General features: G+C 40.1%; 1 protein-coding gene across 1 annotated transcript; it reads right to left on the bottom strand.

Moving 5' to 3' along the window:
• Nucleotides 1–365: 365 nt before the first annotated feature.
• On the bottom strand, nt 366–51,705 carry YES1 (YES proto-oncogene 1, Src family tyrosine kinase). The gene is made up of 12 exons (XM_082314108.1): nt 51,554–51,705; nt 17,153–17,425; nt 12,593–12,692; nt 11,366–11,464; nt 8,226–8,329; nt 7,878–8,027; nt 7,511–7,666; nt 7,056–7,235; nt 4,638–4,714; nt 4,135–4,288; nt 3,431–3,562; nt 366–2,631 (listed from the first exon to the last, which is right to left on the bottom strand). Exons 2-12 carry the CDS (start codon nt 17,415–17,417, stop codon nt 2,423–2,425), a joined length of 1,626 nt encoding a protein of 541 aa, XP_082170234.1. The 5' UTR covers nt 17,418–17,425; nt 51,554–51,705; the 3' UTR covers nt 366–2,422.
• Nucleotides 51,706–72,089: the final 20,384 nt, after the last annotated feature.

Genomic DNA, 72,089 nt, shown 5'->3' on the forward strand with positions numbered 1-72,089 from the left:
AATCCCAAGTTTGTCTGTCTATCACGTGGGTTAGTTTTAAGTGCAGACAGAATTGTTCTAGCCCATTCCTGCCAAGGACTTATGAAATGCTCTAGAAAATGTCTCCCTTTTCACAGCAATAATGCACGATGAACTCAGCATCTTGTATGAAAGTACATTAAAATAGTTTACAGAGGATAAAAATATACCCAACACTCATGGAGGTTTTATTCCCCTCCTTTTCCTCTCAATATGAAGGCTACTCTGCTTTGGTCCCCCTCCCACTTCCCCCTCACCCCCCTCAAATAAGCAGATGCAATCAAGGAGAAATTTATTTTGAACCAATTCTGCAAAACAGTTCAACAATGCCATACTTTATAAAAATACTTAGTTACATAATTAAACTTATTACTATTTATATAAAAAGTGTGAATGTGAATTTTAAACTCTGTTAGGGTAAGAACCACATCAAGGTCTTCAGGTGAAACAAATAAATTTTCATAAACATACAAACTCTTTTGGAGAAGTCTTATAATACACAACCATTTACAATGAACACGTTCATTAAGTTAGTGTTTTATTCCTTTACTATACAAGTGTTATTACAATGAACTGTTCCATTCAGTAATTAAAAATCCAAACAATGCCAGTGTCATTTTTGGCATTTTTTGTTATAACTGTATTAATACATAAATCCATATGATTGTGTTATTCATTTTAAAATATTTAGAAAAATTAAAATTCCATTGTATTTTTTGGGTTTTTTGATTATTTTTTTGTGTGTGGTTTTTTTGTTTTATTTTTGTTTTTCTTACATAAAGCCCTTTTAAAATTTGATAACCACAGATGTACAGGTGATGAGCGATGATGAGGGAAAATGAAAAATGATGGCACTGTTCTTACAAAGATCTGTTTGGTAGTTGGATTCAAGGTAGTGTAAACCCATGAAGAATGTTAAGTTTAGTACCAGAACTATATTACCAGCTTTTCTGAAATTCATTTGTTGGGTAGCTTTACAATGATAATATGAATTCCAACCTGATAGCTAAGTAAGAGTCTAGTGTTTCGAAATTAAAGTACATAAGCTTGATCAAAAATTCAAGAACCTCATGCAACTTGTTGTGTAAAAGACATGATGTTATTGCTTGATATGTCAGTAGCCAAAGAAAATAAATCTAGATGTAGTGTCAGCTGGGCTGAATGCCAGCAAACTTCCATGTCACTATATTCGGACAATATTAAATATATTTTATCCCTTTAGTTTTTAAACTTTCACATTTTCTTTTGTTTATTTTTAGTTAAATAATTCTGTAGGAAGGGCAGAAGTGGGAAGAGCAACTGCATGTAAGTGTGTCTTAATAGTCAAGAAAAGCAAAAGTGCAATCAAATCCCTGAACTAGTGACAGCTAGCATTTGTGGCACCCACCCTTGTTAACACATATAAGCCACATACAACAGTACCAAACCTGTCTCTGAAAAAGGACTAAAAAGTGGCCATTTACCAGCTTCAGTCTTGCTTTCCTGGTGAGCTTTGTTCAGGTAGTCTTCCGATACAAAAGCTCACTGTTGGATTGGAGCTTAAAAGATTAAAGGCTTTCCCCCCCTGATTGTATTACATAGCTTCAAGTTCAGATATCATCATACTTTATCAACAAAATTTTATAAAATATTACCTCATTTTCTAGTTACCTTCATTATTCTTAATTAGCTATGCAGAAAGAAAAAAAGAAAAATCTCTCATGCTACTTTCCAGTTATATTAATACAAGTATTAACACAGTGCATTATGCTCTCTAATTTCACTATTGAGGTCTACCATTTAGATCAAGTTTGTCATTCACTGTTCCAATTTCTCTTTTAATCTGCCTACCCTAATGAAGTCCATGCAAGAGGAAGCTTAAAGATCAAGACTATATATCAAATACAGTTGTACCATCTTTTTTGGGGGGGGTGGGGGGGGGGGTGGGGGGCACACACATGTCATTTTGAACACAGGGAGTTTTACAGAACTGGAATAGAATTGCTTGGTCCCACAAAGTTCTTCTGCTTTAAAAATGTCTTACCCCAAGATCACTAATTCCAGACAATTTCCTCTTCAGTAGAATGATTATCAAATGCTGGGAAAATAAAGGATTTGAAACATTGGTTTTTCTGCTACTGTTCACACCAACACTCATTTTTCTACCCCGTATTTTCAGTAAGCTTCCTTTGGACCCTGAAAATAAGCTGGGAAAGAGGAAAAAAAATAAAAACATGTCATTGGTAAATTAGATTATAACACTTTAAAAGTGGTTTTGTGCAACTGCATTATGAAATTCCAGTTTGCCATTAAGAGCATGCAAAGTAGCGAAGATTTTCTTTCCTTTGATTCCTTATAGATGTCAGGAATTCTTTGCAAGTCTTTTACATTTGGCAGATTTGTGCATGTTATATAGACTGTTGGCTTATAAATTGTCTCCAGGCTGGTACTGTGGTTCTGTAGCAGTAAAGTAGTCCTCCAAGAAAGACTGTATATATTCAAATGTTGGTCTCTCATCAGGGTCCTTCTTCCAACACAGTTTCATTAACTCATGGAGAGACTCTGGGCAGCCTTGTGGGCAAGGCATCCTATATCCACGCTCCACTTGTTCCAGAACTTCCCGATTCACCATCCCTAAAAAGGAAAGCATGTTAGCTCTGAATGACATTATGCAAAGAACAGTTTCCCAAAGTTGTTCAAGTGTCTCTCCAGCCGCACGTGAATCTACGATAACAGAACCTTTAATGAACGCACTTTGTAATGAATGATTTTTTTTTACATTTTGCATTAAATACATTTTCTGAAGATTATTTCATTACACTGGTAATTCCTCAGTACCTGGTCCTTCTTCCATTTGTATACTTTCTCATTTGTATACTTTCCCACTGCCTTGGGTCTGTCCTTTCAAAAACGAGATTTAAGCACAAATACCTTCTGCCTGCCTTAGGTTCCATTCAGGGACCACTTAATTTGAACTCAGGCCAAGAAAAAGGCATTTTATACCTAACGGAACTGCCTTACAAATTCCAGTCAGAGCAAAATATCTGACAAAGTATGTTACGTATGTTTAGTTTCAAAAACTGGTCTAGCAGGTTCACTCTACCAATGCTCACTGTAGCCTGGGAAAATGTCAAAAGTAGAAATTTCAGGAACAGACAGATAGGAAAATGTAAGGATATCCACTAATCTGAAATGAACTATCGGTCACATTTACAAATGCTATTATCTTAAAACACTTCAAAAAATATTTAATAGCTAATCTGTAAATGAAACAAAGTGGCTTTGTGAACATAGGAACCAGTGAAGCGCGACTTAAGCTTCTGTCTCCACTTGTCAACTGTGGGCTCTGAATAAAGGCAAAAAGTACAAAAGGTAACTTCAGAAACACACAATACAACAAAGAAAAGAAAAATCTCTTAAATTTCCCTCTTACCTGGATATGGCACTCTCCCCTTTGTTACCAGCTCTGTCAGTAAAATTCCAAATGACCACACATCCGACTTGATTGTAAACCGACCATACAATGCTGCTTCTGGAGCGGTCCATTTAATTGGAAATTTAGCTCCTACAAACATTGAAAAGACAGATACTCAATTTTCCCTTGCTTATGCATCATTTGCTTATGCTTTGAAATATTTCAAAAAGAATACTGCACTCAAATTTTTACATTTTGCTTTGTTGACAAAATTCAAGGTGGTTTTGTATTTTAATATTTCAAGCTGGAAAGCAGTTTCAAACTAGGGCAGCAACTACTGGCTACAGGTTTTGGAAGCACTTAAGACATCTGGGATTCTCAATTAAATATGTTTCAAAAAGTGGGATCATCTTCAGAATCTGATGAGCAACCTCTCTGGAATCTCAGCTCTCTTCAAACTGTAGCAAGTTTTACCCGAAACAAATAAATAAAAACATTTTTTGAAAACATACGCAAACTGCTAGATAATTTTGAACATTCGAAAGTTTACTAAAATTGCACTTAGGTGAGGGGGACACCTAAACATATCTGTGAAAGCACACTTATATGCGTAATCTTTATTCATGCACACAGAATACACAGACACATTCTACTAAATGTAATAGTTCTAAGTAATTGGAATGTAACTGGTCTTATTTATTCAGTAAATAAATCGGTCTTACCTTGTCTTGCAGTGTACTCATTGTCCTCTATTAGCCTTGCTAAACCGAAGTCTGCTATTTTACACACAAGATTGTCTCCTACAAGAATGTTAGCTGCCCGGAGATCCCTGTGGATGTAGTTCATTCTTTCAATGTAAGCCATGCCATCAGCAATCTTAAAAATAAAGTTTTATTAAAGATTATTTTTCATGACTATATACATTTATCCCAAGCATTAAGCTGTACCCCTTTATTTTATCTCTTTTCTGATTGTGTAAATATAGGAAGTATAGCAGAGTAAGTTTGTGACAGCACTGATTAGAGTGTGTCTGGCTATACAGTATCTGCTAATTGGGAACCAGACTGTTTCTTTTTGACAAATTACAAACCTACAACAGAAGACGTAAAACAGAACAGCATACAATAGCCAGAGCGTTCAATATTTACGTTTAGTTGATATCTCATATAGTTTCAAATCTCTTCTCTAAGCACGAAACACAGTTCTCTTGGTTTATACAACGTACCTGAGCAGCCATGTCAACCAGCTGTGGGAGTTTTAAGTATTTCCCTTCTCCTTCTTTAAGGAAGTCTAGCAAGCTGCCTGTAGAAGATGACACATTTGTGGTAAAAAAGGCAAAACCAAAACATTAATTTGACCTGAAAACATGAATGAATTTTTTTTTTTCCCCAGACATGATGATTTACACATTCATCTCCCAAAATCTGTGTTTGAAAACCCATCATTTAACAGAATACATGACTCAATGACGGTGCCTGTAGCTGACTCTGCCCTGATAAGTAGCAGTGCAAGTTTTATCCAAGTATTTTGGAATCCATTTCAATAATACAGATAACTGAACACTAATAAAACAGACAGCCGCTTGATGATTATATGGCAATACATAAGGATTCTTCCCAATATTCCTGGTACCAATGCACTTCCTAGTTAGACTTCTTTTCCACAGTGAGATTTATAATTAAAGAACAAAAAACGTCCTATCCATTACTTAAATTTTTCTGCCAGCTCCAATTATATACTAGATAAATGATTCTGAAATTGTTGCTTTTATTTTGTTGCTTTTTCTTCCTTACAGGGGAAAACAAAAGTATCTTCCATTCTTTACGCTATATTATCTTCTCCCATTTACATAATGCAATCATGTCCAGAACATTACAACATGAGTAGTATTTGAAATCAGTTCCAAGGACCTGCGCTCCTTTTAAGAAAGTAATCTTTACACATGTGGTAAAACTTTGTCTCTGACATAACAGCTTTCCCTACAGATGTTATTATGCCATAAGGGTATAGGAACATGATCTCTTTCTTAAGAAACTGGTGAAGACTGATAGCTAATCAGTCTCATCACAGTCAAAATTACAACAAAATTACAAGTGTGGCGATGATGGGGGAAAAAAAACCCCACTGAACGGCAGATCTTGCAGTGGATTCATGGCTGTAGCTGTGAATTAGATACTTCCGATGTGGTTTTAGTCACTTGCTGGATTTTTGCATTGAAAGCAAAAGTACGGCAGGCCGGACCCACACTGCTGCTGAGGTTTGTTGTGTGTGTTTGTACAGACTTTTTCCCATCTTGGTTCATGAGCTCAAAGGACTGAAGAGGAGCAAAGATTTCATGCTGACCTCTAGTAACCTGTCCACATTGGAAAAAAATTTGGGTACTTACTCACCTCTTTTTCTTGTAAAAAGAGAAAGAAAAAGAAAAGGGGGGAAAAAAAAAAAAGTTCTACTAACTTTCAAGTATGAACCACGAAAGAGGTTTTATGTTTTTTGGTAGAATGTGAGAAGTTTTTCAAATGAAAACAGAGGCTTCCAATGGCATTTTGAATCCATAACTTAGACAAACATGCAACTACTTTTCCAATTCTTTACTTCTGCTTTTGCAAGGTCACATCCCAGTTCCAGTTTTAATCTTCACTTTTTCTTAGGCAGAATGCTATAAAGCATTTTTTTTCCTGATTGCCTTGCCAAAACCTGATTTCTGAACAACGAAAACTGATTTTGCATGGCAGCTTTAAAATCTGACCGAGAGACTGTCTAGTGTTATTTAGGAACACCACCACCACAGAAGGAACTTTTTATACTTTCTATTCCTTTCTACCTTTTCAAACTTACACAACGCTTAAAAACCCCATCCAAACAGGGGAAAAAAAAAAACAAAAAAAACAAACCACATATTTGTGGCAGAGTACTGAACACAAGCACCCACTCTCTTGGACTTTAACATTGTTTCTATTTCTTACCAGGATAGCAAAATTTCTCTGTGAGGTGAACAGAAGTCTGCATATTCTAAAACTGGAATAATTGACTTGAAAATCTGCTGCTTTTTAACACTAATATGCTTATGATGTTTATTTCTACATTGAGCCTAAATCTCTAAATCTCTGTTTCAGCAGCCGGGGCAGGGGGAATGATATAGAGCAAGTGAAAAAGGATGAAAGACTGAAAACAAGGAGGTAAAGGAGGGAGTCTGCAAAAAAACCCTCAAGCTTTTTAAAATTTACAGTCACACTGCTGGAAAAGAAAAACTAAAAAAAAGCCCCAAAAAAACCCCCAACTGATTCTCTTGCTGTGAGCACGATCTGTCTACAGGCAGGTGTGTATTCTCATAATAATATTCCCAGCTATACCATCCAATTTAAATGTAACAGGCAGTACACACTAAAAATGAGGAGAAGAAAACCCAATCTTGTACTTGGAAGATTAGCAAGGGTGACACAGATGTGCAAAAAAATCATACCTCCACCCACGATCTAAATCAGAACTGCTTCAAGTAGGTCAAGCGTTGCTCATTTTAATTTAATCAAAATTACCACTTATACTCCAGTCAGCTTAAACCTAATGTTAATTAAACATTTAATTTGTTGCCAGGCTTTTAAATAATCTTTTAAACGTAGTATCTTCAAACTATTCTGTCACACACCTTTTGTCATGAATTCAGTGACAATGTAGATTGGTTCCTCAGAAACAACGGCATATAGTGGAACAAGTTTGTCGTGCCGTAATTTCTTCATGATCTGAGCCTCTTGCAGGAAAGCTTCTGGCATCATTGTACCAGGTTTTAGTGTCTTAATCGCTACTTTTGTGGTTCCATTCCATGTTCCTAGAGAAACAAATTAGATTTTATTTTCCCCTATAATACCAAAGAGATTTTCTGCTGAAACTGTTTGCTTTTTGCTTCTGTTTTGTTAGCTAACAGTACAATTATGAATTAGAACTATATTGAATATTATTTACCTTTATGTGACTGATCATAATTCATGCTTTTTCTCTTCAGTTGTTTATGAGATTATCTTTTCAGATCCCAATACTGATTTACTTAAAGTACTATTAAAACATTCACACGAACAACTAAAAGGTGTCACAGTAAGCTCTTACCCATCCATACTTCACCAAAACATCCTTGGCCCAACTTAACTTCCAGCCTCAAAGATTCTCTAGGAATTTCCCAGGCATCTTTTGCCAGTCCCTGTGTTTGTGGTTTCACAGTGGGACACACAGTTGTTAGCTTATGGCACAGCCCATCGGCATGCTCTGGAAAATGGAAAAAATAAGCTTTGTCATTAAGCAGGAGTAAGACTATAACAAAAGTAACACCCTAATGTTCATAAAAAGAACTAGTCCATTTACTGTTTGTCACAGTTTTATAATTATGATTGTGAATTTTAAAAATAAGCTACATATGCAGTTTTTCTTCCTGATGATAGGCACAAGGTAGCATTGGGAGACTAGAACTTGGGCTTACCTCTGTAGTGTTTCACCAACTTCTGTAGAGATTCGAATTGTGCTCTGGTTGTGATATAGTATCCACCATTGTCAAGTTTTCTGATTTTGTAGTGTTTCACATTATCACCTCTGACCTCATCCCAGTCACGTATGGACAGGGAGTAAGCACCTAGGAAACAAGTCATACTTGGTTCTTCACCAAAAATTTAAAAACATATTTAACATATCTCCCCAACTCTCATTAGATACATACACATGTGCACATGCATATGTAAAATGTGATAAGACATAAAAATGGTCATTATGTCCACTGTTGCGAGGGGCGGGGGGGAAGGGAGAGAGAAGAGATATACATAATTATACATACCTTTAGTGGTTTCACTCTCTCTTACTAAGAAAATACCACGCTGGTTCCCAGGATTTAAAAGTAGCCTTTCTGCATCCTTCCTGCCCATCTTACCAAAATACCACCTAGAAAATGTTAAAGAAAACATGTGTAAGTAAAAGCTTCCTATACAAGATTTAGAAATCTCTAGCATTGACTGGACTACTAATATCTCAAAGCAGTTACAGATCAACAAAAGTAATGACATCCATATACTCAAAATATTAAGATGACCTATTTCTATGTGACTCTCATTTCTACTGTTTGCAAAATACATGTAGAGAGGCCTCTATCTGCAAATACTATGTTTTTCTGATGGTTTAACAACGGACATCAACAGTACTCATCATCGAAAGTAACACTTTCCTTCTGGTTAAGAATTTCACAGGTCAAGCTGAATTAGATGACAATGAAATACTGTCAGGAGCACACTCAAAACACTGCAGCAGCCAAAACTACCATCTCTAAGAAGTTAAAACCAAATATTTAATGGAAAGTGGACGTGTATAAATATCATCAGATCATAGGTTCATTCAGGTTGGAAGGGGCCCTTGGGAGGTCTCTGGTCTAGCCTCCTGCTGCAAGCAGGGTCAGCTGTGAGATCAGACCTGGTTGGTCAGGGCGTTGTCCACTCCAGCCTTGAAAACCTTGAAGGATGGACCCCACACAGCCAACCTGGGCAACCTGTGCCACTGCCTGGCTGTCCTCAGGATTAAAAGCTTTCTTCTTATATCCAGCTGTTCCAACTTCTATTGCCTCCTGTCCTTCTGGACCTCAGTAGAGGGAGCACTTTTTTCTACCGATCATTTAGAAACAACTCTTTGGTAGGTATCATTTGTCTCTGAGTAACACTCCATCTTTGTTGCATCATTCTGATACCGAAAGTACACAGACGTTTTAAAACACCTGGTTTTTTTTCTTTCCTTAAGTTCTTTCACAAAAGGAATTTCTTCTATGCTCCCAAAGTGTTCATCATCCTGATGAACAGCCTGCAAACAGTTCTGTCCTGAGCCAGTGATAATTTTAAGGTCCATCTCCCACCAAATCCCCAGACTTCGAAATAACACTTATTTCTAACTATATTTTATTTTAATTGTGTACCTCAGAAGTCACAAAATGATGCAAAGTGTAAATTTCAAACATTTTCATTTGGGACTGTCATACCATCAAGCCATCTGGCTTCATGAGTGTTGGGAGAAGAATAGTAGTATTGGAAACTGCTGCAAAACAATGGTTTTGTGGGTGAAACATTTTGTGGTGGAAAAATGTAGGTAAGGAGGGGTCATTTTGTTGGCCTGTGAACAGAATGGCCTGTGCAATCACTCGGGAATTTGAAACTTATTCTTACTTTTTATTTTATTTGCAGTTTGACTGCTCAAATAGATATGCAAAGTTAGAATTGGGTATCAGAGTACATATACTTGAGACAATTTGGATGTAACCTATAATCTTACTGAAGCAAACTTGAACCCTAGTAATTACTTCACATGAAAATGTCTCCTCCCTGGACAACTATGACAATTTACAAACTATATTGTAAAGTGTTAGTTTATGTCATTACCTATAAAATAAAAGTAGGGTATACTTGGGGGGGGGGTGGTTTGTGTGTTTTGTTTTGGGTTTTTTTTTATGAGCTTTAAACATTTACATTATGATATTCAAAAGCCACACAGATAATATGGATCCTGTCACAAGCAGTTTTTCATATAAATGCCTTCAGGCTTAGAGAAGAGCACTTAAAGAAAATCCTAGCAATCTGGGGCTGTGCATTGCTTTTGCACTTGTAACCCCAACTGCAATCATAACACAAAATCTACAAACACTATCAAAGCCCAGGGCTAACAAATGAACTCTAAAGCAAATGAACTTTATTCCAAATGATGTGGTGATATTTAATAAAATTAGCACTAGTTCTTTAAAACAGTCCGTTTAAAAAACCTTCCTCACTCATTACCCCTTACTCTTACCTCTAGTCATCACATAAACCTATGACAAATCCCACCACTCCATTTTGCCTGTCTTTAGGAGCAATACTTTCTTTGCAGAAACGCTGCATTCTTACTTTGCAAAGGGCTATCGTTTCCATTTTACCACCACTGCTGTTGTAGTGACAAAATGCTTTTATTGCATAGTTTAAACAAAAAAAAACCCACTCAACTTTTTTTCAAAAAATCTCAAGTCAATAATTTTATAAGCAGCTGAAACTCAAGGGCATAAAATAACAGCGCGTCTTTGATGCAATCACTTTTCAATAGCAAAGAGCCGGGTGAGAGCAGCAGCAACATGCTAAAGCCTCAGCTTGAGATTCAGGAAACATCTTGGAAATCGGGCACTTTTCCCAGAAGTGCAGTAGCAAACACAGAAGTGCCCAGATCATGCATCAGGGAATTGCTTATTGGCAGTACCATGCCTGTATATTGAAGCAAGAGCTCTGGAGCTTTGTATTTCTAGTACAACAAATATAATTAATCCCTTAGAACAAGTATCACCTGAAACTGTACCCCAACTCAGTTCCCACAATAACTTCATGTGATTCTGTAAGTGCTCTGGGATCTTTGTTTGTAAATAAATGTAGGAAGTACTGGTACCCAAAGCAATACAATTTTCCCAATTCATAGTAGTTCTTAGTGAGCCTAACAATTTTGTCACCAAGAAAGTTGTTATATATTAGTAGATTAGCAATAACTGTCCACACAAATGTTTTTTTAGAATGTAAGATGAGGTGCTATCAAGGATATAGCTGATCTTGAATTAGTGTTTGGCAAAAATAAGGATAAAAACCTAGAGTTGGTGTGTGAACCCTTTAACTAAAAAACATCCATTTTTGCTTTATATGAAACACACTGCATGTCCCCCAATTCTTATCTTCATTATCGCATTCTCCCATCCTTTTTCCTTTAGCCCTACATATAGCAAGCAGGGATAAAACATTTGCATAAGTGTCCACCTCTAATAATTATACCTCTGACATCATCCAAGTTGCACTGCTATCTTTTAATTAGTAGTATTATCCTACTTGACCCTTAAATGTTACGTATACTGAATTAAAGGAATAGTATCACCACAGGGCACAAAGCGTAGAATTGATAATAAGAACAGATTGACAGGATACAATGTCTTACTCTTCTGCTTGAATGGAGTCTGCAGGAGCTACATAATTGCTTGGGATGTAGCCCGTTTTTCCCGTAGCAATGGATCTTGCTTCCCACCAGTCTCCTTCCCTGCAATGAAACATCAGTTATCTCTTCCACATATAAACAATACATCATTCCCTAGCACCTATAGCATCCTCACATATGAAAGGCAGGTTAAATTTAGGTAACGTGTTATTTTAATTACGAAGGCATCTAAAATAGTTTGTGCTGCACCTAAATATGTTTTTCTTTTCTTTGTAAGCAGCATGAGCACCTCTCAGTGGAATTTTGCATTTTAAAGATTTAGGGTTTGTTTGGTTGGGCTTTTTAATGTAAAAGGAATTTATCAATATATGCAAAACGCAAACCTACAACAAAACGTTTTATGGCAGGGATGTATAAACAAACTTCACAGTTTTCTAGGCTTCATCTGCCTCTCCCAGATCATTCTGCCTGTATGCCGACAGTGAGCAATAAAGGAAGCAGAAAGTCAGCTAATAAAATTAGAGAACTGGACGAATGAAAACTGCTACACGTATGAATTAGAACTATCACCGCAGCCAAAAGCTGCGTGTAAAGAAATCTCCAAGGTGAATGAATTATTTCCTTTTCACTGGACTTCTAGACATCAGGCTGTAATACCGTAACACTGCTGCAATTGAACTAGAACATCAAACTACTCAAACTCTCCGAGAATGCATTTACTGTGCGGCCAGCTAGGCGCCCTTCCACAGCGAGATGCCCCTGCCTACAGGCAGTGCACTCGCCTCCAGCACCTGCAGCGCAGTGCTGCCAGCTGCACCCACCTCCCTGCGAGATATGGAAACGCATCAGGGAGAATATGCAAGGTGCAGAGCCTGGGATGGGACAGTAAGTATCTCTACCTCTGCTGCCCCAAAGGGGATAGCTGTGTCTTGCTGGAGCAAGGAGTGGAAGGATGCCACCCAACCAACTGAGGAGGAGAGGCTTGGGGCTGCCCCAGTCACTACAGTTCTGCATCTGCACACAAACCCTGACCTCAGCCTGAAGGTTATTGTCTTAGCAGTATCAATATTTTAACTCCATGCTTGTTGAACATTGCATGCACTCAAGGAAGGGGGGGGGGGGGAATCAATCTACTCTTCACTGAAATAAGATACACAGATTTCAAGAAGAGTTAAGGATTTATTTATTCCCAACAACAATGAACTGAAGTCTGTGAATGAGAACACTTACGTGTTATTTATTATCTGGAACCGTTCACCTTTCTTAAATGAAAGGTCATCTGTAGTTCTAGCTTCATAATCATATAAGGCCACAAATACAGTAACACCACCTTAGGAAAAAGAAAAAAAACACATATTATATAGCAGTAACATTGCAACAATTGATTTGAGGACTTGTCCGTGAAACAACTCATCAATTTTGATTTGGAAGCAACTAAACACTCTGGGTTGCATCTCATTTTGGAAGCTGGATCAATGATTAGCTCATTTCTTAAGAAAGAGGAAAGCCTATAAACAGACACCCTAAAAATATGCTTCCACACAACAAAAGGCAGCTAGATACATCACTGGAAGTACATTAATAATTAGAGCACTTATATATAGAAAGCTGCACAACACATCGGCAGTAAAAAAAGCTAGCTTCTTTATTAAGCTAGCTTCTTGTTAAGAAATGCAATTCTATAGAAGATCCTACACCACCACAACGGTGAACCATCAGCCACTAATTTTCACAGAAGTAGTTTCCTGTTGAACTTAGCTATAGCTAACTGATGAATTCCCAACTTTCTGAGGTTACACATCAAGATCTACTCAAGGAATTGAACCAGAAATAAAAGTATTCTGTTGGTGACAAAGACATTTATCTGCTTTAGGACTAATGATTTTTTTAATTCCATCAAGTCTCCCCATCAGTGAAGCAGACCTTTGCTGAGGATGATCCATTAGTGCATTACTCTAGAGAACAAGGACTGAGATATGTCACACGATGAGCAGCTGGACTCCACCAACCCTAAGGAATTTGCTGCCCCATCCTGCTGCTGGAATAGGGCATGTTGTTGAACATGTATGTCCCACAAACAGGATACAGGTGTGAGAGATGGATGGTAGGGAGGCTCCTATACTTACAGTAGGAAAACTTTTTCTATTCTTAAAAGAACTAATCCATAAAGCTGGGCTAAAAGAGAAAGTGGGAATGGAGAACTGGCTATATGAGATGTACAAGCTACGAGCAAAAATAAAGAACTATGTACCATAACTAGGAGAAAGTTGAAATAGAATACTGCAGAGGGGGAATTCAGAAAGACTTTTTAAGCTCTAGAAATGCTATTTCACAGTCCAATGGGCATTTAGGAAGCCTAATGCTAGTCCAAGCAATAACTTATTTTTAAATGTGTAATATTACATCTCTAAGCTGCCCATATATGTACCAGGATATACATGGAAGACCACCAACAGAAACATGTTGCATCTAATTTTAGATCTTACAATTAACATGACAGTGATCAGAAAGGAAGAATACACAATGCAACGGGTATTGTCTACATCTAATACTCTTTTGCCATGTACACTTTCTGACGTAAGAGCTCCTAATCACTTAAATATTTTCATTTGATGTAGAATCTTCCTGTGATTACAGTCTCTCAGCAGGCCTCAGCTGGAAATGAATTTACAGTTCCTCTGAGAAAAACAGAACAAAAAATCCCCACAGGAGGTTAGAGTAACTGAGGGGTTTTTTTTGAAGTGTGATTTAGGAACTGAAAATGAATTAGAATATTCGCTAGAAGTTAACAGTTCCTAATCTAAGTTAAAAATCAACACAGTTCTACCAATTTTTGCCTGCATTACTACATTACTGCATTATTTCGATGACACATACTGCTACACGGAGCAAGAAAATTGTGGGGATACATACCATATTCACACAAACAGAAACCAAATGTTATGGAAATAAACCATCCCCAGAGAGTTCTTCAGCAGATGAAGAAAATCAATATCCTCAAGTCACAATATCACAAAAGTTTTTAACTGCATATAAAGAAACTGGAAGACTCCAAGAACTTCGAAACAAACTGTACAATGTCTAGACAGATACTATCGTGGGAACAAGAGAAATATTAATTCCTCTAGACAGTGTAGCACTAGTCAAAGTAATGGATTCAAATGTAAACCATGCAATAAGAGAATTTTCAGTAATTATCAATATTTGTATACTCTTACCTATTTTTAAAGAAAGAATTGGACAAGCTAACATATAATCCTTGGAAATTTTTGATTTCAACACTTCAGCTACCATAAAACCTCTTTTTATTCTCACTCACAAGTGTTACTTATTTCATAGCAAAGAATAATAAAATACTTAAGGAGAACAGCATCAGCACAGAATGTTTTAAACAACCAGATACGGCTCAAATGATTTTTGAAGTCTCTTGCAGCTGTTTTCTTTGTGAATCATTGCAAGGTGATCTAGTTTAGCTGTTCAAGCTATTTGTGGTCATAACATTTCCCTTAAAGGTTATCCTTTTATTAGGTCAGTATTCCCATCCTCTAGTTGAGGTCTGCGTTTGGAGAAGAGACTTTACTTTCTTGTTCAGTGGGAGGATTACAAAGCACTAGTGCTTACACAGCTTCACGGAAGGCAAGAACAGTGGTCCATTTTTCTGTTTTGATTTTCAGTAAAATTCTATGAATTCAAAGTATCTGATGACTGAGAATGTGTAATACAGGGGCAGTGTGACTAACTCAGATTTATTCTCCTTTTCTGCTCTAGAGGAATAAAAGTTGGCTCAACTCTTTTCAGCCTCACTACAGGCCATGATGACAACCATATCATCCTCTTGTCAGACATCACTGATGGACTGGATAAGTACTACCGACACTTACGTCCTGTTTGACAAGCCCATCTATTCTCTTCTCTTGTGAAACAAAGGGCCACAGAATGTGATCCAGTGTTTTATTCGTCACAAATACAAAAAGCTTACAGCCAGATGAAGTTTGTAATCTTACTCATTCACAAAACCACCCAATTTTGATTGATCTGAAACTTGGTACTGAACGTACCAAACAATTGCTTGTTGAAATTTTACTTATTTATTTTTAAAGTGTGTTTTTTTGTGGATGGACTGGTTTTACAAAACCAGGAGGAATAATTATATATGCAGTATCATTTTACCTGATCGCAAAACGATGGGAGCATTCACCCAAATCAGCCTGCCTGCTGATAACTGAATTCACACTGATATTAGACTATCTTTTCATAGGAAATCTCTCCTGTTGACTCTGGTCCAAGATATAACATGCTTAACTACCAGCAGGAACAGGAACAGGCAAGAGAACATCCCTTCTGGTCTCTGCAGCAAAGGATTTGTGGTACCTGGCAGGGGGCTACATCCTTGACATCTGGTAATACCCAGGAGTGCCTGCACGCACTGCTGGAGATTCCCACGTGAATAAAGAACCACATCTAGTCAGAAGAAATACACAGAGGTTCTTGGAGGAGATGAAGCACGATAAACTTTCCTCAGTGGAGCTAATGAATAAAAAGAAATGCTGCCCTTATTTCATTTCTGCATATGTTTATCTGAAATGGGGATTCAGAGCTGACTTAAAATTTGATACAGGATAGATGCTCATTTTAATTATTTGGTTTTTAATGAATTCCCAAAAAGGGAATACGAGGTGATCATTAGCAGGCAATTCATATTTGGTTTCCTGAATTGCTTAATGTCAAGGTCACAGTGGGTTTTCATGGATCTCAAATTTCTTGTGTTTAAAAGATTTTAAATGCCACTGTAACGAATCAAACGTTTAAGCACTGTAACTGTGCTAACATTAGTGGTTTGTGGGAAAACTAGGAATAGACTAATAAGGAATTATTCACCGTGGTTTGCGAAGTGTCTGTGCAAAGCTTCTAGAATAAATTACTCTTTCCTCTCTCTTAAAAAAAAGAATAAATTACAGCTTCCTCTCAAAAATATCCAGCAAAACTACTGAAAATAGCCATGTGCACAAAATCATATTTTTGTAATTTTAAGATTGTGATTGTAATTGTAAATTTTGTAATTTAATTTTTGTAAGTTTTAAGATTTTGATATAAAGGTGGGTTTATAACATCAAATGTGCATGTTACTTTAAAATGCTGTATCTTCAGAGACTTTACATCTCAGCCAAGAAGGTCTCTGTGCCTTGTACGTTCTATTTTTACATTTTCAACTTTTTTGTTTTAATATGACCACCAACAATGAGAATTCTGCTCTTTAATTTCACACATGTTGTTCATATAGTAAAGTACACAGAATATACTGCATATCCTGTTTAGCTTTATAAATTAACAAAATCAGTGTTGCATTAATATAAGTAACTTAGAGCTAATCAAATAAGTCTGAAAATCAGTTTAAAATATCAACTTCCTGAAGTGTTTTTCATTTTGCATTTCTCTCCGAAAGTTTAAAGCCGTTATCCCATGTGCATCCCTTCAACAGCTTAGAACTTCTAACACAATTTTATCAACTATTCCCATTACTGCCTTTAATAAGTCTTAAATTTCTCTGCGCTGTGATCCTGATGCCCCTGCAAAATCAAAAGCCAAAACCCCCGTGCCCCCATCACTAGTGAATATGGGCTGAATTATTATCTGAGCAGTAAAGATACTGAAACTCAGAAATCCCTAGAGGGCAATTTATTTTGAATTTGCAATTTATTTCTGTGTCACAAGGGGTCATAGTATTTTTTTTAATATGACTGTCAAGCTTTAATAATAAATAATAATAGCATCGTTTTATGTAACACTCACCTGTTAAAGTACTAGGATATGGACTTGGCACAGCTGAAAATGAAGATGATGCTCCTCCAAAGGGCGTCATTCCTGAGGGCCCTCCAAAAGGAGTCATGGAATGACTATTAAAATTAACTGCTGATCCCTTTATTGACGGAGACTGTGTTGCTTGGCTGGAGTCTGATCCGTAATGGCTGACGTGGGAAATAACAGGTTCTGGAGTATTATCAGTTCTGTATTTCATGGCTGGACCTTTATCTTCTTTGCTTTTAATGCACCCCATGGTTGCTTCTGTGAGAATGAGAGAAAAAAAAAAAGAGTTAATCTCCATGTTGCACCTTTTGATAGTTAACACAGAAGATTCCCAAAAAGTTACCAAAAATGCTGATTTATTACTGTTTAAAAAAACCCAAAACAACCCCCAGCAATTGCTACCACATGCAGACTATAAACTCTGATGAAAAAGTGTTCTGGAAAAAAAATCCAAGCCATTCCTAGACTAGAGAAGACCTAATTATTGTCCCTTACAACATCACATACTAACACCACATTTGGATTATTCTTCATCCCAGTTCCTTGGTGGACTGTAAAACGTAAGAAAGAAAAAAAAGAAAAAAAAAATAAATAAAGAGGGAATCAGGCAACAGAGAGGAAAAGACACTGAAGACTTCTATAGCAGGGTGGAAGGGGAAACAAACGTAACAAACCCAGAGTCAATTATACGAAGAAATCCAAAGCAATTATACCAAGAAAACGAGTGGGGCATTCCTGCTTTTTTTTTAAGCACTGTGCAATAAGGTTCTGACCTGCTGGTGGTATTACAACTAATACCTTTAAAGATGTAGAGAAGTTTTCATCCATTGCCAACCCCCGAAATACAGCTCACAAACCAACCTGGGATATTCACGGCCACAGGATAGGGTTAAGCTCTAGAGTCTAACTAGAATTAGAAAAAATTTAGAAGAGTAATTAGAACATCCATAATAGTTTAGAAACTGAACTGGACCTGGACCAGGGACAATTTATAGCCCTGATGGCCCAAGATTGCCACCAGCTCCCACTACAGGCAGACTGTGCCAGAGCTCTTTACCACGGGGACACCTATTACCTGCTGATGGAGGTAATCAGAGAGGAGACATGTCGCCAACAATTAAAATGACTGTGTCTTAAGAAGTCACCACCTGCCATTTATCAGGTAGTGACAACTGATAGCAGGCATTTTCTGGCTTATGCCAGCTGGGAAACAAATCGGGAAGAAAACAGGAGTCTCTATTAGATGCAGCACTAGTCTGGCATGAAAATTCCTGTATTCTCGGGGGGGAAGCTAAAAATCTCCTTTAACTTCAAAAGTAGAAACCTCCACAAAAATAGGAAATCAACTGCTTCACATTCTCTAACGAATCAGTTAAAAAAGAAACACCAAACAAAACAGCAGCAGTCTGAAAGCATTAAAAATACGTCTTTTGATAACTACAACAGTTTCATGGACTCTAACTAACAATTAGGGAAACACAATGTTTCCCATTGTGTGTCTAACTATTCTTTTCCTTTTCAATTCTCTTTTACCTTGTTAAGTATTAGACACAGAAATATGGAACAAAGTAAATCTTACTAAACAAATACTGCCTTAATGTAGTCACACTGAGAGAAACTAATTCGCTCTGTATAACTAACCATTACAATATTAAAGATACTGTAATTTCCTCAAGAACCATGAATCAGAGTTCCTGGAAAGAAGGTGGTCCATAGCTGCTGAAACACCATATGAAATTTACTGCTCGTAAAAATTAAGAATATTCACCCTGTCAATTCAGCCCCTAATGCTGTAATGTAATACAATTACTGGTGCAGAAACAAGCAGTAACAAAGACAAATAACTGCGTTTTTACAAATCTCATCTGAGAGTTTTACACAGAATAACGCATCATCACAAAAGCACACCTTATCCTTTTTTTTTTTACTTCTGATACTATTATTGCCAACTTATTAATTGTGCATAAACAGTAATAGAGCAACTCTCAAATACATGCATGAAGAATGTAATGTGTCTAAATACCTTACAAAAGATGCCTTACAATCTGCAGTAGAAAAGCCAGTTATTAATTCACAATACAAATCAATCAAACACCCAATCACATCCTTTTAATTTCTCTACCACTGCAAATAGACACTGTAATTTCAACCACTTTTTTTTGGCCATGTGGCTGCCTATTGTGAATTTTTGCCTTACTCTAGAGGCCTATTTCTTTGATTCTCTTTAAAAAACTGCAAGCAAAGTTTTCTGCTATGAATAAAAGTCCAATCACCTTCGCAAAAATGTCTTTGCTAATAGCACCGATTCCCTGCCTTTGGTTGAAAGTTCAGCATCATACACAATTTAAAAGTGCAGCACACTGCTTATGTTAATAAAGTAGATTAAAAGGGAAAGGTACAAACATTTGTACAATTAAATGTAAATATTTTTTTCTCTGTTACTTCTGGCATTTGGTTAACTTGTAACAGACTGATAAGACTTCAAGATTTAAAAAAAAAAAAAAAAAAAAGCCAATTTACCAATTCTGGTAAAACTGCTGGATTCTGCCCATGGTACTGCTGATTTGACCAAACGGCTTGTGACAAGGCTACCCTGTACTGCAATTATAACTGGTAACACCCATACACGCTCACGCAGTTAAGCTGTGGTTAGCAGCAAAAAGTTTCCATTGGTATACTTGAGTCCCGCAAAGAAAAGCCCTTACTGAAGACTTGAATTCATTCTAGCGAAATATATTCAGCCTCTCCCTTGGTTCTCCCCTCCCCACCCACTTCACTGTTAAGGTAATCTTCTTTCAGGGGTTAGAGAGATTAACAACAGAGATTCAATCAGCACTTCAAAGAGAAAGACATTCAGAAATAAGCAGACAAAAATGTAAAAGCTCTACTTTTATAACTGCATACCCACAAAACAAAATTAAGGAAGCAAACTCCTTAGCTTTTAGAAGTCAAAAACATAGGTTTCCTTTACAAGAAGGAATTACAGCAAAGAGGTGAGAGAAGATGACATAAACCAAAAGTGACTAGTAGGGAAGAGAAAAATGGTTGCCCACACTATGGGGGAAACCCCCCCGATGACTTATTACTCTTTAGTCTTGTAATAAATGACTGGATAAAGAAAAAAAAAAAATCCCTAAGCAGCTGGTATGCAATGTTGGATTTGATTATTCTGGTACTGTATCTGTTATTAAAAATGTATGTGACTGAAACAACTTAGAACTATTTTCATCACCCTTCACCTGACCAGCAACAAAATATTAAGGAATACATTTCTGTCATAAAATTCACGGCTCCCTTTCTGAAGCACTGAACTCTTTTTAGAAACAGATACAGACGAGAAGTTCCTGTTTGCTCTGTAGAGAAGTCCACCTATTCAAAGAAATGCTGGCCCAAGGTACGTTATTCACAAACCACTAATCCATTCCTATTAGTTAAATCATTATTTTAGCTCTGACTGGTGTCTGAAGCAAACCACTCGAGTATCTTCAGCAGCTTGTTCTTTCTTTGAGACTAATACTCTCCTGTTGGTTCTCATCAGCGCGCCCACACGTTTGGTGGGTGGGATAGGAGTCGGGTCTATCAGGAAACCATGTTCGGAAAGGTATGGACTAAAAGCACAGATGCCTTGTTCTGCTTTCTAGATAGAAACACTCCTATGTTAGAATGTTTTCAAGAAGAAACAGAAGCTGAAATGATTACTGGAAGGACAGCTGAAGGTCAGCAGGATGCCCACAAAAATCAATAGAAGAATGAGAGCACTCCAGGAAGTAGTCATCGAATGAGATTTTAGAGACAGCCAATTTGACCTGGGCTTTTTGGAGAAGACACACAAAAGGCAAAAGTTCATTGTGGTTTAATACTCTACAAACACCTCAGACAATGGCAGAGCACCCTTAATAACCTCTCTGCCAAACAAGAGAGCTCCAGGCGAGTCAATGCTGCCCTCTTATCTTCCCAACTCTGTTTTATAGCAGAGTGCCGGATCACAAGGAAAGCTTTGTTCAACAATTGAAATGTGTGGCCAGTAAAGTCTTCATGGTTTTTTTTCCCCACTTTCCTTTCAGAAGGATGACCTACCAGCCGAAGAAAAATGGGTTTTTCCTCAAGAGCCATCATATCCTAGGTTACGGACAAACGGTTCCCTCAGGGTGTCCATAGCCTCCTCCGTCGACCCTGGAGAGGTGGGTGTCACAAGGGAACCGCTCGTTCGTCCAGTGCGTCCTTGCTCTTTCCAGTTGATAGTTACAGAAGTTATCTACTCATTGGCTCCTTGGGACACAAGGTTCTCAGGAATGCTTCAAGAAAGGTCTCCTATTGGCATGAAGGAAGATGCTAAAGCTTTGAAAGAGGTGATTTTAACTCAGGTGGATAAACTGACAATCTGTTACAGCTAGCTGCCTTAGAGCAAACAAGTCTGCAGATGCCTCTAAACTCCGTATTCATTTTTTCCCCCAATACTCTACCCATTGGCATCAAGATTTTGAGGGCCACTGACTAGCATCTGAAATCCTGAAGACCAAAAGCTGGGAGAGCCTCATGTTTGTTTCACTTGCTGTCATTGACTTGATAACAAAAACCCAGAAAAAATGAGGAGTTTCCTCTTGGGGCCAGCTGGAGGTGTTCTTCTGATCTCTCACTTCTGTCACGAGTCAGCACTTCCCCAAATGCCTAATGCCTTCTGGGGACTTCATCACGACGTAAGGCTGTGAACGACAGCTGCATGGAGCCACTCTGACATGCTGCAAAGGGAAAGACACTCTAGGGAGTTGTTCACTTTTCAACCTCTAGACTAAACTGGGTACTAAAACCATACAAGAACTAAATGCAAGAGGTAGGGCAAAAGAAAAATCACTAAAGGGAAGGGTGGGTTGCAACATTTCATTTTACCATTCCTTTTGATTACTGGAATTGTTCATACAGCCAAAAAGAGCACATAAGTCATTTTTCACTATGAAGAAAGAGTTAAATTAGAAGAACAAGCAAGTCAAATCTCTTTCTGGAAGGATAAAGCAAGACTGCAAATATCCTCTTACCTTAAAAAAAAAAAAAAAAAAGAAAAAAAAACCCAACCAAAAAACCCAAACCCAAACCCAACCATCCCATGCTACATAATGTAAAAAGTATTTTATTTGACATTCACAAATTGCTAATAAAAAGATGAAAAAAACATTAAAGATTTCCACTGCTACTCTGTCTTCACTTCTCAGTGTTAGAAAAAAAAAATTGTTTCTGTCAAGAAAACAAGTACCTTCACTTCTCAAAAGTGAAACAAATGTCTTACAAAAAGATCCCCTTAACTTTCAACTAAAGTCATGATTTAAAGTTATTAAAATTTCATGCAATGACAAAGACAGGATATTCTGCAGAAAGTTCGCTAATGGATCCATTAGCTGACTATTTGCTCAAACAAGTGCGGAGCCGACCCCATATGTCACCGGAGACACGCAACCTATACTGGCTTTTCATACACTAGGCAAACAACACAGAGCATCCGCCGAACAGGTGGTTTCAGCTGAAAAAAACTCATTTATTAGAAGTGACACAGACTCTATTTAAAACTCATTTATTAGAAGTGACACAGACTGAAAGAAACAAAGACAACCAGAAAAGAGGCTAACAACTCCTTTGGCCAATACTATAACATCCAACTAATTCAGTTCATCTTTAAGAGGTCACTGCTTTGGTATGAAAACATGGGTGAGCTTTTTTTTTTTGATCTACAAAGCAATCCACCGTGTTTGTAAAGGAAAATACACTGAAGAACAGCCCTGTGTTCTTTGCAGAGTATAAGCCATTTTTTTAAATTATGCTGTTTTTATCATGTGATATAATTTATATTTTATGAGCTGTCATAAATTTCAAAGTTTGCTTATTTTACTATGAACAACTCATGGCATTTTGAAGAATGATGTTCTACTGGATTCAGTTTTATTATTAGCAATAACATTAGTGTAACAAGACCTTAGACAGTCTGTATCATTATGCATTTAAAGTGCGACTGACATGACCTTGTAATTAAAGATCTAATAAGGAGCAAAAGGTGAAGATAAAGGAAGAAGCATTAAAAAAAAAAAAAAAAAAGACACCGTAGTAAGGACTTAGGTTACTAGAATTTCAATGTTTACCACATATCTACGTAAAGTTCTATCCAGAAAAATAACTATAAAACAGCACTACTAGACCTTAGGTTGCCCATACACTAAAAATATACTTAAAAGTAAAGAAACATCCTCTTCATTACTGACTAATGCAATCTGAAATTTTTGATCCTAATGTTTCTATAGACCAAATCCTGCTTTCAACATGACCACACAAACATATTCAAGGAAAAATTCTGGGGCTGCTGTGGTAATCCTTTTGATTTCATAGAAGCAGAACAAACCCCAGCTTGTTTGCTAATAAAGCTACAGCTAGCAAAACCAGCGTAGCAAACAGAGGACACTGCACAAAGAGAGAAAAAACAATGAGTATAAAATTGCTTATCTAGTTGGGACATTTTGTATTTCAGAGTTAAAAGCTGTTGCAAATATTACATATTTCTGTTCTAGCTCACACTTTTTAAAGAAATCAGATTTTAAATTTGCATTAAATTAATGATTGAGACTGATCCTACTGGAGGAGCTAGTTACCTGGCTGATAAGACCACAACAACAACTGTGCTCTGAGGGGATACCAGATCTCAAAACACTACCTGGAAAATTAGGATTAGCAGAAATTGCATGAAAAAGAATAAGGTCCTTCAATCCTTCATGTCGTTCCATGATTTCTTGACTTCTTTTTGGAATGGAAGACAAGAAGTCTGATGGAAGTGTGCTTCCTCTGAGGTTTGAGCAGCTTAGACATGGGAGACTTGCTCAGATGTATCAGCCTTTGGACACAGTATCTATGAAGGAGACTGAGGATTTCCAGTCCTCCAATTTGAATGGCCTCACACAAAGGCTTCTCTCCTGAAGAAACACCTCCTGTCTTTCTTGGAACTAACAGGTAGGAGAGAGAGCTGCCCCAGCAGGCAGTACAACCCTCATCCCAATCCACATCAGGCCCCATCATGCAACTGCAAGGTCCCACTGGATGTCAGGTTACGAAGCTGAAGAAAAAAATAACTATTGCAACAACAATTTCTAATAAATAAAGTGGAATTATAGATTATCAGTGAGGCAAAGTCAGGAGAGATGCGAGCACTCTTCAGTTTTCCCTCTCAGTCACATCCTCCTTTCATCTGGACCAAACATGTAGGACCTCCTCCCACTCACTGTGTATTTGGACAGCTGAATCTGTAGAGGGGGTCTTTCTTTTTAAAGACGGGCAAAAGCTGCAGGAGCAAATTGGAGAAAATGATCATGTCGGGGATAACGTGTGGCTGGCTCCGCAAAATACACACTCATAAAATTGTGTTTATTTATAATCAGAGTTTTGCCTACATTATTTGAGATATTGTAGGTTTCCCTTGACCAGATGTTGTATGCAAACATAGCAAGAAAAGGTGGCTTGTCCAATCAAACTACAAGTGTTCAGAAAAGACAGACTAGAGGTGTAAGAAAGCAAGCCTACTGTAATTTTAAAGACACTTCTAATCAAAGAAGATCTAGTTCAGTATACTATCTTCAACAGTGGCCTTTGCCTCTAACCAGGAGCTGCTCTTTCACCATGGGCCTGAGCACGGACTCTGACAACAAATAAGGTTTCCTCTTTGTAGGAAGAAGGACCAGCAGCAGATGCCTTGGAAGATGAGAGGAGCAGGATGAGCACAGACTGAGACTTCCCCAACCTCCACCAATCTGTAGCTCAGAAAGTCCACAGTCAGGCAGAGACTAGTGACTCAGCTACACGAGAAAAGTCCTACAGGTGTGACCCAGCTTATTAGTTTAAACTAATGTAGTTATGTTGATGCAACATCTGCACAAGATTTGCATTCCAGTATGTCTTTACTTGAATTGGTTTATGCTGCCTGGTTTAAGTCAGATTAATCATATCCAAGAAAATAAAAGTAGTTATTACTATAACAATAGAGATTTAAACATCGTAAATTTCTGTTCTAGATAAGGCTTCTGAAAACCCACAGGAGGTGTCACAGCCAAGACCTGGACTGAGATCTTCCAAGCACGACTGTAGTGGCCTGACTTTTAGTCTGATACACCAGAGCAAGGCTTCCTCGCCGAAGCTGCTCAAGAAGCTGGAGCAGCACACTTCCATCGTCATCCTCTTTGTCTTCCAGTTGCTTACATGAGCAATCTCCATTCAGCTGGAAGCTGCCTACCATGTGCACAAGGCAACAGAAAGCATGAAAGAAAGACGATGCTAGGTGGAAAAAAACAACCAAACAAACAAACCACCCAACACCCCAAACCCACCTGCAGTAGGCACAGAGCCTAGCTGGGGGTACACTAGCTGGGGGTACTAACTTCCACAGCACAGAAAATATTTGTCAAATTTAAATGTTTAAAGTTCACTTTAAAATGTACCAATTGCTAAATAGAACTTTTATTTTAAGAAAGTTTGTTTTCAGGATCTAGTCTGAATTTTCAGTGAGTTTTCAAGCTTATTGTTCATACCCAGAAAGAGTGAAAAATAATTTGTGCTTTTTTGTACATCCAACAAAACACCTGCCAACAAACCTAAGGCAGATTATGCAAAATGGGTACACAACACTGATGGATTAATTTTCTTTACTCCAGCAGTCAAGAACACAAGGGAGAGATTAACTAAAATATCAGAATTGCAAAAGCAATTTTATGTGCTGAAATATATAATACATATACACAAGATCATTTTAAAAATTTCGAGTTACAATGTCTAGCCATACAATTTCAAGCCTTTACCACACAAAGACATTTTCTCTGGCAACAGATGATACCACAGACAAAACAACCAATATATTGTCTAGACAGCATTACTGCTGCTCCATTGTCTTGAACCTTAAAGTACACAGTCAATAAATACATGGCAAGCAGAAAAGGACAATTCAATTTTTTTCAGTGTAATACCTATTTTTATTAATTTGTAAATAATTACAATTGTCTTTAAAATTAAAAGCCTGATATATTCAAGAAGTCTGGCCAAAAGATTGTTTCAGATTACAATAAAATGCATGTCATAACTTGTGAAAGCTATCTAGCACATTTCATACAGGATTTAGGAACTGATTTATAAATAGAAAGATTTTGTGTTCATTGAATCCGATCTGGAAAAAACAACAAAAAGTATGCCTAGTATCACAGAACCTTTTTATACATTCAGTTTTCTATTTAAGTATATTATTTCTGGAAAAGATGCCTCCAAAAGTTATTTTAAAAGCAACTCTTTAATATTGTTTACTAAAGTGAACTAAAGTAAACCAACATTCTGTTTTCTGGACCTCATAGCAGGAAGCACACAAACTGCTTTCCCAAGGGACGTCCACATTACAGAAAAAGTGAAGTAAAACTTACATGGCAGAAGAACAATTTGCGGCACTTCTGTTCTGAAAAACTCTATGAAAATTTAAGAAGTCATTTCTTTCAAAGTTCAACTACAAACTACACTTGAAAAAATGGACTACAAAATTTGCAAGCTCCCAGAAATTCAGAGATACTGAAATTCATATGCATCTATAGTATTTTTCATCTTCTCAACTGGGCATACAGCTGAAGTAGCAATTACATTTTAAGATGACAGAGGAATTCAATATCAGCAAGAATCCAGTTGCAACTTCATTTGGTCTCTGTTAGTCAACTTAGAAATATAAAGAAAGGAACAGTCATAGAAACTTAAAATATGAATTAAAAAAAAGACTCTATAATAAATGACTGTTATATCCACCCAAATTATAGCACAGGAACACTGTTAGGGAATCTCATGGAACTTAGGCTTAATCAATTTGGTGTGTGCTTCACAAACTGTTACTTTACATTTGCACATACCTGCTTTGCAGAGATAAATTTTTCCAGCTACTGTTTGCCAAACGTCACCCTAAGTTGGAAGTAAATTCCCCTTTATTCTCAAGCTATTTTATCCAAATATAATTGACATGATTAGCATGTTAACAAAAATCAGTTATTAAAGTATTTAAATCCAATTACTGACAAAATGTTGCAGCTTATTTATTCAAGGGCCATATACCCAGATCTCCTTCAGCAATTAGTTCTTTGCTGAACAACAGGAATTTCAAGAAGCCAGCTGGAAAATATCAACCTTTTGACTAAAACAAAAAGTGAAAGTGTGTATAAACAATTACAACCACAGATGTACACTGTTCTTCATGATTCAATAGCTTGTGTTTTCCTTTGTACATAAAAAACAAGTGAAAAGTACAATTAAAATTGCAAAGCAATTCAAAATTAAACAGAAAAAAATATAAAGAGGACACCTGCTAAATAATACCCTTATTAAAAGGGAAGAGCTGGATGACGTTTTAACTAAACAAGAATTATTACCCTAATAGCTATCATTACTGCTGTTATATTGCTTTCTATACTGACAGATATAATAATGTTCATAGGCAAGAAGATCAGGAGAAATTACCTTAATTAGCTTGTCAGGCATCTTGCACAATAGAGGCCATAGGGCTGCCCTAAATTAATTTCTCTTTTTTTATCATTTTGAATGTACACACATGCTCAAATTCATTCAAAGTCACCTGTTATGGAAAGTCCACCCACACTGGACAAGTCTTAAATTTTAAACACAGTAACCACTGAAAGTACATGCCTCAGGTCCCATCTGAATTTAACGCCAACATCCAGCCAGCGATCTTGTTACACCTTTGCCTTGGAGCCCTACCACCACCCCGTTTCTGTTACCTGTGTAAGTCAGTAGATCACGGCTCTCTTTAACCTTCCCCTTGGCAAGACTGGTGCAGTCCCACTAAACTCCAGTCTAGCAACTGGCTTTCCAGTCATGCCAACCACCTCATTTTCTCCAAGGTCACCCAGTTTCTTCAGTGCCTCCCATTAACAGGTATCACCAGGAACAGACAGGTAAGGGATATTTCTTAACCCTTCTTTCATAGAATCACAGAATGGTTTGGGTTGGAAGGCACCTTCAAAGATCAACTTGTTCCAGCCACCATGGCCATGGTCAGGGACATCTTTCACTGATCAGGTCACCCAAAGTCCCATCCAACCTGACCTTGAACATGTCCAATGACGTGGCATCCACAACTTCTCTGGGCAACCTGGTCCAGCATTTCACCACCCTCACTGTAAAAAATTTCTTCCTTATATTCTTCCTTATATCTGATGTAGATCCACCCTCCTTTAGTTTAAAACCACTGCCCCTTATCCTATTGCAACAGGCCCTGCTAAAAAGTTTGTCCCCATCTTTCTTATAAGCCCTCTTTACGTACTGAAAGGCCACAATCAGGTCTCCCTGGAGCCTTCTCTTCTCCAGGCTGAACAACCCCAACTCTCTCAGCCTTTCCTCATAGCAGAGATGTTCCATCCGTCTCACCATTTTGGTGGCCCTCCTCTGGACCTGCTCCAACAAGTCCGTGTCTTTCTTGTACTGGGGACCCCAGAGCTGGTTGCGGTACTCCGGGTGGGGTCTGTCATGATCAGAGCGGAGGGAGAGAATTACCTCCCTTGACCTGCTGGCCACACTTCTTTTTACGCAGCCCAGGGTATGGTTGGCTTTCTGGGCTGCAAGCACACATTGCCAGCTCATGTCCAATTTTTCATCCGCCTGTATCTCCAAGTCCTCTGCAGGGCTGCTCTCAATCCCTTCATCCCCAAGTCTGTACTGATACTGGGGATTGCCCTGACACAGGTGCAGGACCTTGCACTTGACCTTGTTGAACTTCATGATGTTCACATGGGCCCATTTGAGACTCTAGTATTTATTTTGGCAGCAGCCACTGTCCCTTATGATTCTCAGGTCTTTTTCAGTACTGCTTTAGAACAGCAGTTTCCACATCCTGAAAGCTTGGCCTACATCCTTCTTGCTAGAAGTACAATAATATATTTTGCTGTATTAAACAGGCATGACTCTCAACTAATCCAGGTTACTCCAATCTTGGAGCTGTGAGACAAATTTTGGAAAAAAAAAAAAAAAAAAAATCACTCATCTGAAAATGGAGACAAGAGGACACAGTAAAAGTCTCACCATTACCCTACCCAGGGCTTCTTACACTTATCTCCAACACTTCATTGCCCTGTTCATTATCTACCCTATGAGCACCTGGTACTATGTTCTGCAAGGTGCATGGAGCTCAGCCACATGGCAACTCTACCTTTCAAGCTCATCTGCTTCTGCAGGAGAAAGACATTTCCGCTGCACCTCACCAAGTACACTGCAGAAGAAAAGTACCCACTTTTCTCTTGTCTTAGGAGGCAGAACTGGCTTATTTGTAGGTAACAGTCACTTGTCCTAGGCCAGGGTTGGCTCCTGCAAAGTAGGTGTATCCTCTGTTTTCAACAGAAAAGTTTTGTTCCAAATGTGAGCACTTTCCTAGTGATTTTGTGAGCCCGCTACAAAATAAAACCCAAAACTTAATTCTTTGCTTTCAAAAGCAAGGAGTTACTTTCCCTCATGTTCATGTTGTTTCATTTGCCTAAGGAATCAAAATACTCAACTCTTTCCAGCTCCAGACTAGCAATTAGAGTGACATGTACAGGGTGTACAAAGCCTGCAATGATGGCATGTAGAGGAAAACCACATAGCATTTGCTTCCCATTCCTTGATGGTTTTCCTTTAGACTCATCTTCTGCTGATTCTTCCTCTACCACTTATAACTGTTGAAAGGGCTTTAGACACAGTTCATAAAAACATTTCTGAAAAAGATGTCAAAGAAAAGACAAACTTTTCCTGAGGGTGTTCTTATTTGATGGAGTGAAACAAATGGGAACCATCTCAGCATTTCCTGTGATGGGGAGGTTTATCAAAATACAGCTCAAAAAACCGGTGAAGTCTTCAGATGTCTTCTAAGGATACATTAAAGATGACATCAGTTTTCTGTTCATCTTTTTAAAAGCTTTTCCATATTAGGCAATGGGCCTTCCCTCCAATTTAGCATTTTCCAGCTCAGATTACTCCCTACCATGCAGGCAACACAATCCAAGCGTGAACTAGCCAGCAGCATGTAGAACACATTATCAGTCACTACTCTCCAAAGATGTGCAAAGTGAACACAATGGATAACTTCGATAAGTTAACCACTGTAGAGGATAGAAAATAAAACAGGAATAGATGAGAGAAGGGTGTGAAGAAGAGAGTGAAGAGATGCTAGAGCAACAACTAGAGTTCTATGAGTTCTCTCTAAAAAAAAAAAAACCCAGAATATTACTAATAAAAAAAACAAAGAAAAGAACAATAGAAAATAGTTTTGACATATTTCATGTAGGTAAATATTGTTAACCCACGATAGGGTATGCCACAGCACAAAGACATCCTTCAGTTTTTATCGACAGGTTCAGATAACGCTTTTCTAAATAGATAGGTAAAATGTCTTGGCCATTTTGTGTTCTCAATCATTCTGGTACCTTGTTTTCAGGAGTACACAACATATATTTAAAGATTCTCTTCAGGCTAAATAACTACTGTTTAGTAGCAGATTTTCTTGTTCCTAACCAGTAAGCACAGCTTTTAGCAATACTCTTTTGACTCCAAAAGTATTGCTAGAAGGAAGGACAATTTCCATTTTAATTAAATGTCAACAGTAGAAACGCTGAAGGGTGCGGGGAAGATATTAGGGATTCAGCAGAAGCGTACATGTCAAACAACTTATTCCTCGGTAACTTCCATGACTTAGATTTTGGTCACAGGTCAGAAGGATTTAAGTTATGAGTAATAATGAGGGAAACAACAAATTAACAATATTTAAAAAGAATTAATGTTGCCTAAGATAGAAACATTGCAATGACAGAACTTCTCATCTTCAAAAATAAGCAGCATGCTTAAAAGAGCTGAAATACATACCTTGCTGCAGATTTGACAAGCTCCAACTGAAAATTTCAATAAAACCAAGTATTTATTGAAAACAAATTAAAAAATGCAAACATTTTAAATACTACTATTTTATCATATTCTCATAAAACAAGAGAAAAGGAAGAAAGCCTTGTTCCGTGTCTCTCCTGGAGGGTGGGGGAGAGGTATTTTAAGTCCTTTTATTTTGTTTTCTTATTCATTTCAGTGTTCTGGTTCTTCTTACACTGACCTAAACTAATGGTTTACAAATACATAAAATCTCATCTTTCTCACTTCTCATAAGCTTAAATAGGAAGCTGTATCTGAGAGCAAGTTAGAGGTGTTCCCTATCCAGCAGAAATAGGATTTTTTTTTTTGCTAAGCCTCAAACCTTCTAAACTTCAAAAATTCCTTAAGTCCTCACCAGTTTTATAAACTTAATGCTTCTAAAGGTCATCTTTCAAGCAGGAAGCAATGCAATACTATCATCCCACAGGTTAGCTTTAAGAATCAATTTTGCATATATTTAAACAGTGTCTTATAGACTAAACATGAAATGAATCTGCTGAAAAACAGGTTCTGCTGTTTGGGGCAATTTGTGGACTGCTCGCTGCCAGAATCCACTGCTATTCACAAAGAATAATACTAACAGTGATAACCCTGAGGCTGAGCAGTATTAGTAGAAGTAAATACCTGTATTTTCAGCCACCAGACGAGTGGCATAGTTCACTGGTGACCGGTCTAAAGACAGGTAAGATCTGCACAATGCAGCACTAAATCCCAAATACACAGTAAGAAGAAAGGAAAAACCAGAAGGAAGTAACTTCCTTGGAACAGTCTACAGGGAAGGAGTAGGTAGCACTTCATATTTCTACCAAACACTGGTTGTAACTCAACCTGAAGAAGGGATATTGTCCCCAAGCAAAGTCCTACTCGATATCAAGTGGAGAGCTCAGCAATAGCTCTTTATCACACAAACTGACAGGTTTGCATTTCCTGCTCGTACAACACCTAGCATTAAATTGCCAGACTGAGGATGGGGAGAGTTATCCAGCCATTCCCAACTGGTCGAGACTACTGGGTTTATGTCCCCTCTTGCAGGGAAGGCATTTTTTTCTAGGAGCGCCTGCGAATTTCTATTTGACAAATGCTCTGCTAGTGTTAAGGAAGGGCTGGCGATGTGCTTCATCTGTCCTCATATCTTCCCGTAGCATGTCATAGCTGTGACTTCTGACTTTTGCTATTTTTATTAGAGAGCCAAGAACTGTTTTACATCCTTGTCAGTACAAGTAAGGAGTTCATGCAATATCTATACAGCATCCAGTCCACCCAGTTAGGAACCCTAATAACCCTTCAGTTCCAAGTTTCCAACCAGTGATTTCCCCTAAGCTCCTAGTGAGGATCCCCTCTTCCCCCCATGTTTGCATCTGGTGGAGGAAAACGTTTGAAGAATACAGGTTTCTATGGTATACATAACCTGAAATGTTGTTGTGAGTTATTTTCTAATCCCAAACTACTTTTCTAGAATATTCAAGCTGATGTAGGAAATAAAAAAATACTAACTTTAATGTAAAAAAAAAAAAAAACAACAAAAAAACAACAAACTTGACAGAGTTCCATCAGCCTTTGATATACAACTGAACATAAGCATAATTAATAGGACAGAAAAACAGTAGTAGTACAATAGCAATGGGATTGTAATAATTTCTTATTTTTGATTCAGGTATAAGGATAGAGTCTGATGACGGGACGTGATCAGCGTGATCAAGAGGATAAAGCTGCCACAAATTATGACATAAAAAGCAGAGTTCCCAAAAGGAAAGAAAAAGAATAGGAGATTGCCACTGACAGGAATCAAGACGTATAAACAGGAAAAAAAGAAGGCAGGGGGAGGGAAATGAAATTTTCAAGAATGGCAGAGTGAGCAAGCATGGCACAGCATGAAAAGTACTTAAAAAGGATACCAGCCATTTGAAGTGCCTGCTCCAGACAAGCAGAAACAAAAATTAAGGAAGGTACCTGCACTGCCTACCTTTTGGTCCTGAAAATTTGAAGGCTGAATCCCCTTACACAGGCTTCCTGCACAACCAGTGGAGAGACACAGGCTCCTCTAGAGGAGCAATGATTTTAAGGACATCTATTTTTTTTTGCCACCCCTAACATTTAACAGAAAGTTTAGAGCAGAAAGAAAGTTGTGTTATATGTCCTGCTCTTCTCATTATGCTAGTCCTTGTCATCATCCCCTCCACCCCAAAAATCAAACCAGCTGGCAACAAGACTAGTCAGATAGCCTCACATAGCTAGATGCTGAGAAATTAGGCAATGTGAATATATCCTACTTGTTAAGTTTCAAATCTGCCATAAAAGCAGAGCAGCTTCAAACACCACAAAATACGAAACAGGCTACAGAGTGCTGATTCTAAATCTCTGAAACCTAGTTCACGGAAGAAAACAGAAGACTTCTACTCAATTGCCGTGCCAGTCAAGCTAGTGTCCTTTTAAATAATTCCCTAGTTTAAACTAATGACATTTATATTCCGTAATGGACTTCAGGTGGAATTCATCTTCCAAATTTAGACATCCATCTGGGGGTGAGATGAATCATGCAGTGAAAGTGCTTATTTCTCTCCACTGACTATAAAGGGATCCTACAGAACTAGCTCACGTATAGGCAGCCAAAGCTGGTGTTCACCCACCTGTCTCCCGATAGCTAGTGCTCAAGTTTATGTTGCATAGCATGCCTAATGGTCATCTTCTATCACTGAATCAAAAAATTAGGCTAGAAACATTTTCTTTCAACAAGGTGAGAAGTAACATTGCCCTAAATTAGCATCTGGAATTAGCTTAAGTTGTATGTAAAGATTAGCAGTCACTATTTTCCCCTTGCACAACAGCTAGAGGTCTGTTCATGGAAAAATAACCACACCTTTCAAATAAAACCCCCACACATCTGACATCTTTATACAAATTTTAACACCTGTTGAGTATGAAAGAACTATTTTAAAATAATGCAACCACATACAGAAAACTATCCAGAGCCCATATCTTCATAAAACGATGCATAACGGGCTGAAAATATATTACTAAATCTACTAATTGCCTAAACTCAGCCTCAACTTCAAGAACGTTTCTACAGAAAGCAGGGACTTAGGATTCAAAAATCAGTGACACAGTAAAGTATATTACTAGATCAGAATAATCTATTAAGACTGAACCAAACAGTAAAAATCTTCTGTGATTTGCACAACTGCCACCTTAACAAAAGGAACACAGCACCTATATTTAATAGCAGCCTCTTGTTTCAAATAGCGTGAGTCTTCTCAAATGCAGTATTTCTGTCCAGCACAATGTCCTCTTAATATTACTTCTCCATTTACTTGTACAGAGGTCCCTTGATTATTTCAATAGTCACTACAGACACAAAGAAATATATTTTTATCAATAAGCTGATTACATACATCAGAGAGATATGGGGGCTTAGCACGTCTTGGGGAGGAAAGGGCAATACAAAATCACCGCAAAGGAGTCTGAAGGGAGAGCAGAAATAGCCAGCCTACAGACAGCATCCATTACATGACCAAAGTAGTACTATGCAGCAGTAAGAGGACAACATCATAGGAAATTAAGCCACCAATTGACACGTACCTGCAGTCCTAACCCTGCCCTGGACATGATCCTTGCTTCATGGAGACTTTATATTCTGGTGGCACATACAAGGTCACACAAAGAGCCAGTGGCCCTAAAACACTCTCTAAATAAGTTAGTGCCCCATTTTGGGCCAAAGTTTGAGTGCTACTGGTAGAAAGGATTCTGGAAAACAAGTAAGAGAAATTAAAAAAAAGGGGGGGGGGGGGGGGCAGGCTTTACAACAAAGGAATGGCTGTACTGAGCGAGACCCAGAGGTTCGTGCCAATTCAAATACCCTCTCACTAACAGCAGCCAATAACAAATACTGAGTTAAGTGTGTAAGAACACAGTAAATATATAGGAATACTTCCCCAGCATACTCCCTGAGCCCCCAACAGTTTGCAGAAGCAGGATTTCCTGAACCAGAATAGGTATTTGCATTTGATGATTTTTCTTCCATGAAACGGCAGTTTCCCTCTGTGCTAATGTAATGTTTAGCCTCCTTAAATTCCTGAGGCAAGAAATTCTATAGCTTAATTACACGTTCTGTTGAGAACCACCTCCTTTTGCCTGTTTTCAATTCATCAGCTGCTAGTTTCATTAGATACCTCTTAATGTGTGTGCACTAAAAAAAGACAGTGAATAAACACTCCCTATTTCTGTCCTGCTGGCTACTAAACACTTTACAGGATTCTGTCACACCACTTTTTGGTTGCCATTTCTACCCTAAAGAATTCATGCTACTCCTCTTACAGAAATTGCTTCACATTTGCTCTTCCTTAAAACTTCAACTATGTTCTTTCTGAGAAAATGACAGGGTTAGGGGTGAAGGGGACAGAAATATATAAAATAACTGAATTTTTAAATTTTTTTTTAAACAGTATACTCATTATTCTCCCTTTCTTTCCTAACCATTTCTAGCGGCAGTAGTTAGCTTTAAGCTCATCTTTTGAGATGCAAAGGTAAGCTTGCTCCTCCCCACCTTCGAACACACCGCAAGAAGCTCTTTATGGGAAATATCATCTGCCATTTTAACATCTGGTTGCTGAGCACTGTCAAGTCCTTGTGCAATGCTAGGGTCTGCCTTTGCAACTACTACCCACCAGTGAAGCCTGTGAGCTCACTTTTTTTCTACATCCTTTGTGAACTTGGACATTCTCCATTAACATAACCCTGGAGAATTGTTACACAGGACCCCTCTCTACCCTATTTACTCCAGTTCTCCATTTCTTATATTAGTCATTAATTTAACCACATAAAGTCCTTTTCTGCTATCCTATGGCTGCTTAGTTTCTTCAAAATTCTTTGGTGGGGGCCCTTGTCAAATGCCCTTTGGAAATCCAAGTAAACTATTTCTGTCAGATCTTATTCATGTGCTTGCCTTCAAAAAACCTCCAGTGAGTTTGCAAAACATGACATCCCTTCATAGCAGGCTCTTAACTCTTCCTCAATATATCATGTTTATCCATGCTGTCTTCATCATTATTTCGACTGATTTACTTAGTATAGTTGTCAGGCTTACTGGTCTGTAGTTCTTCAGATCTCTCTTGAAACCTTTTTTTTTTTTTTTTTTTTTTTTTTTTTAGTAAAATCAGTGTCACATGCAGATTAAGAAATTACAGATCATACATAAATAAACTTATATCTTAAGTAGACATTGTATTTGTTGCTTACTGTCTACAGTACAATCATCCTTGCTTGCTTGCCATTTGGAAAGCTGTACTTCTAAGTGCACAAGCAAAGAGATGCGAGTGTTGGGTTTTTTATCCTTAGAAGGTTTAAGAATTATCTTTGGGAAGATCAGTACATGATAAAGATTTACTGTAACAGTAATACTACAAACATTTAGTTGTATCAAAAGAACTCTCTTATCTTTCCAGTCTGTAAATGGTAGTTCCATAAATATGTGGTCCTGCGCAGCAGTAGCCATTAAACTATTTAATAGCTGTCCTAATTACCAGAAAACACAAATGAGCTTGTGAAAACACAGTTATTCATTTGCAAATGAGATATTGTTCCAAGGGAAGTATAACTTTTAACGTCTTGCTAGAAGACTGGAATTGAGAACTTCTGCGGAAATTACAACGAACAACCAGGCAACTTGGGAGAAGGACTAAACCAAGTCAATTTTCAATATACATAAGTATTTTAATCCTCACCAACTGTGTGAAATGGCAGTTTTGTTTCACAAGGTTTCCAAGTGCCCTCTAAATTTCAAGTTGAAGTTCACCCAATTTTTCTTCAGCACAGCATTGACTTTCATCATATTTTCTATTCATAAGTCCAAAGACAGAGTTGAAACGAATGAGTCCCATCTTACAAAACTGATCAGGTGCCTTTCTGTGATGCAAGCTCAAATGCTAGGTTTCATTGTGACCACATTTCTATTGGCAATCTGTTAAACATAATAGTGTGTTTAAATCCATATGCAACTCTTTCAGCTCCTTTTTCATCTCTATATTTTGTATTAGACTAACAGAAGTTTGTAGTTCTAACACCAACAGAACAACAGCATGGATTCATCAATTCAGGATGTTTAGCCGAATGTAGGGAGAAAAACAAAAACACCACCTTATCGCCATTGGCAGAGACTGTTGGAGCAAGTGTAGCATTCACATTCTAAGTTTTTACAGCATTAAGGAAAAAAAAAAAAAAAGACATTATCACAGATGTTGAAAAACCACCTTTCCAAATATGAGATTAAAACATTTCTTTGACTTAAAAGCCTCTGGTGCTTGCTCAGTCTTCTGGGCAGCAGAGAAGTTAACGGTACCCAACTCCTCACCACTGCTGCCATGGGGGTGCAGAGACGACACAACGGAAAATAAAGCCATACACAGACTTGATATTAATAGCAGAAAGCAAAGAAACCCAAGAGAACAATGCAGTTGCAAAGAGTTATCTCCCCTCTTCTCAAGTTGTCATAAGAAATCTGGTAGAAACAATAAAAAAAAATTTGGCTGCCAAAACAAACAAACAAAAATATTCTGCCTTTCAACACCTGTGTTTTGTTTCATTTCAACTACCACACTTACTGTTGTAGCCCTCTTAAGTCCTTTCATGAAAACCACTGAACAGCTGAAGTTGGAAGGGACTTCTGGAGGTCATCTACTCCAACCCCCCTGCTCAAAGCTATGTCAACGACAGCAAGTTGCTCAGGGCTCTGTCCAGTTGGGTTTTGCGTTATTGCCAAGGATGGAGACTCCATGACTTTTTTGGACTACTTGTTCCAGTGTTCCATCACCCTTACAATAAAAAAACCCCACATTTTTTCTCATGTTTAAATGGAATTTCCTGTATTACAATTTGTGCCCATTGCCTCTTGTCCTGTCACTGGACGCTACCGAGAGGGGCCTGACTCTGTCCTCTATTTTGCCCCATCAGGTATTTATACACGTAAGAACCCCCTGAGCCTTCCTTTTCTTCCCCAGGGTGAGCAGCCCCAGCTCTCTCAGGCTTTCCTCATAGGAGAGATGCTCCAGGCCCTTAGTCATCTTAGTGTCCCATTCTTGGACTCACTCTCTCCACCATGTCCATGTCTCAGTTGTACTGGGGAGCCCAGAAGCGGACACAGCGCTCCAGGTGAAGCCTCACCAGTGCTGAGTAGAGTGGAAGGATCGCCTCCTCGACCTGCTGGTAACTCTTTTCCTAATGTACCCAGGACATCACTGATTGCCTTTGTTGCAAGGGCACATTGCTGGTACAAGTACATCTTTTCCACCAGGACTCCCGGCCCTTTTCTGTCAAGATGCTTTCCAGCCAGGCGGCCCCCAGCGTGTACTGGTGCCTGGAGTTATTTCTCCCCAGGGAAGAGGACTTGGCATTTCCCTTTGTTGAATTCCATGAGGTCACTGTAAGCCAATTCCTCTGATCTGACAAGGTCCCTCTGGATGGCCGCACAACCCTCTGGTCTATCCACCACTCCTCACAGTTTTGTATCCTCTGCAAACTTGCTGAGAGTGCACCCCTGTGTGACCAACTAGGTCAGCCCATGAAGGTGGTAAACAGGACTGGCCCTGGTATTGAGCCCTGGGGTTCCTCACTAGTGACTGGCCTCCAGCGTGACTTTGTGACACTGATGACAGACAACCCCTTGAGCCTGGCAGTTCAGCTGGTTTCCAGTTCCCCTCACTGTTCACTCACCTGGTGCGTACGTCATCAGATTGTCTACGAGGATGCTGTGGGAGACCATGCCAAAAGCCGTACTAAAGTCAAGGTAAACAACATCCACTGCTCTGCTCTCATCTACCCAGCCAGTCATCTCGTCACAGAAGGTGGGTTAAGTATGATTTATCCTTCATAAATCCATGCTATGCTAACAACTCCCAATCACCTTCATATTTGGAAGTTATTTTAGCTCCTGTTCTTCATCTTTTCCAATCTAGGTATTTTTTTCTGATGTATACAATACATTTACTCATTAACAGTTGCATATCTACTAATCGGTACGTCCTTACAACAACTAACAATCTCACGGCACTGCTTAACAAACTACTTATTCCAGCCAGGCACTGAAATAACAATACGTCTTTTTTTCTCCGCAAATGTGTCTAAACTAGTAGCTATGTTGTTGCAGCTGTAATGGCCTAATGATATCAGAGAAGCAAAGAAAACACCCTCCTCCCCGCCCCCAAATACACTCACTACCACCCGACCATCATGCCTGTAAGAATTTTTCTCTCCTTTAAACTGAGCATTTTGTTAATAGCATCCTTTCTACACATCTAGTCTAATTCCCGTATTTTGTCAGGCTCTTGACAGAAGTAGCCCCTTTTCTCAGATTTCCTGGCCTCCCTGAAACAGAGACAGCAGGAGTTTCAGTGAGCACCTTCTCCATGTTTTTTCCTTAAGTTTTTTCACCTTCTCTCTTCCCTTCAGAATTGCAGTGAAGACATATCAGACCCCAAACTATGCTAAGAAAAGGCCTGTGCTTACACTTATCAAGGAAGAAAGAATGCACAGCACCAAACCCTCTTCATTCAAGTGATGGTGTACCTAGAAGGTAAGCATCCTTTCAACATCCACTAAAAATGCATCAAAAAATTCTGGCCAGCAAAGGTGCAATGCAGTTTTCCTAAATTCTGCCTGGTTCTAATGGATAATCCAGTAGCTGGCTTGGCTAAATGGTAGCTCAGCTCTGAAAGTCCTACAGTAACGGCAGGGTACAGTTGTGGTTTTATACTGTATTATATATCCGACTAAGTGTTTCAAACACACGCTGTGGCATTAAACTGAACTGGAAGAGCAGATTACAACACGAATCCCGTATTCTTTCACCAATTTAGTGATGTACTGCCAAAAAAGAGTCCATTTTAAAAGCCGTGTTGTACATTTGGCCAGGACACGTCCGCTGTAGTTCCGACAGACCAAGAACGATCGTCTGACAACAGTTTCTGGGGTACTAATGCTCTCTGCAGCCAAGCGGTTGACTAAAATATTTTAAACAAATTTGGACATCCTCCCAATCAGATTATAACAATTTTCAGGCAGCTGAAGCCCTGGGCCAATGCTAGTTGACAGCATCCATTTAAAAACTCTTTCACACTTGTGCAAAGTTAAATCAACTTGGCACCCTCTCTGGTAGGCAATTGTCTCCTTAAAGTATGAGCACTATTCATCCAAGTGAATTGCTGCATTAAGGGGACAGTTGGCTGGCATGGGGAGGACGGGACTGATTGACAACGCGCCTTAGTCACAAAGAAGTTGCAGCAAGAGTTTCTAAAAACCAAAAAGCAGTTAAGACCGTGAATAGATGAAGCTAGCTGAAGACGACAGAAGTACAGGATGTTTCCAGGAAGATGCTGGTGGTTCAATAAGCTTCCTAACTATGACTAATCTTAAAACAGTTCTTGTGTCTTGTTTCGTAAATTTAGCACCTCAAGTGTTTCAGAGAATTTGAGTTTACTACTTAACCTGTTAACACCAGCTAAATATTGCAGCAGCAGTTATTTGTGGATGGGTTTTTTTTGCAGAGTTACGCATGCTAAACGGCTAAGAGCTCTGTGGATGTGCATTCTTCCCAGAGAGGGGATTTTGTTTCACACGTGAAATGTTAATAAAGAAACACGGAGCAACATTTAAGAACATTAAGAGTTCTCAAACTATTCTAAGGAGATTACAATGTTCCAGTCCCCCTTCCCTTCGTGAAACTTCAAAGGGAAAGTACAAGAAAGCCATACAGTGCTTAGGTCAAAATAATCACACAGACTGTTGAATTAATTCATGATCCCAACAGATACCAGAAGCACTGAAAGAAAAACTTGATATGCAAGAGTGACAAGTGATACATTTTACAAGTAGTATAGCAGAGTATTACATCAGTAATCACTATATTTGAGTTCATTTTTCAAACACTATTTCTTCATCATTTGTGTACACAATGCAGATACCGTTGTATAAAGCATAAAAAAAGATGCCAAAGGTGCTACTATCTACTGTGGAAGTCAGTGGGATTACTCCAGATACTACTGGCAAATGCACAGGATAACACCCAGTCCAACTTTGGTGTAAATGAATTACCCTCTTCCCACCTCAGCAAGCCTACAGAAAGCCACTCTGGATGCCAGCCTGATGCTGAAAAAAGCAAACAAAGCCCCCCAAACCCCACCCAACTTGTCACATAAAGCCTATTAAATTCAAATGGTACGTGGATCCCTTTTGGCTACTTAAGGATAAACTGCTTGAACATTTGCTAACAGTTTTGAGAGTGTTTGAGTTTTCTCGTGATAATTCTTATGCCACATAGACAAAAGAGTTCATAAACAGATTCTACCTTTTGTAAAATACTTGTAGTCAAAAATAAGCGACATCTTATTCACTGCTCAATGCAGTGAATTAGTGTAACTGTACTATCTAATTGGAAAAAGGAAAGCCTCTTTGATTCAACTGCTAAATTAACCTAGCTGTTTGAGCTAACAGATCCAATTTCATTGCCTGTAAAGGCAGGCAACCCTTCTTTGTTTTCATTTTATATTCCAATGAAGTCTACTTCAATAGAGTTGCCTCCACTTATCCCAGAGGACAATTTGGTCCTTTTGTGTAAAGCTAATCCAGCTCTCCCTGAAGTCAAGGGGAATTTTGCACTTGACTTCAGTGTGAAAAAGGATCAGGTGCTAGAACAGCAATGCTAAAATACCTGTGAATAAAAATAAGCTCAGATTTTTCCACTTCCTAATGAGCTAAAACCAATAAAAAACCCAATTGATTTGATGAAACGAACAATTAAAAACTGGAAAAAAAAAAAGCCTAATTTCCATTTCAGCTTAAAGCATGTGAAAAGTTGTTTTACATGGCAAGTTTTTTTAAAAAATAATATAATCCCATTCAAATTTTCTGACTGTAAAACTGTACAATCTAATGCATCTGCTCCATCTTTTCAGTTTCAGAGGAACTGCGGGGGAAAAAGTAACAATCCCCGAAGTCTAGGAAACACTTTAAGAGAAGCAACAGTTTAGTGGCATGGTTTCCAAGCTGTAGAAATCATGCAGCAATAACACTTACAAACTTTTCAATTCCCTGTCAGTGCAGTCAGGGTTTCCTCAAGAATGTCTTACACTGTGATCTATCCACTGGCTCAAAAGCTTTGGCAGGTTACTCTGTCTGCCTGAAGATGATTTGACTCAGACATATAAATTCTCTGGTTATCTGGGTGTACTACACTACATATAATGCAATAAACAATGTTTACTTCTAAGTATTTGTAAAACAGCAAAAATAAAATACAGCAGATTAAGTCATATGCTAACAGGCCACGTGCCACGCTATAATGGAAAGTTACCTTTCCGATGGCATTTTTTTAATATTTAAAGTGGAGAAAGAAATCTTTGTGAGAATTGTAACATCAATTTATATTGAGACCCAAATTTACTGTTAAGATAATCTATATTAAATTTAAAAATTATTCAAACTATGTTGTTAGCACCAAAATTCTAAACAAATTCAAACCACCAAACCAGCAGAGCTCATTCATAACTACCTGGAATCAGAATTTGAACACCTAAATACCTAAAGTAACATAAGCTGTTACAAGTGTAGAAGATCTCACCCCCGATTAATATTATTTAGATATTGATTCATTAGAATGTGAGAAACATTTAGGGACGATAAGGTTAAAAGACAGAGGAAAGATTTTTGTTCATATTTTCAAAGAAAACAAAAACTTCTAAGTATGAGATCTGTTCATTCTAACACCTTAGAGGCTTTGGTGACCAAAATTAATTAACAAATGAAAGCTAACATTCCCTTTTGTAAATAAATCTATCAGATTTACAACAAAATGTGTTTTGCGTTTAGAATTATTGCCTTATCTAAAAGGCAACATATTATTAACTTGTACCTTAAAATGTAATGCTGGTTACTTATATGAATTTCAATCAGAATTTCCATTCAAATGCCACTGAACACAGATTAGGAAGAAAAAAAACGTCTTGCATATAATTTGGGCTTTCATTGCTTAAATAATTATATATATCGCCTAAAAGAATTATTAAGACACTTTATTATTACATTAAACACACACGCAGAAAATCCATGCCCCTGGCAAAAAGCTAACAAGATTAGTGTAAACCTAATATATAGAGTCAATGAGTTTTACTGACCAGTAAGACCAGCCTCTTTCTTTGGGAAAAGAATGAAGAAGCACAAGCGCAAAACTAAGTTAAAATAATCATTTAAAATAACCCTAAAAAAATCAAGGTGTCATGCTTGTTAATGGAAGTCACTTTTTATTAACTTGGCTATGGTTTCACCAGGTATGCACCAAATTTAAATAGTATTCTGCAGGTATGTCAGACCTAAGCTGGGGGGGGGGGGGGGGGGGGGGCGGGAAGGAAGGTAATCAAAGAGCCCTAGATTTAATAACCAATGCAAATTAATTCCAGAATATTTAAATACACCTACTTTGTATGAACAAGTCAAACGTTTCCAGGGAAATAATTTTTCATCTATAAACTATCACTTGTCTCATTTTACGTACATCATGATAGCCTGAATCAATCAGTTCTACATGTTTCGACAGCGTACAAGCTAAGAAATATTTCCTAAAATGAAAAAGGAGATTGGTATCTTTAGTAAATTACATTACATAATTATTCAGTAAGCTATTTTGAAAGCTTATCACTTTAAATAACATCAACCACTATAATGTATGAATTGTGTGTTATTTTAAGTGTGTAGCTGTACTTAAAATACAGAACTGTACTTGAAAGTAAAAAAAAAAAAGTATCCATATTACTATTGCATCTTATCCTCTAAAGCCATATACGAGTCAGCATTAATTTCTATGTCTTCTGAAGCTAAGAATTTTGTACTTGCATTTTGCTCACTCATTTGAAAACCACAGAACAAAAAAAAAAAAAAAAACCAACCACAAAAACCCAAACCAAAACCCAAACTATAACCCTTCTTTTCATCCCCTACAGAATATTAATACAATACTTACTTTTCAGACTTAAAGAAGTGTGGCTGCTGAGAAAAGGAATTTTACTTAGGAGAATTTCCCCAACTGACTAGTAGTAACAGCTCAGGAATTATCCTGATTTTCCCTTCTCTTTCCTTCATGGGTAACTGTTTTCAAAAGGAACAGTATTTTGCTCTATGCTGTAAGTATTCCTGAATAGAGCATTTAACTTTACTATGAAAAAAGAATCAAACATGGGTGTCCACAGTGAAACTAGTGTACTCTTCTTCTCTCTTCAATGCATGATTTTCAGTTAGGTACGGATGAGCTGATCTGGCCAATACTATTATAACCTTTAATAATCCTTTAAACAAATATTTAAAATCAGTATCAGTGAAATAAACCCATCCCTCTCTTTGCTTGCAAGACTTTGTCATTCTATTAATGCATCTTCTACCTAGAACTTATGGGGGGGGGCACCCCCAAAAAACAAAACCAAAAAACATACTTTGGCAAAAATCCCAAATATCACATGCCTCAGAAACCAGAGAGCACACTTACATTTTAAGATATTACTGCTGGAAGAAAACCTGAGTACTTTTTATTTAAAACAGACAGAATCAGAACTGCCATCTGTGGCTGAAAGAACTCATTCTGAAATGTTCCCTTTAACTAAACTTCCAAATACTTTTACTTGAGACATTAAGAATTTCTTCTGAATTGAGGGGGGGAAAAAAAGAATTAAAAAAAGAGATATATTTGCTTAGATGGACTTCTGGTCTGATTCATGACAGCTGTTCTGTTCTTTCAGGAAGCTTTACTTAACGAGCATGTGCATCAAAGAGGAGAAGCACTGTTAAATCTTAAGATAAAAAAACAAACAAACAAGAAAACCACAAGTCTTCCATCTCCATGCAGTATGGCACAGCCTTCTCACAAGAATGATACACAACTCACCTGGGCTAGTCATCACGCAAAGCAGAAAATGGTTTTTGCCCTACAGATCTTATCTAAGCCTTGCATAAATTTGCATTAGGAAAAAGAAAAAAAAAAAATCAAAAATCCGTATTTTCTGGTTCACTTGTCACTGAAGTATTGCAAGATTTTCTATTAAGAAAAATTACCTACAAGTGCGTAAGATGCACTATTATACATGTTTGCAGCTTCATAATAGCACCAAAGTAAGTTCACACCTCTAAGGAAATGTGGAGTACTTCAACTGAACTACTGGAATCAGAGCTAGTCACAAATACTAAATACTATGTATCAACAAAACCACCAGAAGTAGTAAAATATTCTGCTGGTACATTCTGTTTTCAGCTCAAAAAGTTATGGCAAAGGGGACACAAAACACTCGCTTTTATCACCATAAGCTTTCCTCCCATTTCATCTCACCCTTACTTAGTTCTCACATGAATATAAATACCATATCTTTACAGATCTTTAAAATGTGAAGCTTGCTATTAGGTTTCGTGCAGATTTTTAGTTTTTAAGATGTCTGGAGACCACTGTTTTATACAAATTTCAGACCTACATGTCACTCTCAATTCTCTGTTTCTCACAGACTAGCCTTGTTAAACTTCTAACTGAAACACTACAAATTTCTGAAGACCTCCGTTTGGCAATCAGTAAGGTAAGGTTTTAATCTCAAACTTCAGACATTCAGAAAAACAGTGTGAGAATCAAGACAAAGAACCGAACAACAGAAAGAAGAAAGAAGGCAAAGAACTGATACAAGAGAACTGAAAAAATAACTTGGAAGATGTACTACTGAACTTATTGATTTGTTTTAAACACTTCACGATGAAATACAGAACTTTTGTATTTATGTTCAGATTTCCTTCCTCAGCCACAGCTCTTTGTTAATGTCTTCTTTCCCACAGTTTGGCAAATGAATGCTAGTTTCAGATAAATGTATATTTTGAAAACGAATATTTTCTAGACATTAATTCTATATTCATTTTTGAGTGGCGCATGCTTTGACCCAAACCTTAACAGCGTTGCTCATCCTTGAGACACGTGTTCATTAAGTTAAGCCTACTGAAAGACCAGCTGTGACAAATCAAACCAATAGTCCACCTAGCCCAAACACCTCCAAGTCAGATCAAAGGTCTGCCACTGGTCCCCACCGTCTGAGACACTGGGCAATACTGGATGCTCAGCAGGGGAGCCTAAGAACCAGGAAAGCCTGTGGCCATGCTATCCTTGGCGCAGTCTTTCAGCTTTTGGACTTTGGGGTACTGTTGCTGGCAAAATAAGAGTATTTGTGTTAAACAAGCTAAGCCGGTAAAAACCAACCAGAAAAAGGAAGAGTGTGGAAAGGAAGAGCAAAGTATACAGAAGGACTTTGGTGAGGTTTTTTTGATTCTTCTGTGGTTACAAGTGTCAGTCATGGTTTTAGTCTCCAATAAAATGTTCTTGAAAAGCAAGAAGATAGACAAAACAACTCAGACCTATTTTTCCTTTGTCACATTTTAAGCATAAATATTAATTTTGTTATCTAACCATACTTAAAATAACTTATTAAAACAGGATTGTTCAGCATTAATTTGTTTTAAGTCGTCTTTTCCTGGCTGACTGCCAAAACAGTCATAATGCTATACAATTGCAATACACAAGAGATTCATAGTACCCTCTAATTACTCTTTAAATACCTTGCACAAGCGCTGCCTTTTCTCACAATCATGAGGGCATTAAGTATTGTTGAAAATTTCAAAACCTTTAGTGCAGGTACTCTTTTTTTCTTCCTGAAGCTGAACCTTACACATGCACCATCAGTAGGTTTGCCTGAACTACAGGCAAACGTTCGGAATGGGACTGAACATGAACACAGTCCTCCACTCTGACCCTTTTTTTGCTCTGGGGCCATCAGTCCTGGTAAGCATACCTGAGACCTGACTGCATTTATGCTCCGTCATTCACACCATGAATAAAACACTATTCCTGCCTCAGTTTTGCAAGAAGGTGCTTTGGGCATGTGCAAACAAAGGAAATGAACCCCACTGAACCAAAGTCTTCCAGTATGAAGACTGACGTTAAATATCTGATTAACGCCACAAAATGCTCCTGAAAGTTTCCCCAGAAATAAGTCAAAGGCCCCGATCTACAAAAATTTACCTATGTGGGTGTGTTTACTCAACAACTTCACTGTGAATAGAAGGAAATTAAGTTATTCACTTTTGTAAGCCTGCTCTAGCTGATCCTAAAATCTGAATTGAAGGGGTGGCTCAAAGCTTCTGAAGAATCATTTATTTTTCCCAGCTTCTCTAGACTTCTGGTGTGAAGAAAACCACAGAAAGATGTATCCTAAGACACAGAAGATTTTCAACCCCCTGAAGCACCAATTTAAAAGACAAATTATTTGAACTTCAGTAGCACCATTAGAATTCAAAATGTACATAAGCATTTAAGATATAGATGTAGTCAATATAGATACTTACTATATATATATATATAGTATATATAGCCTCATATAACACTATAACAAATAGCATTTGCCTTCCAAAGATACAAAGATAAAATACAGCCCAGTTAGCAAAAAAAGTTATCTAATTTCCTATGCACCCATCTTCGAGTACTCAAGAAGCTGAAATACAGATAATGCCAGTCTGAGGTTTTAGCGGTCATTACTTCCCCATCACTCTCCAACCATACCCTGTAACGTTATCTAGTGCTACAGTCAAGAAAAATCGAAACAAAACCCCAGTCTCAGCCACAACAGTCAATGTGGCCAAGGATCCGCTTACTGATGGTTCCTACGGCAGTATCCCACTGGGCTGCAGGGCTCGGATACAAGCCAGGGCTAGCAGTCCTTGCAGGAGACCCTCAGCTCAAGGGCTGGTTTCAGCTGAGCGTGACTTTGATACACTGACTTTCAGGACACGGCGTGAAACCGGGTGCCCTATGCGGGTGCCTACCCCAAGCGACAACGGAAAGAGTATTTCCAATCGTATTTCCAGTTATCCTTTACTGATCTTGCAGTCAGCTGTGCGTGTTAACTTTACCGAAGGGTGCAGTCCCGCTTATTTCAATAACTTGCTTCGGTGCCAGTTTCTGCTTTGATGCACCAGCACCATTAAGTATAAACCCCCATAGGTGGAAATGGCAGTAAGAATGACCTCTTAAAACCTAAAATTAAACTTGCCCTACAGTTAGCTGACAGCATCTTTTCAATATGACTTTTTCCCTACTAAATTCAGCATACACATGGGAATTTGTCCAGGTTTGCCTTCAAAACCTGGCAATTGATAATACAATCTGGAACCCTGCAGCTCTAAGTCATTGGTTTGAATGCAGCCAGGGACTGTAGTGATTGAAAGAAGTTACCATATGGCAACTGTAAAGCAGTTTGTATTTAAAAAAAAAAAACACCACCCAAAACTTAGTGGCTGCCACATCATAAAATCCATCACTATAAAGCAGCATCCTACTGGCATTCTCAAGAACAAATATGAAATAAATACCAAGACTGAGCTATCTACTTGTATTCACAGGTGGCTCCTCCAGGACAAAAACTAAACCATGCTGTTACAGTAGTTTGATTATTGAGGGAGAAATGTAGTTTCTCAATCTGTTCCATCAACTAGCAGAGGACTTCCAGTACTAAAGCCCGAAACCTTTCACGAGGGCTTCACAGAAGCCACAGACTGTGCACGTACGCGTGGAAGGTGTCCTCTCTGGAAAGGGCTGCTTGATGTGATGCAGCAGCATAAGGAAGCGTTCCTGAAGTGTTCTTTGTGTTAATACCGACACCAATTTTTAAATTAACATCAAGGTAGCTTACTCAAACTGTGATCAAAGTACGAGGCGAAACAGTTGGATCCAAGTAGGGAACGCAGATGAAAGAATGCATTTCTTTTAACTAACAGTTTGAACACAAGGAATTATCTATTGAAAATATACAGCTTTTGTCCGCAGACAGCGCATACAGAAAAGTAAAACCATGCAGCTACTTTGTTCATAACAGTAAACTTTGACCGCATAAACTGACATGTGCCACACCACAGACTTTCACATCACTGTCACGTGACGGCCATCCTTTATCGGAGCCAACAGAGTGCGAATTTTATTCTTCAGGAGCTGCAGGAAGTACGCAAAGCTAAAAATAAAGAATATCCCTCTATTGCAGAAGCGGAGTTCTCTGCTCTGCTGTGTGAATATTGATAAAAAACCTAAATTGTGAACTGCAGTTTTTCAATAATTCTCTTACACAGTATGCAGCACCCAAAGATTTATTAAGTATTTTTCTAGCGATTTCAAATAACGTAGCAATTTAAATACACTTCCAATTTCGTTCATTTGCTTCATAGCCAAAGAACTGTCGTTAGGCAATAAATATTCCCCTGAAAATCTCTCTTTATAATACAAAGTACAGATTAAAGCTACCTTGGGCTCACTGCTCTCATTCCAAATGAAGCTCTTCAGATTTCAAAGAGCAGTACTGGGGTCCAGATATTAAAAAGTTATTGAAAACTGGACAAGTAGCTCTGTGAGCAGCAAAACCAGTGAGGCCCCATTTCCTGCATCAATTTCCAGCTTGAGATAAGCGTTGACGTGAACTCTCCGGTGTGCAGGTTAAGAGCTCTTTTTCTACCTGGCTTCTTTACTTTCACAAATTTTGTAGAAATTGTTCACCTGGGAAACCTCCGCCATCAAATTTGTTCGAAATCAGCTAACAGCCAGAAGAGTTATTAGGGGGACTGACGGGCACACAGGTGCTGCAGTTGCACTTGAGCTGCACCTCCTGAGAAAATAAAGCTAACAAAACCCGTGGAATAATTACTGGCAATGGCTGCTATCAACTATTGTCGCCGTTTTACATGCCTGGTATCGTTGGATCTTTTTCTTTGAAATTCAGCATAGTGCCAATGATGCTCTCTTTCTCTTCCCATCACAGATGCTACCTCATCCCAAAATTAATCCTGACACTCTGGCCGTGCAAAACACACCCATAGCCTCCGCTCTACGCCCATGTTCAGCAGGAACCTCCTACAGCTAAATTTACAGACACGCATCAAAAACACGAGTGGAAGTGCAAGGTTTAGTTGTTTGGAAAGGAACAGTTCTTACATCTATGAAGCCTGCAGAAACAGGGAGTTATGGCAAAACTGTATTACATACTGCCAGAGATACTGCAAGTGTAACTGACAAGGCAATTTTATTAGAAATCCCTCTTCAAGGGCTTACTTTCCAAAAATGAAAGAAAAAGACTCTTGAGGTAAACTTTTGTATCTTGCTTCCCTGACTAAAGGTCAATTTTGCTTGCAAAATTTGCCTGAAATTTCATTCAGCTGTCTATGAATTATTAAGAGAAAGACAATACACCTTCCTTGGCAACATGCTCCAAGTTTTAAACCTGTTTTGGATCATTCTGCCAGTTTAAGTAAATCCAAGCCTGAATTTTTTAATTAACGACCAGCCTCTGCTTAGGGTTAAATCCAGCAGGTACGCCCGAATACACCTTCTTAACAACCACGAGGTTCAGAAATATTTATAACCTAGTTTTCCCAATGCAAAGCGGCCCATACCCACACGCACACCAGACATTTGGAATAGACCATTCTGAAATGAATGCCATAAACCCAAATATTTGTGATAGCGGATAAGGGAGAAGCCACGCCAGCCCTTGGCCTGAGGGATGCGCGCCCAGCAAGCCCGCGGGTCCGCGCACGACGCGGAAAGTTACGCGCAGCCTCCGCAGGAACGGGGGCCTGCGGGTGTCCGAGGCATTATTTTTTCTTTTTTTTTTTTAACTGGAAGGAAGACGAGGAGGCTTGATGAAGTGTGATGATTGAACGTTTAAATTAATGACTCAGAAATTTAAAGCAGTCGTGTTCCAGCTCGACGCAGGGATACAAAACCAGAACGGTGACAAAAAAAAAAAAAAAAATTAATAGAAAATAACTCGACGCAGGCCAAGCTACAGGGGGCTCGCAAAGCAATTTCCTGAATTTCGCCCTCTTACATCCTCCGGCCCCGGCCGGCTGTGCCGAGCGGTGCCGGCACTCGGCTGCCTGCGCCCGGGAGCGGCTCACGCCGAGCACCAACACCCGGGCGCTGAACGCCGCCACCGGGGAACGAGCAGCCGCCCCGCGGTCGCGGCAGCCAGGCGGGAAGGGGCGGCAGCAGCCCGGCGGCGGGGGGGCGCGGCGGCGGCGGCCTCCCCTCACAAACTTACTTCCCCTCCGCCCGCCCCCCGCGGCCAGCCCAGCCCCGGGCGGCGCGCAACGCCGCGGCTGCCGCCCGCCCGCCCTCTCGGCCCCGCGGGCGGGGGCTCGGGCCCGGGAGAAAGTTGCCCAGAAACTTTCTGCAGAGGAAGGGGCCGGGGGTGAGGGGCGCCCCCCGCCTCCCCGGGGCGCGGCGGCGGGGAGAGGCCGGGGGCGGGCGGCCGGGGCCTAGCGCCTCGGCGGGCGCCGCCGCCGCCGCCGCCATCGCGGCCGCCTCTCCCGCGGGGCGGGGGAGCGGGGACGCGGCCGGGTCCTCACCTGCCTCTCCTCGGCGTGGCGGGTGGGAGAAGGAGGGGGGGAGGGAAGGAAGCGGGGCCCCCCCCGCTCCTCCCGGAGCCGCGGCGACCCGGGGAGGGAAGGGGGGGAGGAGGGGAAGGGAGGAGGGACGAGGAGCAGGAGGAGGGAGCCGGGCGCTCCGGTGCGTGCGGGGAGCCGGAGCCTCGCTGCGGGAGGAGGAGGAGACTCCCCGCCCCTACGGCCGGGCTCTCCGGCGGGCACCGCGGCCCCTCCTCCGCCCCGCGCTTCCCCCCGCCCCCGCGGCCGCCCCATGCGCCCCGGGCCGGGCTCGCCGCGCCTCCACGCCCGAGTCGGAGGCCGCGGGGAGGAGCGGGGCGGCCCCCGCCGAGCCGAGCCGAGCCGAGCCGGGCTGGCGGCGGCGGCGGCCCCCTCCTCCGCGCCTCTGCGCAGGGAGCCAACATGGTGGAGGCGGGCGGGGCGGCCGCGGCCCCGCGGTGCGGGGGCGGCGGGGAGGCAGCCGGGGCTTGCCCTGCCCTGCGCTGCCCCGCGGCTTCGGGGGCGAGGCGTGGGCCGCCGCTCGGGCGCGGGCAGCCGCCTGCCCCCGTCCTCGTCTCCCCGGGCCGGACCCGGGGCTGGGTCGCGGGACCCCCGTCGGGGTAAATACGGGGGGCGGCTGAGCCGCTTGCCCCGCATCCCGCCCTCTGGGGCGGGGGAGCTCGGTAAGCCTCTCTCGACAGAGAAGCCCAACCTGAGCGATTTTGGCAGCGGAGCCCTTCGGCGTGGTGCGGGAAAGGCGAACAAAAATAACTTAAAAACTCCTCAGCCGGGCACCTCCAGGTGGGCCACGGCTTGGGCTTGGTAAATTTAACCTCTGTGGGTGACAGAGATGCCGAGCGATCCTCCCGAAGCGCGGGGGCTGCGGGGGCCTGCGGGGGCCTGGGGCGCGGCGGCGGCCGGCGCGGGGCAGCGCCCGCGGCGCGGGGCCGCACCGCGGCGGGAAGCTGCCGGCCCAGCACTGAGCAGGCAAGGAGCAAGCCTGTAAATCACCCACCGCTAACGCCGTGGTATTCTGTCTTAACGGGTGTCCCGCTCATCGCCATTCCCGAAGTCAGCGTTTCGCATTTTATGAAATAAAAAATTGGGGTTTGTGTCACGGCGGGCCTCACGGAGAAAGGTCGTTCAAACGCATCTGGCCTTCAGAATTGCAGACCGCAGGAAGAAGTGAAAGAAAAGAAAAGAAAAAAGCCCTAAACAACCAAAGTTCTCAAAGTTTACGTGGGCAAATCGGCAGTTCTTATTCAGCATATTGTTGTCAGCTCTCTCAGCCAAGTCAAACTTGGCACTGGAATAGCATTTACGTCTTTTGCTTCTTTATTTGGTTAAAAAGCTGAATATAAAACAGTAATTGTATTGATCGCTAATGATAATCTAATATATTTTTAATCTTAAAAAAAAAAAAATTGAAGGCGGATGTCCAGTTTATCTTCCAGGCAATGCTGCTGAGTAAAGCCATTTGTATTTTTTAATTTAAGATAAAGCAAATACATGTATTTGCTTTTACAGGTCCATAAATACACTAAATGGTTAACAAAACACAAAAAAGCAAAAGTGTTTTAGATTTGGAGACTCCTTACCGTAAATCGTACTCATGTAATCCTGTTAGAGTGGTAGAGCTGGTCATGTTTCTGTTCTGTCAGGAGCCTAAATCACATTATACATAATTGATTTTTAATTTAGAAATCAACAGCGAGTTTTACAAATTGACCTGGGCAATGAATTACTTCTTAACTGCAGGAGAGCGTTTGCGGACTGGTCAGAGCTTTGTGCCTGCCACGGCTTCGTGGCACCAGCTGAGCTTACAGTGGTCTTGAGTGAGAGCAAGGTTTGACCTCCAGTATCAGTTGTGGGTTTTTTGTACACCGGCAAGCATTGCTGTGTTGTGGTTAATTTTAAAGCACAATGGTAAAACTTGCATATCTGAAAAACAGAATGAGCCCTGAGTATGTCATCATTATGTTTCAGAGTTACTCATTTTTCTTAAGAAATTTTTCAGCATTGGACTAAAGTTTATAGTTAGAGGCATATTGGGTCTTGGCAGCTATCACTGTAATTTGACTTAAGGTTTCAGGCCCGGGGTCTATGGGTGGGATTACATAGCTGTTGTTTCTCCCCGGACCTGGCTCTGCCCGTGCAGCACTGAAAGGTTTGTTGGGATTCTCAGTCCATCGCACCTCTCCCATTGCTTTCTCTCCTTTGCACCAATATAAGGAATGAATTGGGTTTCTGAAAGACTGAGCCGTTACCCGTGGCCTCTGCTTGCTGTCCTATGGGTACGTGTGCTGTCGGCTGCCACGGGTAGCACTGGGGCTGCGCCAGTGATCAACTTTGGCCAATAGTGGAGAGACCGGCATGCTTAATTTCAAGCACAGTGTGATTAAAATAGCAGAGCAGTTGGGAAGAAGACGAGATGACCAGTCTCGTAACTGAGAACGAGCTCAGACCCACACCATATGGGCGTGAAAGAATAGATGAGGGTTTGAGTCTGGAGTCTTGGAGGCCAGACATGCTTTCACTGCAGTGGAAAAATTGGCTGCTTCTTAAATTGTCTTGCACTTGTTACTGACAGTCTGAGTGTTCTTCATTTTTATAAGGAAATGTCGAACAGGTGACTTAAAACCATCAAACTGCTGGTGGTTCAGTCCATTTAATCCTGCACGGGGGGGGGACTCGGGGTGTCATTGCCACCTTCTGCCTGCGAGCCAGCCTGCAACCTGTCACCACATTTTACCTAGGTAACACTCCCTTACGCTGCTGCCCTGCTGTTACTGAGTGGGCTCTCAAATCTGTTGCAGGGCTGGGAGTGCTATGAGCCGTGCAGGTGGACTGACACCACTGAAACTGGCACCAGTCTCAGCTGCGAGTCAGCCAAGGCCAGTGCCTGCTTTTAGGAATTTCCCATCCCTTTTATTCTTTTGGTTTGAATTAATATTTTTGCCTTTGTCCAGGAAGCGGAGGGAGGAGCTGCCCTTGTATGCTTTAGCATGGCTGGAACATGGTGTGAGATGCTACTGCTGTAGGGTTTCACTGCTGCCATTTGCCAGATGCAGTTTCCCAAATAGCCCTTCAGACAGGCTCAGCGCTCGCTAACTCCTCAACTGCATTGTGTTTTTAGTTGGCATTAACATAATCTTAAAGATTTGTGCATATGGAGAGTGCCTTCCTCAATGTAGATTATCTTGGAAAATTCTCATATATTTGAATTAATTTCTAATGAAGGTGATCGTTTATATTTCTGAATCTGAATTCTCTCAGTGCCAGGAGGCACACAAGGCGCGAACATCGTTCTTCCACTTCGATCGGTCTGCGGCTGCGTGCCGTGCCGCTTCCCAAGAGTTCCAGCCTGCACCATTCCTCTCAACCTCCACCATCCGACGCCAGGTCGTTTTTGGGCGACCCCGCTTTCTTCTTCCCTCTGGAGTCCACCCAAGGGCCACAGCGCAGTCTTCTGTCAGTTTTTTCCTCAGGACATGACCGATCCAGTTCCATCTCCTCCTCCTCACTTCGTTATCGTCGTCATGTTGCCATTACTTGCGATCCCTGCTTCATCCTGTTTTTTTTGAAAGTTGATGCTCGTCGTTTCTGCAACTTTTTATTTTTTTTCCGGGAGGAGGTAGTTGGCCTCCTGCCCAACCCCCATGACTTGGAGGGCCAGTGGTTTTTCTGTCAGGGTGGCCTTCCCTTAGGCTGCGTTCGTTCGCGGCACCTTCTTCAATTTTATCCGGTGCACCCTCCAGAGAGGGATCCCCTATCCACCACCCAGGGGACGCGCCTTCTAGCCGTGCAGCCCCAGCCGAAGGATCGTTTATATTTATACAATCCTTAATGATTTTTTTTTTGTTCAAATCACTCAATGATTGGTAGGATCAAGTATGTATTACACCGAATGAAGTATTTTTAGGGTTATAAGCGGGAATACAGGTGTAAGAGCAGAAAGAAAGAAGGAGGAACAGAGGAATAGAGATGGACAAAGGCAGACTAAGATATTTCAGGCATTGATGTGGGTTCACTGATTTGTGACTGGGGAATACAGGACTTGTATCCTGAGATTTTGAAGGAGATGGGCAGATTGATTTTCTGAAGAGCTTTAACAGTACATGTCAAAGGTTATTCTATGGTATACATTATAGTAACTTGGAAACATTGAGACATTCTTGAAAACACTTGGTGGGATTTTTTTCCAATAAATCAGAATAAACAGAAAAATATTGTAGTGGTTCATGGTCTCTGAACAATTTTTTTCTTTTAAAAGAAATAAAAAGTTTTGCTGGACCTGAAGTCATTCCTTCATTTTGAGACATAACTACGGTAATCAAGGCCTCATCCTAGCTATCACTTACTCTTTAAAAGTGTGGAAAACAATGGTATTTTATAGCAGCATCTCCTAAAATTCATGAGCCAACTTCCTTTTGCTCATTGTACTGTGTGATCATATTACAAAAAACAGTTCTTCTTGGAATTAATTAGTATTAGTCACATGCTTACTTTTAAGCACTTCCATCAATATTTTTAAGAATAGGGAGTTTAGCAAAGCATAGATATTTCTTTTGAATCTGAATATTCCAAGTGTTAGTTGAATAAGTAGGTAGTTTTTGTCTTGTCATGTTCATTTTTTCAAGTGAAGCTATTAATAAAATCATTGATTTTTAAAAGTGAAGCATCTTCCTTGGATATAATGCAAATTACATATGAATATAGTAGTTCAGTAAGGAAATGGAGTGCTAAGTCACTGTGTGATGGATCTGTCATTGTTTCCTATTCTGAAGCAAGTATTCCATTTAAGCTTTATGTTAAACTTCAAAATGTTTTTGTCACAAATGTCCCGTTTTGCCTTAAAATGCTTCTGCATATCCAAATGGCCAGGATCTTTGTGTTTGGGGCACAAATCTATTTGCAAGATTAAATATTCCATTCTCTGTCAAATAGCATTTCTGTTTGATCTTGTGTAACATGACTAATTACTTATGCATATTATACTTGTAGCAAGTATGTGGAGGGTTCTTTTTAAAAAACGTAGATTCAAACATTGTTTTTGAAATTATTTATTTTTGAAAGCATGCTAGACTTTAACCCCCCTGCTTCCAAACCTGTTGCTATTTGTATTTGTGTCACATCCGGTTATATCAGACACGCTGGATTACACTGTATAATGAAAGCCGTATTGCTGTACTCTAATCTTTATCTCTTTATATCCGATCTCCTTTGAATTGCACATGAGTATTGCTTATGGTTACTTAAAATAACTACTACTTTTGTTTCAAGGGCAGGGCTATATATGATGAACGCTTAACGCTCAACCCGGCTTTGGCAGCAGCTACACATCCTGTATCTTTGGTTCTTGCATGATTTAATTTGGAAGCTGCACAGATACATTCATTTTTTCATTTTTCATTTAAATTTCATAGTTGAAAAATCTGAAGCCTGTGAAATCATACATGTCCAGAAAAAATTAATGCATTTACTTGGGCCGCTGTGTTCTCCTGAGAGATTTGGAACATATGCTCTCCTCCTCACAAAGCGGGTCATGTCCTCCTAGTCAGAAAGGAAAGGGACAAACAGTGGGAGAAAAGGAAGTACGTGTGGTAAAACTGACCTGCACTGACTTTGGTTTTGACATCACTGCTAGAGACTTTAAGAGACTTCTGACCTCATTTGGTAGCCAGTATAAAGGAGCAGTTTCTGCTGACTTTGGGAGACTTGCACATATATGTATTGGTTATACTTGTTTTGTTTTTCTTGAGCTGACTGCCTAAGCTATTACTGTGGAAGAAACGCTTAATGATGATGTTAGCTGCAAAATCCAAGTGAATACACCAAGTGCAGGGAGCACTGCTAGGGGATTCAGCATCAAAGTCTCCTCTTTTCCAGGGCACCCTGAATTTTAGCTGTTGAATACACATGCTGTTGCGGTGCTTTTATACATGACTTCATAAAACGAAGCCAAGTGAAACAGAATTCAACAACTTTCTTTTTACAAAGACTTAGCAACTATATACAGAGTCTTAATGTGGCCCTGTGGGACCAGCCTTTCCTTATTAGGCTGTCCTCCATCCACCCCATCGTTCTTGTCCCTGCTGTATTCCCCCATCTTATTCTCCTCCTCATCATCGGTAGTTAAGTTCTTATGCTCAGCCTTGCTCGAGACTCTGTATGGTCCTTTCCTCTGAGCTCCCACCCTGACTAAAGATGGACAAATTCCTCAGGCCTGTGTCAGTGCCCTTTATTATGCATTAATGCTTAACAGATCTCCTGAATTTTCCGTGCCAGGTTGTTATTCTTGCCCTAATGTTTTGAGGATAATTGTCTGTCACAACCCTGGGCACCAGAAAGCCTTCCTTCTTAATTTAGAGATGAATGTGATGAAGTTTATTACTTTGGGAATAGTTCCAGGAACAAAATCATCCCCTCAGTCTGGGATGCCAGACAAATCCTTAGAGTGGAGCTTCGATCAGGATGGGGCTGTTCACTGTCCTGGAGGTCACCAGTACAGGTGGACACAACTCTTTTGCACCATTTAGAGATCTCAGAAAACTGGACAGCGGTCAGATGTGTGGGTTTTTTTCTCAGCATGCCCTGTATCTCTGTTGTTTTTCCACCCATCTTCCATTTTCTCATCACCATTCTTTCAGCTGGAGGTTACAGTCCCCTCAGGTCTGCTGCCATAACTACTGTAGTTTTGCAGTTCTGCCAGCATGATCTCTAGTCAGTTTAAATCTCCTAATAGTTTTCTAAAAACCGAGATTATGTTGATGCAACTTTGCTAGGGAGTGACATATGTGCAGCTGTGCTCATTGATATGAGGAAAGAGGTAACAACACAGGGAGGAGACCGGTGATGTCTTATTCCACCTCAGCTCCAGCCAGAACAGTCTGAATTTTCCAAAATTTCAGAATTTAGGAAACCCCAATGTGACTGCATTGATACATGAAGAGAGAACAGCGGTGGTGGGGAGTAGATGGCTAGATGGCTGTTTTCCTGATGTTTAACTGTTACTTGGCTCTGCATGCATCTTTTTCAGTTCCCACCCTGCTCCAGATAAATATTCTTTTGTTCCCTTATCGCTTTCTGCTTTGCTCCCCTGAAGCAGGCGCAGTCTCTTCCATTCTTCCCTGAGAACTGGTGCCAGGGCGAATGAGAGAGTCGCGAACGAGGCAGCTGAGGTAACAACTACTCGAGAAGAGGCACCTGTGGAAAACCTGATTTTTAAAACCTGAAAAAAACACATTAAGAGATGGAAAAAGCTTGGGTTTATTAAAAGCAGAGCTGGTACCCTTTCCTGTGGTTAATGATCGCTAGTACTGTTTGTTAGAGTTTTCAGTTGCCTATAACCACCCAACTTCAGCTTCTTAGGCTAAGATTGTACTTGGCAATTGCCTGCCTCACTGCTCTGACACTTGCAATGTGAAAATCTGCTGCTTTCTCATGTTCGAAGGAAGCAACTTTGCCAGCTGATTTGTAGAGAAGTACCTCTACTTCCAAACTGGGCGCAGTCATTTGAAATTTAGCAAGTCTCTCATCTTGATGTCAGGGATATGCCTTTTGCAGTATCTGTTACTAATACATCCATGTCTGACCTGGCGGTAAGTAAGCCTCTGCACAGTCTCACTTCACGTGTAGGAGCTTAGTAGATCGAAGGTGAGTTCTCCAAAAACTCTCTCTGCGTATCCTCCCACAAGTCCTACTCGCCAAGGAGGCTGGAGATGCTCCGTTCCAAGGCTTCAAAGGCTCAGCCAGCAGTTCTTTGCAATTAGGTAGGAACGCAGAGCTGGAATGGACCTCCCACCATGCAACAACTATTGTGGGAAAATGGTAGTGGCTCTTCCCTTCTCCACTCCTTGCTTAAAAAGAAAAAACATACACGAATGAATAAATAAGGAAAACTACTTCAGAGTTACTCCACTTTTTGTTCTGCAGGCTCTTGATTTGTCCTGCTGTTTTATCACCGTCCTGCTGTTTTATCACCGTGCTTCTTGAACATCTGGCTCTCGGGGCAGGGGGGGAAAGGAGCAGAACAGAAGCCAACCTGAGCTCCCCTCCACAAGTGGTGAAGCTGGTGATGATACGTCATGGCTGCTCAGAACCGTTCTGTTCATACTCTTCAAAAGGGAAAAAAAGGCTGCTATAAAGGTTCAGGAGAACTAAGTACATGCCATGGATTCAGAACTGGAAGCTATAAAAAGGATATTTTTTTTTTTTTCAGAAAGGAGAGTTTTTACCAACATACATTTCTCCAAATTTTGAATTATTCTAAGAAAAGGAGCTGGCAAGTATTCCTTTTTTTCCCTTCTTTGCATATGCAAGTAATTGATCCTGTTGTTTCAGAGAACTGTAAAACTTTGGAGGGAATATACATTTTTTTTCTTTTTAAACTAACATCATATTTCACAATTTTCTTATGTTTCCTGCATTTTATTAAACAGTTTGTGGAAGCCAGATAACACTGCATATCTGGTATTTAATTTCTCATGGAATAAATTGTAAATGATGGGATAAAAAGATACATTTGTCATTCTCATAATAATGGGACAATGCTAGTTAATAATATGCAGACAAATGTAGCTAAAGAAAAGAAGAAAAACACTAGCTCAAGAAAAATACATGGCATTAAAGATTACATTAGTATGGCTCACATGCTGCTTCCTTCTGCTTGTTTTTCCTTTCACTTTTGGTTAAAGTGGGATTTTCCAAAGCACAAGAATTTGCTTATCCTACTCCTCGTTCCTTCAAAAATAGAGCCTATTGAAAAATCAGACCGTGTGTTCTACATTGTCCCATATTTTTGCTTTTGTTTTCTAATTGGGAAGAAAAATAAAACATGGAAAGTTCCAAAATATTTTGGTTTTAAAATGTGGGCTTGGGACATGTTTGATGCATCATCCTAACACAGCTAGAAGGGACTCTATTGTTCTTGATGGAAAATGTAATCCATTCAGGAACCCCAGATGACGGGGGGAAATGAGGGACCTAAACCATGACAAACTCATGATGAGTAATGACAAACCATCCTGAAGCAAAACATTAGGATTCTCTTGGACAGTTCAAAACATTTTGGGTTCTTTTTTATTTTCCCAGAGGGACATTACATTGTTTTGGCATAACCAACTTTTTCCTGTGGAAAAAAGTCAATATTACAGAAACCACTTTTCTATTAAAAAACATGAACAGAAAATTCTGGAGCAGCAATAGAGGGAAGCAGTCAAGCTAAAACCAAGCACATTTGAAAATGTCCTCTGTAGAGAATCTTATGACAGCTCCAACCTAGCAATAAGAATTTTCTGTGAAGGTAAGTATATTTCATAGACACCAAACATAATGTGATAAAATCCATGTGGCATGATTTAGCATGTTTCAACACATTTAACATACGATGTTTCACAGAGGCACTCCAACACTCTGTTTAAAAAATGTGAAAGAGCTCTGGTGGAAGGCTTGGGCCTTTGAGGTGAAAAATCACATCTGAGATTTCACAACTCTTTTGCTCGGACTGGGCATTTTTAAAAACCTGAACACTGCTTTTTAAAAAAAAAAAAAAAACATCTCTGTCCACCAAGCAAAAGCTTGGATGTTTACAAACATACTTTTAGCTGTAGAAACCTCCAGCAAAATTCATTGTCATTTAATATTTGAAACATACCGCTAAATTTGGTTCTAAAAAATGGGCACAAACCTTTTTTTAACAAGGACAGCAAAGTATTTTGAGGAAAGATATGGGATGTGGTACTCCTACTGAATTTTTAGGATACGGGTAGTTAGGATAATCTGCCAGGCCATTTTACAGCCTTGGCTTTGTAAAAGTGGCCATGAGTCGTTGACTTTCTAGAACTGATGGCCATCTCGATGTCTGTTTTTCAGGGCAACTTCTGCTTTAAATGTGACAAGCTTTGTCCCGGCTTCTTCTGTATCAGGGCAAGCTTCATCTTGACAATAGTGGGTAGAAGACAGAGCCTGTTATTTCCCATTACCCAAGTTAATCACATGCTTTTCTGAGTATAATAAATGGGTAGTTCACCAAGTTTAAGAGCAGAAGTGACCAACAGACCAGCCAGCATCAAGTGCTCTGAATATCTATCACCACCTCTCAGATTTCAGCCACATTTGAGCCTAGTCACTTGTGCCAGGCCAAAGTGTCCCATATTGATCAGAAGGCACTGAGAGATGGGGAGTGCGCAGCTTTGGGTGGCATGGGCTTAAGGCACCAACGATCAAGAAGAGCAGAGCAACAAACCAGATCAGGAGCTCAATGGCTAGTTGAAGACGACTGTTGGCATCATGCCTGTTGGCACATGGATTGTTTGGTCAGCTAAGTTATACGATCTTTCACCTGGTTCTTGCAGGCACGTAGCGGTTTTTTTGTTCTTTGTATGTACAGTTTTCACAATGAGATGCTAGTCCCCACGGTGAGTCTGTTACGTGCTTTCATAATAAGAACTACAGTAATATAAACAACCCTTGCTAGTCTGACATGCAAAATGGCCACTAACAACTCTGAGCTTCATCACACCCCAGGGAATGCAGGGTGAGCAGGGCCCAGGGTCATTGTAGATTTATGGTGGTAAAATCAGAAAATGCTCTACTTGCTGCATGATGTTTTTGGGAATGTCTGGGAAGTCAAATTAAAATGGAAGAGTGGATTTCATAGCTGCGGGCGTCCCCTTGGAGCACTTGTGACTCTTTACCAGCTGAAAGAAAAGAAATTACAAATGGATCCTGCTGAGGTTTGAAAGGTATTTTGAGTGTATTAGGTTTTTGAGTCAACATCACCTGACAAACAGTACTGTTTATTAATACAGTCAGTGTGTTTCAATGTAATTTTTCTCATCTTTCACCGCTCTTGATGAGGATTTTTTTTTTCTATAATTGTTTTGTTAGTCATTTCTGTAGGCAGCTAGGCAGCTGTTGCCGCAATCCGTTTATTAGTTGTGCTTGGCTCCGGATTTAACAAAATGCAACTGCACCCTCTTGTGGAAGCTAGTAAGTAGATTATTTTGGTTTCCTGGAACCACCTGGTTTATTTTTTCTGAACAAGTCAAATAAAAACAAATAGCAGAAGTGTCCTGAGGCCACACAGCAACAAAGCTTCCTGGAGAACTTCAAAAAAATAAGCTGCAACTTCGGAATGTCTGAACTCGGACAGCATTTGAAGACAAACTTTTGTGGGGAAGACTTTCAGAGGCACCCTGGGAGACCTTCCTGCCCTTGGCTTTTGGGGGGATCCCTATCATAATATATTCTTCAAGAGAAACAGAGTTGGTATGGCTATATGCATAGAAATGGTACATTTACAACTAAGTCTAAGGACAATAATTCAATATGAGTATCCAAGATGGACCTGAAAAGTAGTTTATGTTCATTCTCTGTGTGTGCAAACACATGAACACAGATGTCAGTCTCCCTGTATGCGCTAATGGAAATACTGCATGTTCTTGAAGGCAAATACGCTCGTGAAGGGAGTAGGTTAGCCTGCACATTAAAGGTTTAACTTTGAACACTTGTAAATCTCGACATGTTGGGTTTTTTCTGCAGCTCCTGGTGACACTTTATTTAAAACAAGTGCATTTAAATTCATGAATGCGTTTATACTCTGGTCTCTGAGGAGTGGTGGCAGGGGAAGCAAGAACTTCTTCAACTGGTGAAGCAAGTATATTGGCATGTCCAACTCCCACTCTGCAGTATATGGGCTCACAGAGAGAGGCTTATACAATATTTCCCTTACTTAGGAAAAAAAAGAAAAATTGTTTACAAGAAATTAATTTTCCTGCAAAAAGGCCTCAAACTTTTTTTTTTTTTGCTCTTAGTGTGAACACAAGGACTTCCTGACTACGATAAAATGAAGGAAATATGGATTTTTTTAAAAATAATAATTCATCATGTCCTCCATAAGCAGAGACACTCACTGATAAAAGGGTAAAAATGCCCCCAAAGTAACAAGCTATTTGTGAAAATATTATTTTCCATGAGTAAATTTTAAAGAAATGGTACTGAAAATTTTTATGTAGTTTTAATACATGAAGTATTCAAATGCATTAAACTCCCATGTAAGCTGCAGTTGGTTTTTATGGGCCACAGCGCTGCTATTCTTTCTCAGAGCAAAGAATTAACCTACAGCCTGCTCTGATGTCAATTAGAAAGCTGGAAGAATTTGTCTTGCTCTGTGCAAATGGTTAATTACAAAAAAAGAAGAAAAGTAACTGTTATACAGCATTTGATCCCTTATACAGAATTTAATGAGGTAAGTTGATTTGCATTTTTATGTCTGAACATGTTCTTGCACTGCCAGCATGTCTCACTGAGCAGTGAAGTACAACCTATCGACACCTCTGGGTGGGGTAACAGAATTCAAGATGCTGGTCTGAAAGTTGCATTTAAGGAGTCCTGGTCCGATACTAACATTGCCTTACCTGTGACAGGGCTTCTGCACTTTCTGAAATTCCACAGCAATCATCACACTGTCTAAAATTTGTATTTCTACTTGCTTCTCTTGTGCTTTTGCTCTGTGCTTTAAAGGGCCCTTCGCCATCCTCAGATGGTATATGTTTCTGCAGGCAGTAATATGGTACTTCACCCCAGATGAGGATATGAGCCTCGTTTTAATATCTGTGTTGAATATTTGCACTCGTCCTGTACGCTGTACTTTGTGTATTTCTGGCAGAACAGCAGTAAGCCTGGCACCGCGCCGGCTGACCCAGGAGGAGCAGCTATGGTTGCAGGTCTCCGGAGGGGGTGGCTCACGCGGCCCAGCCGGCTTTGGGCTCCGTGGGCTATCACAAAGGGAAAGAAACAGGTCAAGTACTCTCATGACTGTTGACATTATAATTTTGTTTTGTCTTTCCACAGGGCATGCAAGTAGGCACAGGTGGATGGGCAAAAACAGTTACGAGCACCCTCATAGAAGGGAAAGCTGCTTCTTGGACCTCAATGAGCATCGCTTTGTGCCGCCAAATGCAGAAGGGCTCCTTTTATCACGCTTCAATCACGGGAGCTTGCTCCTTCTCTAGAGCGAGTATGGATGTGAAGTTTATGCAGCTGCATCCCTCTTTCAAGTTAATTATATCACTCCGAGCGCTTCAGCTATGATCCCACACTGCAGTGCCTCGCGCTTGAACCAGCCTGCCTATTTCCCTGGGTGCCTGCCACAGAGGTTACCTCCCTGCTGAAATCCTGGCATGTTACCTAGTCCTCTGTAATCTGAGCTTCTTTCAAGCTCACGTACCCAGAATTCGCCACTGTAGCCATGCCTCATGTCTCTGCATGATTTCAGCTGATTTCCCAGTCTCCCTTGGGGAAAGGAGCATGTCCAGTCTTATTTAAAAAAAAAGCATTGCTGAAAGCCAAGGATCTACAAACAGATTAATCTACCTAAAACAGTTCCCATGTGGCTAATAAATAATGAAAAGCCATTTTCAACTGCTAGCATTGATCCCCCACTTTATAATCCCGAGCACCTCTATTAGAGACAACCCCACATCCTTGGCTCCTCATCCCATACTCCAAATGTAATGCCATTTCCAACCCTAGCTTTAAACAGAACTTGGCTTTAGGTTGTACTGGGCTTGCGAAATGCAGGAAGCAAAAATTTTGAGTCCTTTCTACCCAGAACCCATAATTTCTGTCCTAGAATAGCTACAAAGCAGTGGCCTTCATTTCTCATCATAAACCAATCCACTGTGCCAACAGCACTCTTCCTCAGAAGCCTTCTGGCCTTGGAAAATCCATAAAGAAACCCAGATCTTCATTTACAGGCAACCTGAATCTTACCAAATATCCTATCTTGCCCTCCAGCTTAAACATTAACCACGGATCCCCACTTGTGCTCCTGTTAAGGTAATTGGGTGTTCCTGGCATTAGGCTTTGCAAAACTCAACAATCAGCAAAACTCAGCTTTTCAGCTGAAACCCAAACTCAAATATTAATCATCCCCTGCTAGATGCAGCCTTCCCAGATCTTGCATGCGTCACTCAGCCTTCCCAGCAGAAGCTCTTATCCAGCACCATGCACCTTCCAGGGCCTAGGAATGAATGTGACTCATTGGTCTCAACATTGCTGGTGAATTTAAGCACTCATTGTAAACCTGGCTGCATTATGGGCCCAAAATCACCAACTCCTTATGTCTAAACACTGTCCCTTCACCCAGTAACCGCAGTCCTTCTCCTTGTGGATGCTGCAGGATCTGGATTAATTTCTTCATTCCTTGCTGTCACAGAAATGAGACAATGATGGCTGGGGGTGGCAGGGGTGAACAGAGAAGGGTCAGTTCTGAGCCTAGTGTTACGACTGGGATAAAGACTTGGGTTTTGAAAAAGAAAGCAGGAAAATCTGTGTTTATTGTGTGTTCCTACAAGAACAGTAAATCCAGAATGGGGACTAGTGCTGGTAGGGGACATTTCAGGGTAACAGGATGGGATAGGATGGGTGTCCTTGCAGTGAAGGCTGGAGTTGCAGCTAGAGGTTCAGAGGGAAAGGGCTGATCCAAAAAGGTAGCAGGGGATGGAGATGCTAGCCACAACTGCAGATTAAACTTTGAGCTCTGATTAAAGCTTGGGTTAGAGTTTGGCCCTAACCCAGAGCTTAAGAGGGCTGAAGACTCAGATCACTGCTGGATCCAAGAGATGCATGGTGTTAAGCTGTGGACTGGCCCTGGTAGGGGAAAATAGCTCACTGTTTGGGCTGGTTTTGGAGGGGATTGGTAAGATATATGTAAACACTGTGGTTGGGTTAGGGTTTGGTTCACATGGATCTGAAGAATTCAGGAAAATTGAGGATCTTCTAAGACCTGTAGGACTTTGATGAGGAATGAAGCAAGGGTAGGTTGAATTTAAGTTCAGGGTAACAAAAGCTAGATAGCTTGATCTATTCTGGGATAGAATAAAATTAGTTTTATATCAAGGATCTGAGATTAGGTTTGGGTTCAGGAGAATAGGAACTGAAGGGTTCATTTTACTGCTGAATTCTCCAAGACGTACAGGAAAAACATGATCCATGCTGGAAAATAATTTATGGCTTGTTCAGAGTCAATTAGGAGTTTCTGGATGATGCTTAAGTGTAAAGATTAGGACACCGAGGGGTAAAGCACTCTGTTTACTTCAGGTTAAGTGCAGCAGCTGATTTCAAGCAAAGAAATTATTTACGCTTGGTTTTACAGTTACATTTAAGGTTAAGTGCAGCAGGGCTTAATTTCTTGCTACTTTGGTACAAAAGAGTTTGGTTTCTTGCTGAACTTGGTAAGTGTAGATGCTAAGATGAGGAGAAGTCTTAGATTGGTTTAAGATTATTTTGATTAGTGCTTGCTTCTTTCTGTATCAGCTCTGACAAGGGAGGCAGGGACCTCCTAATGGGAGTTCAGCTATTGTATTTTTGGGGAGGGAGAGAAGAGATTACGTTGGACAAAGCCAATTTTGATGAGTGTAAAGCTAGAGCTGGTTCTGAGTGAACACAGGTCGCAACTCCACCAATAAATAATACTTAAGCGTTCAAAGGTTTTAGTCAGATGTCAGGTATGCTGGCTAAGACCAGTAGGAAAACCAAACACACTTACATCTGTATAAGAAGTGTTTGTGCAAATCAAACATTAAGCAGCATTCTCAGGCTCCCATACAGGAAATACACACATGCACGCACACGCGCGCACGCGCGCGCGCACACACCCCCCCCATGTATATACACGCATATGGTTAATTGTATGGGCTCTAACAAAATTGAGCAATTGAGGCACCACTGTGGGAAAGTTTCAGAAAATCAGAATACTTCAGCTCAAGGCCTAGCTACCAGTTTTAGCAAAGACAATGGCTACTACTCAATTAAATTCTAATTAAGTCCTGTAGTTACCATCATAGGACTCAGACAGTAGGAATCACCAATTTCTTTACACGTTTTCCACAGTTAACTTGAAATTAAAACACATTTACCTATCTTTCTAAGTATTCTGAGTTACATCTCCTCTTAACAATGATTCATGATGGATAAGAAGTATTATACAGAAATAATAAATTGCATAGTGCATATTGCATAAAGGAATACAGTATTCTATGCACTTCTACAATAAATTTCATGGCTAACTTGGTTTGGTATTTATAGAAAATCCTAGTGGCCCTTCAAAATTTTTGAATCAATATTTCAAGCATAGACATTTCCAAAACTGCTTAGAGCAATTCTTTCATATTATAATATTTAATGGTACACTTTGGAGGTATATATTTAATTTCACATGAAGACCACAAATCAGTTTATGTATTATACCTCAGAACAGCCCCTGGTGTCATTTAGATTTCTTATAAACCCTTTACTCAAAAGCCAGTAGGCTTTTTGTCTTGCCTTTTTGGGTAACTACTTATATACAACAAGAGTTGAATCCTACAGCCTGTAGAGCAGTCGCAGCAACCTCAGTGGAGCTGCTCATGCGAGAAAAATTCGGATGAGGAGAGCATACCCTTTAGCAACAAGGAATGTAACTTGGAAAGTACCGAGGTGAAGTTACACCCTTTTCCTCCTCATTGCAACAGGCACTTTTGCCTTCAAATACACCATTACAGCTATCACACGTGCTTTTCCTGTAGAGCTAAATAGCAGACAAATGCATGAAAGAGCGGGAGCCCTTTAACATCTTTACATTTGAAGTAAGAAGCAGCCTATTGCTGGGCTAGGTGCTCTAATGGTAGAGCACAGGGCTTGTGAAGAGGGGGAACAATTTAGCCTCCTCTCTGTCTGTGGTGGCTCTAGTTTTAAGCACAGCCTTTGGGAGTTAACGCTGCAGGCCACCATCCCCAACAGCTGCTTGTTCCTTAAGGCTCCTTCCCCGCAGAGCTTGCTGTCTGAGGAAGGACCGCGACAACTGCCCCGACACCGATTTCAGGTGCCTGATTCAGAAAGCTGTGCTGGTCTGTTGATCTGGTACAGCATCGGTAATCCCGGGGGCAGGGTTTCCTCTCTGCCTCCCTCTCTGTGATTTGCTTAAGTCAGAGGAGTTCTCCTGTCAATCTGTATGATGCAATTAATATTACTTAATCTTTTTTTTGCATGCCTTTGTGCCTTACAAGCTGCAGTTATAAATTATAAATATCAATTGAATGACACACTTAAAAGAGTGTATCATTTAATATAACAGACACTTTCAATTTTAAGAACTAATTCAATACGAGTTTCTTCCAGCAAAAGATAATCGGTGAGGACAAAAGTATATGTTTTGTCAGAGGATCTCTAAAGATTTGCCCAGTTTCTTTTAAAAATCTCTGAAACTTCAAGCTGAAAAAATATCAATAAATAAAATGTTTTGGTTTTTTAACTAAAATGTGCTGAATTTCTAAATACTTAGGGGGTGGGGAGGGGCGTTCCCATTCTTTTTTAATGGAATGTTTTAGAAACAAATATTCTCAAGCATCCTGACTAGCTCTAACTTCAAAGTGGACAATTCAGTTACATTGCAAGTTATGGCCAATTACATTTCCAAAAGGAGAACCAAGGACAAGTCTGCTCTTTAATGCGGCATTAGAGTACGGATGAAGAAATGCATTAACTAAAACATTGGCTACATGCTGAGGGCCTCCTTGGGCATGAAAGGAAAGGATGAATACAGGCCATGCACACAGCCGCTCCACTGTGGCCCGAGACAATAACCAGTATTGGACAAGATTAAAAATAACTCTGCTAAAAGAAAAGCCTAATACTCGCTATGTTCGCACAAACCAATTTGTGCCTGTTCTTGAAGCTTCTATCCTGGAAACGTTGCAGTTCGAGGAAGTTCTTGTTTCTGTGTATGTTGTTGTATTTCACAGCCGTTTCTCAGCACCTTGTCTCTGTCAGTCTTTTGGGCTCTTATTGCACGTAGGGTATTTATAAACTGTCTCTGTGAACGCTTACAGATTGTTTCAGTTTGTCTGTCCCTCCAAGGAGAAGCTTAAGCAGATTTTCCTTCTTTTTTCAAAGCTGACCATTGGTCGCTAGGAGGGTATTCTCTCTGGTGGGAGATGGGACATGCATTGGGCAGCTCCTCTCAGGTGCTTTCCTGGAGGCTGCTTGTTGTGATAAACTCTCTTTTTACCACTACCACATGGGGACTAAAATTTTCATAACATTTGTAAACTTTTATAGGGAACTAGTCTGAAAGTTAAAATAAAATTAAAAAAATCCTTTCCAAGACCTCTTGTTGTAGGAATTGCTGGAACAAGTGGGATGAATCTGAGTCGATTTTCATACCGGGCAAGTGTAAGACAAACTGAGCCTGAGTGCCAGGCCTGCGCATTGTGCAGGTGTCCACCACCCCAGACTGTCTGACAGCCCATTTCCATGGTTTGCAGGAGACATCTTGTGGTCAAAAAGCAAAATCACAGTGCGTGCAGAGTATGGTCTTTCTTCTGCGAAGGCTGAGAAGAGTAATCAGCCTTCCACTGCCTCCCAAGCATTTAGTTTTCTTCTCACTTCTAGGGAAGTAGAAATTATCCATCTGTCTGAAGGGGCTTTTTGAACTAGGGCAGACTGGCTGAGCTGGGGCAGAAAGGAGCTTTGAGGCTATGGAGGCAGCATATGGGACATTGCCAGCTTTCTATCTAGGGAGGACCTATGAAATCTGCTGCAGCTTGCTTGGAGTCAGATGTTTCTTAGATGAGGTGATGGCCTTGCTAACAATCTGTTTGCCTGCTTGCAGCCGCCTCTCTCCGGCATGGAGCACTGACGCAGGGTGCTGCAGAGCTATAGGAAATGAGGCAAAGCACAACAAATGAGAGCGCATTCATGTTTAACTTCAGTACGGTATTTTTTCTGTGACACTGTGAAGATGGACATCATTCAGCCAGTCACCTAAATCTCACTTACGACTATCTGTGGAATTAGGGCACTATCCAGCACTCGTACCAGATACACGGGGGAGAGTTCCACTGAGGGAGCCTGTTATTTAAAGGTATCTATTTAGAAGAAAAAGATTTTAAAAAGCATGAAGAAAAGCAAGAAGAAGGAAAATAAGAACACCACAGGGAAGCAGAAAGACAAGGCTGTTCTAGGTGTTTTTATGATTAGTGATAGGTATCTGTCTCTGATGATAATTACGATTATTACACAATTATGTAACAGTATTTCTCAGCTCCTTCGGCTGGGGCTGCACGGCTAGAAGGCACATCCCCTGGGTGGTGGATAGGGGATCCCTCTCTGGAGGGTGCACCGGATAAAATTGAAGAAGGTGCCGCGAACCAACGCAGCCTAAGGGAAGGCCACCCTGACAGAAAAACCACTGGCCCTCCAAGTCATGGGGGTTGGGCAGGAGGCCAACTACCTCCTCCCGGAAAAAAAAAAAAAAAAAAGTTGCAGAAACGACGAGCTTCAACTCGGAGATGGAGAAAATCAGTAATGAAGTGAGGAGGAGGAGATGGAACTGGATCGGTCATGTCTTGAGGAAAAAACCAACAGAAGACTGCGCTGTGGCCCTTGACTCCAGAGCACGCAGCCGCAGACCGATCAAAGTGGAAGAACGATGTTCGCGCCTTGTGTGCCTCCTGGCACTGAGAGAATTCAGATTTAGATTCAGATTTCTCAGCTGGCCTGGCCTTTCGCTGTGGTAGGTGCCATTCAGATACACATAGAAAATGACCGTACTTGCCTCAAAGATAGTATCAGCTGTGAGACAAGGCAGAGCAGATGAATGAGAAAAATAAGTGGATTGTGATGGGGCGATGGAAGACGTGGTAACAGTAATAAAAGGATGGGCGCAATTCTAAACTTATCACCATGCCATGCTGTGCTATTAAAAACCTTGTGAGAGAGCAGAGAAATAATGAGTGTCCATGCTAGGTGAGTCGGGAACAATAGCAGCAGCAAAAGGTAAATCCTAGAAGATGGGTAACAAAAACTGACTATGGAAACCATTCAGTGGAAGCTGTCCCAGGCCAGGCAGTCTGGTAATGAGACCGTATAGTAATCATTTGTCCCAAGCTGCTATTAGCCATGGTGAGCAAATCTGATTCTTGCAAGAGTGCAATGAAAAAAACCCCATGACCTTCCAGACCCCATGAAGTCACAGTTTATTAACAGAACCTTGCAGAAGATGGAAATTCCATTTGGCAAAAGACTGGCCACTTGTCCTCATTAGCTATGGCACCAGTAGCTTCACAAATTCTATGCAGAAGGGTATTTCATAAAGGATTAGTGTCAGGTCGACCTGGATATTTCATTTTGAGGTGTGGACATTTTAGATTTTATAGTAAAATATAAAATTAAATGAACAGTCCTTTAAAAAAAAAAAAAAAAAGGAAAAAAAGGAAAAAACCAAACCTCAGAATGGTTCCACAAGTGACAAAAGGGCATTTTGCAAAATTTTCACAACTTCTCTCCCTTTTCTTTCCCCTTTGTTGAATGAAATTACAGAGAAAATCATGCCATTTTGCAAATGCGTCAATGATAATGGAAGTGAATTCTCTATTCCAACATTGTTTTCCCAACAAGCTCTATTAAGCTCTCACATGTCTTTCAGGGCTAAACTTCGTCCCCTTCCTTGAAAACTGAAACAATTACTACTTGACCC

Source organism: Platalea leucorodia, assembly GCF_965183815.1.
Source record: "Platalea leucorodia genome assembly, chromosome: 1".
Lineage (NCBI taxonomy): Eukaryota > Metazoa > Chordata > Aves > Pelecaniformes > Threskiornithidae > Platalea > Platalea leucorodia.

Bases quoted from the DNA above. Each gene is read 5' to 3' on its own strand.
- YES1 (XM_082314108.1), bottom strand. From the start codon at position 17,417: ATGGGGTGCATTAAAAGCAAAGAAGATAAAGGTCCAGCCATGAAATAC. The intron at 11,465-12,592 runs GTAAGTGTTCTC...GTTTCATTGCAG, and splicing joins TTCCAGATAATAAATAACAC to GGAAGGAGACTGGTGGGAAG. The intron at 7,667-7,877 runs GTAAGCCCAAGT...TCCATTTTCCAG, and splicing joins GTTGGTGAAACACTACAGAG to AGCATGCCGATGGGCTGTGC.